This window comes from Triticum urartu, chromosome 5A (assembly GCF_056163025.1).
Source record: "Triticum urartu cultivar PI428250 chromosome 5A, HENAU_Tu73, whole genome shotgun sequence".
Taxonomy (NCBI): domain Eukaryota; kingdom Viridiplantae; phylum Streptophyta; class Magnoliopsida; order Poales; family Poaceae; genus Triticum; species Triticum urartu.
Window position 1 is genome coordinate 640,076,948 of NC_141877.1, and position 71,345 is coordinate 640,148,292.

Genomic DNA, 71,345 nt, shown 5'->3' on the forward strand with positions numbered 1-71,345 from the left:
CCTTGATGCGGTCCCAGTACGTGTCGATGCTCTGGTTCGTGCCGGTCGTCGGGTCGAGGCAGACGACTTTCCATGTTTCGGCGAGGCATTCCTCCTCCTTGGACGCCCACTTGATGCGCGGCTCGCCTGTCCTGGCCGCCCGCTTCTTCTTCTTGCGCCCCTTGGCCGACGCGGGCATCGGCTCCTCCTCTTCTTCCTCCTCCTCCTCGTCCTCCTCCTCCTGCTCCTCCTGCTCATCCTCGCCGTAGACGTAGCCAAACTCGCCGTCCATGCCGCCGCTGAGATCCACCACCTCGTCCTGGGTGACGAACCCGGGAGACGCGGCGGCCGCGGCCGAACTTGCCGCGATGATGTCGTCCATGTCGGCCTCGGTCTCGTCGGTGTTGCCGAGGTGCGAGAAGGGCAGCGGGCCACGGCGTAGCGGGGGTGTCGGGGAGGAAGCGTAGGCGGGCGGCGAGTAGTTGTATGGAGGGTACTACACGCCGGCGAAGGTGGGAGAGGGCGTGCACTGGGCCGGGTATCCATGGGGGAAGGTGACATTTGGGTTGAACCCACCGTGCGCGTCCCCGTCGGCGTAGCCCGGCGAGGGCGATCCCCATGGCTGCAGAGAGCCGACGCCTTGTTGGCCCCAGGGCGCGCACTGGGCGTGGCTTCCGGGTGGATTCATTATCCCCGCGCGAGTCACCTCGGCCTCGGCTTGGTCCGCCGATGAGGCAGCCGCAGCCGCGCGCGCCGTGTTGTCGCGCGCCTTCTTGGCGATGGCCCTGTTCCACCGGTCGGCGGTGACAGCCTCCCGTCGCTGAACTTCCGTCCTCCACTCGGCGTTTGACATGCCCGGTGGCTTGATCAGCGGTGCCCTCGGCTTCCTCTGCTTCGGCTGGGCGACGGAGGCGGTCGCGGTTCCCGCCGCACGGGGGGCGACGTACTTCTTCGGTGGCATGGCGGCCGGCTGGGAGGGAGGCGAGTGGGAGGGAGATTGACGGGAGGAAGGAAGAGTACGGGAGGGAAATGGGGAAAAAGCGGAAAGAAACGGCGGGAAGAGGCGCTCGCCTCGCCAACAGGGCGGATCCACGCGCCCTTTTCGCTTGTGCCGGCGCCCCAGGCGCCTCCCAGGGTGCCAGGTTCGGCCTGGGTCCGCCGGCACCAGTTTCGGCCCGAGCCGGCGAAAAACGGGCTTCTAGGGGCGCGACTGGGCCGTTTTTTCGGCGCCGGCGCGGCAAAAACGCCTGGGGAGGGCCTGTTGGGGGCGCGGCTGGAGATGCTCTAAGAATGCACACAGAGATTGGAGACATCGTCGATTCGGGGCGGCTCGTGTATGAACAAGGCGGACCATCTCTCTGATCGGCCACTTTGGCCCCCCTCATCGACGGGCCTGGGGGAAGGAGACCGACGGCGGCTGGTTCATGTGATGTGAGGCCTACATGTGCCGGTGTGGCGCGGTGAAAAGGATGTTGCTGTTATCCGATTCGCCTCACTGTCGATCTGCAGTAACAATATAGATAGAGCAGAAAATGGAACAGTGAAACTTGATGGTCCCTCTGGCTGGTATGACCGCGGCTACAATTGGGAGAATGCCGAGAGAGCATCTCGCCATGTCTGATGACTTGGTTCGTGCTGACGATCGTTGCTCCCAGGCTTTGACTACATGATGGTTGTAAGCAATGTGGGTTCCCGCTGCCACCCGCGAGGCGTCGGGGAGGGCTTCAGATCCCCGCCACCACACCCCCTCTCCTCCTCCCTCTCCACCACCAGAGGGCGCGGCCGGGCGAAACTTGGTCGTCGCCGGCGGCGACAGGGCCTCTTCGTCCCCCGCGCGTGGAGTTGGTCGCGGGTCAGATCTCATGGTGGGGCACGGAGCTCGATGCCGGTCGTGGCGGCGCGGCAACGCTCCTGAGCAGGCCGGCGATGGTGGCGTGGCGGCGGGCGGCCTCTACCGGCGCCGACATCGAAGCGATGCTACTTATGACAGGCGTTGGGATTTCCCAGAAGAGTAAGGGTGATGTAGTATATTAGTAGATAGTATTTTCCTTAGTTAAAAAGCAAGGTTTATCGAACCAGTAGAAGACTCGCATGTGCTTCCCGCTGAAACGGTCAGCACCGCTCCAGAGCGTCAGTGTCGCATTCATGCCCGGCCAGAGCAGACGCGTCCTCTACCGGCGCCGACATTGAAGCGATGCTACTTATGACAGGCGTTGGGATTTCCCGGAAGAGTAAGGGTGATGTAGTATATTAGTAGATAGTATTTCCCTTAGTTAAAAAGCAAGGATTATCGAACCAGTAGAAGACTCGCAATCAAAGGTCAGTATCTGCACACACACACACACACACACACACACAACAGCAACAACAACAACAACACCAAGAAATTTAGGGTTTTAGTTAATATGAAGTGAATGGACCCGGGGGCCGTAGCGTTCACTAGTGGCATCTCTCTCATGAGTATAATAACGATAGATGAACAAATTACTGTTGAGCAATTGATAAAATTACGCATAGTTATGATGTTGTTCATGGCATGATTAATATATAGGCGTTACGTCCGAGAAAAGTAGACCGTTAATCTTACAAAATCTACTAGTATTATTTCACCCCTCGACCACTATCCATCATGCATCTTAAGGTATTAAATACGTAATAAACAGAATAATGCTTGGAGCATGACATAATGTAGATAAAGCAGAATCAATCAGTATGATTAAACCCCCATCGTTTTACCCGTAGTGGCAATAATACAACACGTGCCTTGCTACTCCTCCTGTCATAGAGTAAGGTCACCGCAAGGTTGAACCTATTACCAAGCACCTCTCTCACTGGAAAAAAAATTCAATCTAATTGGCCAAAAAAAGATAGATAGATCGAAGAGAAATACAAGTCTATAAAATCACAGATAATGCATCTCAGAAAAGACTTAGTTACTTTCAATGAATAATCTGATCATAAACCCACAATTTATCAGATCTCAACAAACACACTGCAAGATTACATCGAATGGATATCTGAAAAGATCATTGTATTGAAGAGAGAGAGAGAGAGAGAGAGCGCCATCTAGCTACTGATATGGACCCGTAGGTCTCGTGGGAACTACTCACACATCATGGGATCGCGGGAGAGCAGAGGTTTGTGGCTGCGATAAAATTGTTTCGGGTCTCGCTCTGGACGTTTCTCAGTTTTAGGGAATTTAATCATTTATAGCGCTGGAATTAGGTCAGGAGGACCTCTGAGGGGCCCACAAGCTCAGGTAGCGCCTCCCGGACCGCTCTGTGTGACCTTGTGGCCCACTCATAGACCTTCTTGCCTCCCCCCGAAGTTTCTAGGGTCTCTTCTGATCCAGAAAAATCACCATAAAGTTTTATCGTATTTGGACTTTATTTAGTATGTTTTTTCTATGAAACAAAGAAATAGGCAAAAGGCATGAACTGACACTCGTCACTTAGTGAAGAGGTTAATTCCCCAAAACAATATAAAATGGCACAGAAAGCATACGAGATTGATAATGTAATAGCATGAAACAATAAAAAAAATACGTTGGAGACGTTACCCGCCGGTGATAGAGCGCCACCCGCATCGCTTCTCGGGGCACGTGACTGCTCCGCGTTCAAACGATATCGCAGTCGTCCATCCGTTCATCCGTCCGCCGCTAACATTAATGTCAAACGGTTGCCGGGAAGCCTCCTCCCACTACAAGAAATATGTCAACTTATGACCTTCTGTCAGTGACCCTCGAAGAATTGGTCATAAATTTATGACCATTTTAGACCAATTGGTCAAAAGCTGTTCAGGGGGCTCCAAACCCTAAACCATTGCGACCATTTTGGTCAGAAAGGTCGTAATTTCCTTACACGAAATGGTCACAAAGCAAACAGTGCTAGTCCGCTGCCTTATTTCTAGTTGTTAATGACCAATATAGATGGTCATAGCCTTGTAGATTGTGGTGGTTATGATGACTAGGTGCCATCTCATCAGTTTTGCCTATGTGTCATGTCCATGTGGCAGTTTTTGCCCTAGGTTGTGAAGCAACCTACATTTCTATCATTCCCAAAATTCCCAAAAAATCTCATAAATTCTTTGGGGCATATATTCATCAAATATGTAAAAATCCTTCCTTGCCTAGTTCAAAACTAATTCAACAATATTCATTTTCCTATTATGTTCACAACAACACTTTATGAAGGAAGTGCTATTTATATATTCTTGATTGTCCTTGGAATTTTTGGGAACTCTTTCCTATCCAAATCATTACCGCATGACAAAATTCAGCTCCATTTGCCTAGCAAATCTTCCTCGGCAAATTTCCAAAGTTTTTGTCCACCTAGAAGCATTGTGAAGGAAGTACCTTTTTTATATCTCTAAATGACATGAAATTTATACAGTTCCTTCATATGCCCAAATTATCACCCTCCTCCAAATTGCAGCCCAGTAAAATCATCTATGTGAGCCCAGGTTCAATTTACATTTTATGGCCAAATTGGCACGTTGCAAAGCAAGTGTTATATAGACCCCTCCTATTACCCTCAAACTTTTCGGGCACTCTTCCATACCCAAATCATTGCCACATGATAATATTCAGCTCAATTTTCCTAGTAAATCTTTCTCGGGAAATTTCCAAAGTTTCTACCTCGAGAGAAGCTTTGTGAAGTAAGTACTAGCTAGGCTTACCCAAATGATCTGAAAATTTACCAGCGCATGACCATACCTATGTAACTTACCTACACCAATTTTTAGCTCATTTCATTCATCCAATCTCTCTCACTAGTTTTCCCAAGTTTTTGTCCATAGAAGAGCATTGTGAAGGAAGTACTACTTTGGCATGTCAAAATGATATAAATTTTCTACAATGCTTTCCTATGCCCAAATAACCATCCTCCACCAAATTTCAGCTCAATCCATTCATTATTTTGAGCCCAGCTTCAACATTCATATTTTTGTCCAGTGTGGTACTTTGCAAAGCAAGTACCACCTAGGATCCTCCTTTTGAGCTGAAAATTTGGTAATACATTCTCCTTAGTAGATGATCATCCTCGGCCAAAACTCACGCCCATTGGCCATGTGCATTTCCCATACCGCTAATCAAACACTTGGCTGCTTATTCATGTTTGAGCATCAATCGGTCTCCTCGTGAGAATCTTATGTTGTGATTTTCTTCCTAGCACCTACCTGGGGAGTGCCCAACCCACTATACATGCCTAGGCCGCCTAGAACACATGGCAACGCCACGGCCACGCGGCGGGCATGCGAGTTTACGCGCTCTAGAGTTGGGGGCCTCGGCCACCGCCCAAACCTCGACGTATCGCCACCAAACCATGTATTTATGATTAAATAGGTACTTATGTAACAATAAATGATTTTTGGAAAAAATAAATAGCAAGCTATGAGGCGGCTGCAGTTCAAATTTGACCCGCTTCCTCCTGAATCGGCGGGAATTTGTCTTTTTCACCAGAGGTGGATCAAAAAATTTGACACCCAACCATTTTGTCAATTGTGCATTAAATATGGCCTAGTATTTTATAAAATTGATTAGGTCCAATTTTGCAACAAATATATGGTAGGTCCTTCACAAAAAAACTCACTTCAGGCACTCGGAAAATGGAAAATGGTTTTTTCGTCCAAAAAAAGAAAACTTCCTTAGGCAACATTGGTTTCCATTTCAATATGCACCCTTGTGCACAATATGAGATCATTTGAACAAACTATACCATGAATGTGGCCATAAGATTGATCATTTGGCTTGAAAGCCATGAATCTTCACACTTGATAGCTCATTTCTGAGAACACTTCTTTAAAATAATTACTGTATTACAATTTTATTATTTTTCCTGGAAACTTGTTCACATATAATGACACAAATGCGAAGGTTTTCCAATTGTTTGATTTTTTTGATTTTTTTATGCCCGTTTCAAAATGCGGTCAAAACGGCGGGCTTGACCGTTCCTATCTAGTGGTTGAATATTGGAATTTTTTTGGTGTTTCTCTGATTAAATAGATATTTATGTACCTAGAAATGATTTTTGGAAAAAATAAATAGCAAACTATGAGGCAGCTGCAGTTCAAATTTGACCCGCTTCCAACTGAATCGGCGGGAATTTGTCCTTTTCACCAGAGGTGGATCAAAACTTTTGACACCCAACCATTTTGTCAATTGTGCACTAAATATGTCCTGGTATTTTATAAAAATGATTTGGTACAATTTTGCAACAAATATATGGTAGGTCCTTCACAAAAAAACCTCATTTCGGGCACTCGAAAAATGGAAAATGAATTTTCCGTGCAAAGAAAATGAAAACTCCCTTTGGCAACATTGTTTGGAATTCCAAGATGCACCCTTGTGCACAATGTGAGATCATTTGAACAAACTATGCCATGAATGTGGCCATACACTGGTAGAAAAAGGGCCTATAGTCCCGGTTCGTAAGGGCCTTTAGTCCCGGTTCAGGAACCGGGACTAAAGTGTCGGTACTAATACCTCCACCCTTTAGTCCCGGTTCAATCCAGAACCGGGACTAAAGGCCCTCCACGTGGGCAGTGCGCAGAGCCCAGTCAGGAGACCCTTTGGTCCCGGTTGGTGCCACCAACCGGGACCAAAGGGTCTCCTGACTGGGCTCTGCGCACTGCCCACGTGGAGACCCTTTGGTCCCGGTTGGTGGCACCAACCGGGACCAATAGGCATCCACGCGTCAGCATTTCTGTGGCTGGGGTTTTTGTTTTTTTTTAAAGGGGGGGGGGGGGGTTGGGGGTTTTAGGGGGTTAATTTAGGTGTTTCATATATTGTGTTAGCTAGTTATAATTAATAGAGAGAAGTGTCCTCTGTTATGTCTGTGCTTGGTCGACGCTACGTACTATACATACGTATATAGAGAGGACTAGACACGCTAGCTAGCTAGTAAGCAAAACGAAGGAAACAGAAGATCGTCATGAACATATATGCATATATACAGAGAGAAGTGATATCGACCATCTATCTGACACTACCGGCTACATATATACAGTAATTATCTCTTACAAATATAATCATACGGACTCAGGGTTAACATAGAATTCTCCGTCTTCAGGGATCACGTGGTCAAGAAAGAATGCCGCCAATTCCTCTTGAATTCCTCGCATGCGAGCTGGTGCTAGGAGTTCATCCCGCTTCCGAAACATCTAATTTAAAGAAGGGGGTCAATACATATATATATGAATGAATGAAACTCAACACAAATGATGGTAATAAAATAAAATTGTGAATGTTGTTATTTACGTACTTCATATTGTTCGTCAGTGTAGCCCCGCTCACAGGTCGTGTGGCGGATGGACTCGCAAACATAGTAACCACAGAAATCATTCCCTTGTTGCTGCCACAACCACTTTACAAGAAATAGAGGTTAATCAAACTGATAAGCAAGAATGCCAAATGGTATTGATGAAACTAGCGCTTGAATGACTAGTAGATGCGCTTAAAATGCTACTATAGCTAGTACTTACTTTCGGGTGTCTAAATTGCAGCTCCTTCGGCAGTCCCGGAGCTTTTCTGGTGAATTTTCTCCAAACCCTGCCGGACAAAGAAAACAATTACTTGATATATCAGGAAATGAACAAAGTTGCTGATATGGTGGATAATGATCGATTTAACTTACTTCTCGAGTACTTGAGTCATGTCTGCATAGTCCTTGGGATCTTTTCGTCTTGAGTCTAAGACGGTTACTAGTCCCTGCTCAAGCTTAATATGTAGGAGAATATAATGGAAACTGCACACGCATGCATAACTCATCAATTACATTACTATAACCTTGACTAATATATAAGGGAAACCGAATACGCACAAGACAGTAACACTCACTTGAAGTTGTAAGGAAAGAGTATTATATCTTTGTTTTGATTTATTATCAACGATTCTAGCATGCTGGCCTCGGTTTCTGCGGCATGAAATTTAACCTGAGTTGCATCTATGAGATTTGTGTTAATGAACCCAATATCACCGACTTGTCTTTTCTTCAATTCATGATCTTCAATCTGCATAATATAGTGAGGATGATTATACATACATGCAATGAAAGAGCTAAGCTATATAGAGAAACTTAATGACAGAAGTAGTACTACTTACAGACAGTAGCAGGTGACAGTTGCTTTATCGAGGGCCAATTGATTGAAGAACTGATAGAACTCCTCAAATGGAACAGGCAACAGATCAATTCCAACGAGGTCATGCTCCGGTTTAACTCTCGCAAACAAAGTACTCCTCCCCCCAGAGTCTCTGCAGATTTTCAAGTACCAATCATGCAATCTTTGCATCATCGTTGATAGAGATCTTTCATCTTTGACGAGAGGCTTCCCGTACTCGTATCTTTGTATCTGCACGTCCATGGGGTCATAATGTACTTCGTCGGGCAGGTAATCTGCAGGATTGCTATAACCGGGCACCATCCTCGGATCATTATCGACGTTGTGGCTAGGCACCTTGAGCGGGGGGCACGATTGCTTCGCTTGTTCGCCGAGTTGGGCAATTTGTTTCCCAGCTCGTCGTTGTTTCAGCCTTTGATCACTGACAGTACTTCCCGACCGCTCCGCTTTGGCAAATTCCTTTCCAATAATGCGGTCATAGTTTCCTTTTGGCGAATCAGACTTTGGTGTTTTTGTCAGGGCAGCCAGAGTGCGCTTCACTTTCACCCGATCTACCTTCTCCTCCGGAGGTGGATGTTTCTTTGCTTTCACCCCTTCAAAGAATTTCTTCACTTCTTCTCGCGCGATCTCAGTGTTCTCCTCCTGGGTCCTCTCGTATGGTAACTTCTCTGGAGTCTCCAGAGAAGGACCGAATCTGTATGTCCTCCCGCCTCTGGTTGTACTGCTAGACGCCGCCCGAGCAGACGTAGCGGTTGTCTTCTTTACTTGCTTAAGCGGCGGAGGAGAAGGACTACGACGCGCCGGAGCAGCTGGAGCGGCGGCAGGTCTCTTCCGCCCTTGCTGACGAGGCGGAGAAGGAGGAGGCGGGCTGCTCGGGCGCGTCGGCGCAGGCGGAGAAGGAGGCGGAGTGCCGCCGCGCGCCGGAGAAGGAGCCGGCCGAGGGCCCTGATCGTCACTCGCCGGAGGAGGAGGAGGCGGTGGAGGCGGAGTGCCCTGACTCGCCGGAGGAGGAGGAGGAGCCGGTGGCGTCCAGTTCGGAAGGTTGATGAGGTCCTTCCGCCATAGGCATGGAGTCTTCAGAGCAGACCCCAGCCGAGTCTCCCCTTCACCGGTAGGGTGGTCAAGCTGGAGGTCCTCAAATCCCTCCGTTATCTCATCCACCATCACCCTAGCATATCCTTCTGGAATCGGCCGGCAGTGAAAAGTTGCGCCGGGTTCAGTAGGATAAACAGAGCCAACAGCCGCCTTGACCTTCAAATTCATCCATTGCGTCATAAGGTGGCAATTTTGAGACTCCGTGATAGCATCCATGGGATAGCTGGCAGGAGCCGTCAAGGCATGCTCTAGCTGAAGCAGCTCGGTGGAAGCCACACTGCTTCTGCGCTGAGATGGCGGGGTAGCTTCGGGGGAGGCTTCGGCAGTACGTTTGCTGCGATTTGCTTCTCGTTCCTCTATCGCGTCCACCCTTGCTTGCAGCGCCTGCATTTGGGTCTGCTGCACTTTTTTCCTCCTCTCATGGGATTTGTAACCGCCTGCGTCCGGAAACCCAACCTTCCACGGAACGGAGCCTGGCGTGCCTCGTGTCCGTCCAGGGTGCTCAAGATTCCCGAGGGCCATTGTGAGCTCGTCGTTCTCTCTGTATGGAAAGAACGTCCCTTCCTGCGCTGCTTCGATATACTGCTTAAGCTTACTGACTGGTATGTCCATTTGATCGTTCGTCCAAATGCACTTCCCTGTTTCAGGGTCCAGGGTTCCGCCAGCCCCGAAGAACCAAGTCCGGCAACGGTCTGGCCAGTTATTTGTCTCTGGTTCGATCCCTTTATGAACCAGATCATTCTCACTCTTGGACCACTTAGGCCGGGCTACGAGGTAGCCACCTGACCCTGTGCGATGGTGAAGCTTCTTCTTCGCAGCATTTTGCTTGTTTGTCGCCGACATCTTCTTACTCTTTTCTGATGTCTTGTGGGCCACAAATGCGGGCCAGTGATCTCTGATCTTCTCATATCTGCCCTTGAATTCTGGTGTCTCATTTTTTTCGACAAACTTATTCAGCTCTTTCTTCCACCTCCTGAATAGTTCTGCCATCCTCTTCAGAGCAAAAGACTTGATTAATTTCTCTTTAACTGGGTTCTCTGGATTATCCTCAGGCGGTAGGGTGAAATTTGACTTCAGCTCAGTCCAAAGATCATTTTTCTGCATATCATTGACATAAGACACCTCAGGGTCTTCTGTAGCTGGCTTAAACCATTGCTGGATGCTTATCGGGATCTTGTCCCTAACCAGAACCCCGCACTGAGCAACAAATGCGCTCTTTGTCCAGAGGGGTTCAATAGGTTGGCCGTCGGGCGCGATTGCTATGATCTCAAACTTTTCATCCGAGCTCAACTTTTTCTTCGGGCCTCGTCTCTTTACCGAAGTTGTGCTCGATTCGGAGGGCTAGAAAAAAGAACAAAGACTTAATTAATATGTGTACATACCAAAACAATGAATGCATCAATCAGCTAGTCAGCATAGGCTTAACTAATATATATACCTGGCCGGACTCGGTTCGGTCACCGGAGCCGTCATCACGGTCTCCTTCTTGCACCGGCATTGGTTCATCGGAGCCGTCCTCATGTTCTTCTTCTTGCACCGGCATTAGGTCACCGTAGCCAGCTTGTTCACCCTGTCCTTCCAGACCATCGGTTTCGTTCAGAAACAACGAGATGGCATCACTTCCTTCTGCGATTATGTCCCTCAACAACGCTTCTTTTGTTGCTTCGTCTAGGGCGGTGTCCATAGTTTCTACAAATATTTACAACATGGCAATTATTATTCAAACATGATAGATGGATATATTAGTGCCAAATGTAGAACTAGCTACCTAATCATAGTAAGCTATCGGGAGGGGGTATATATCGACAACGATGACACTACATCTATGTCCCTCGATGACCCTCGTTCCCGATAAAAAAAGAGGAAGAAGAAGAAAAATAAGAGGAGAAGAAAGAATAGAGGAGAAGATCTCCTCTATTCTTTCTTCTCTTTTTTTCTTCTTCCTCTTCTTTTTTTATCCTCTTCTTCCTCTCATGTTCGATAGGATCGCCGAGGGGTCGGGAGGTTGCGTAGTGTCTCAGGATTCAACAAAACCATGTCTTCATCATTAGGCGAAAGTAACATGTGCATGATGGTACGAAGCTCTTCAAAGTTGTTCTGGAACGGACTCCCAGATAGGATAATCCGCCTTTTGGTACAAAGTTCAGCAAGAGCCTTCCGAATATCGCTATTTGGAAGGCCTTTGCTGAATTGGTACCAAAAGACGGATTATTCTATCCGGGACTCCATTCCAAAACAACTTTGCAGAACTTCGTACCAACATGCCCTGGTTACTTCCGGCTAATGATGAAGGCATGGATTTCTTCAATACTTTGACACTAGGAAACCTCTCTCGACCCCTCGGCGATCCTCGACCCCTCGAACCCTCGACGACCCTGGAACCCTCGACCCCTAGACGACCCTCTTCTTCCTCTCATGTTCGAGAGGATCGCCGAGGGGTCGGGAGGTTGCCTAGTGTCAAAGGATTCAACAAAACCATGTCTTCATCATTAGGCGAAAGTAACATGTGCATGATGGTACGAAGCTCTTCATTGGAAGGCTCTTGCTGAACTTTGTACCAAAAGGCGGATTATCCTATCTGGGAGTCCGTTCCAGAACAACTTTGAAGAGCTTCGTACCAACATGCCCTGGTTACTTCCGGCTAATGATGAAGGCATGGATTTCTTCAATACTTTGACACTAGGAAACCTCTCTCGACCCCTCGGCGATCCTCGACCCCTCGAACCCTCGACGACCCTGGAACCCTCGACCCCTAGACGACCCTCTTCTTCCTCTCATGTTCGAGAGGATCGCCGAGGGGTCGGGAGGTTGCCTAGTGTCAAAGGATTCAACAAAACCATGTCTTCATCATTAGGCGAAAGTAACATGTGCATGATGGTACGAAGCTCTTCAAAGTTGTTCTGGAACGGAGTCCCAGATAGGATAATTCGCTTTTTGGTACAAAGTTCAGCAAGAGCCTTCCGAATATCGCTATTTGGAAGGCCTTTGCTGAATTTGTGCCAAAAAGCGGATTATTCTATCCGGGACTCCATTCCAGAATAACTTTGCAGAACTTCGTACCAACATGCCCTGGTTACTTTCGGCTAATGATGAAGGCATGGATTTCTTCAATACTTTGACACTAGGAAACCTCTCTCTACTTCCGGCTAATAAGAAGAAGAAGAAGAAGAAGAAACCCTAAATAGCTAGCAAGTATCGTGGGTGTGAGATACATGTGGCCTTCGGTGTCGGACACTACATCCACGTCCCACAAGTGACGTGGGGGTCGAAGCCCGCGCCACTTGTGGGATGTGGATGTAGTGTTCGACACCGACGGTACATGTATCTCACACCGATGATACTTTCTATTTAGGGTTTCTCCTCTACCGCTCGGTGACCCTCTCGACGACCCTCGTTCCCGATAAAATAAAGAGGAAGAAGAAGAAGAAGAAAAAAGAAGAGAAGAAAGAATAGAGGAGAAGACTTCCTCTTCTTCCTCTCTTCTTCTTCCCCTTCTTCCTCGCCTCTCTCATGAATGTCCGGCGTTCTCGACCCCCCCCCCCCCACGTGTCAAAGAAAAAAAAGAAGAAGAAAAATAGGAGAAGAAGAAAGGAATAGAGGAGAAAAGAGAAAATAGAATAGAAGAAAGGAATAGAGGAGAAAAGATAAAATAGAATATATATTCTATTTTTCTCTTCTTCTCCTCTATTCCTTTCTTCTTCTCCTCTTCTTTTTCTTCTTTTTTCTTCTTCTTATTTATTTCTCCCCGTCTTCCTCTCCCCCCTCGGCGACCCTAGACCCCCTCTCGACCCCCTCTTCTTCTCCCTCTTCTAATTCATTTGTTCATATGAATACACAAACATTTTCATATTTACAATAATTAATATCACCAAAAAAATCTATGAACAGAAAAAAATCCTATATTCTTTCTTCTCCTTCATATTTACTATTTTTTGCATATGAACAGAAAAAATCTATGAAAAAAATCATATGAAAAAAATCCTATATTCTTTCATATTTACTATTTTTGCATATATACATGAAAAAAAGCATATAACAGAAAAAAAAGCATATAACAGAAAAAAAAGCATATAACAGAAAAAAAAGCATATAACAAAAAAATATGCTAGCTAGGGCGCCGCGGCTGGACCAGAGGACGACGGCGACGGCGACGCGGGCGACGGCCACGGCAACGATGGGGGCGGGCGGGCGACGGCGACGATGGGGGCGAGCGGGCGACGGCGACGGCGACGGCGGGGCGGCGCGCGGCGCGGGCGACGGCGACGATGGGCGCGGGCGACGGCGACGATGGGGGCGGGCGGCGTCAGGGCGGCACGCGGCGCGGGCGACGTGGGCGACGGCGACGGGGGTGGGCCGGGGCGGGCCGGGGCGGCACGCGGCGCGGGCGACGGCGACGATGGGGGCGGGCGGCGTCGGGGCAGGGACGAGGGCGGTGCGGGGCGGCGCAGGGACGAGGGCGACGACGACGAGGGCGGGCCGGGGCGGCGCGCGGCGCGGGCGACGGCGACGATGGGCGCGGGCGACGGCGACGATGGGGGCGGGCGGCGTCGGGGCAACTGCAGGATGAGAATGAAAAAATGCTTAAGTGCTTCCTTATATAGAACAGGCTTTAGTCCCGGTTCGTGGCAGCAACCGGGACCAAAGGTGGGCATTAGTCCCGGTTGGTGCCACGAACCGAGACCAAAGGTCAATTTTCGGCAGGCCAAAGGGCGGGAAGCGGCGAGACCAATGCCCTTGTGCGCCCCGCGCCCAGAAGTTTAGTCCCACATCGCTAGCTGAAGGGCGCCGATACTGGTTTATAAGCGCTGCTCTGCCTCCCCTTTCGAGCTCCTCTGAAATGCAGGCTTTCGGGCCTAAACTGCTACTGCCTGTGGGCCTGTTGGGCCTCTGCGGGCCTGAATCCTGGCCCATGTAGGGTTTCTAGTCGTATTCAGGCCGTGGAGGCCCAGTAGGTGGCATTTTTTTTTGGTTTTTTCTTTTCTATTTCTACATTTTTTTGGTTTTTTATTTTTTTGTTTCTACTTAAAACTAAATAATTACAGTTTTTTTAGTGATTTCTTTTTGCTTTTAGGTCACAAAAATTATAAACTTTCTATTAGTGCCATTAGTTTTAAATTTTAAATAGTTTAAATTTGAATTTTTAAAAATTTGTGTGAATCACTAGTTTATGAATAAATTTACTATAAAATTAGAATTTTTTTCTTCTTTGCTATTTATTTTTTATTTATACTTACAATTAAATACTTATAGTTTGATTTTAGGTCACACAAATTATATTCTTTTTGCTATTGAAGAATATTATAGTTTTATTTAGTTGATCATAACATAATATTTTAATTGATTGTTTTTATTTTCATAAAAGTTTTGTAGTTCATTCTGTTTGCTATTAATTTATTCTTTGAGCTAAATGACTCTGAAATTGGAAAGCATTTCAAAATGAACTCTGAAAAGGTTGAAAGTTGGCATGGTATCATCATTTCACCCACATAGCATGTTCCAAAAAGTAGAGAGGGTTACGACAAAAACTTGATGCACTTCGTGTACAAAATGGACAATCACTTTCGAAGTATCAAAGTTTCGAACCATAAGACATGAAAGCATTTCAAATGAACTCTGAAAAAGTTGAAAGTTGGGATGGTATCATAATTTCACCCACATAGCATTTGCTTATTGCGGGAGAAAGTCTTCACTTTTTCTTTGCTTGTGTCATTTGCTTATTGCGCCGTAACCATGGATAATCTTCATTGTTTATCAGGATGCTTGGGTCAGCCTTGACATTGAAGGGAGGAATTTCATGAAACTTTTCATAATCTTCAGACATGTCTGTCTTGCCGTCCACTCCCAGGATGTCCCTTTTTCCTGAAAGAACTATGTGGCGCTTTGGCTCATCGTATGATGTATTCGCTTCCTTATCTTTTCTTTTTCTCGGTTGGGTAGACATGTCCTTCACATAGATAACCTGTGCCACATCATTGGCTAGGACGAACGGTTCGTCAGTGTACCCAAGATTTTTCAGATCCACTGTTGTCATTCCGTACTGTGGGTCTACCTGTACCCCGCCGCCTAACAGATTGACCCATTTGCACTTAAACAAAGGGACCTTAAAATCAGGTCCGTAGTCAAGTTCCCATATGTCCACTATGTAACCATAATATGTGTCATTTCCACTCTCGGTTGCTGCATCAAAGAGGACACCGCTGTTTTGGTTGGTGCTCTTTTGATCTTGGGCGATCGTGTAAAATGTATTCCCATTTATCTCGTATCCTTTGTAAGTCAATACAGTCAAAGATGGTCCCCTGGACAACAAGTACAACTCATCACAAACAGTGTTGTCACCTCTGAGACGTGTTTCCAACCAACTGCTGAAAGTCGTGATGTGTTCACATGTAATCCAGTCGTCGCACTGCTCCGGGTGTTTGGAGCGCAGACTGTTCTTGTGTTCATCGACATACGGGGTCACCAAGGTAGAGTTCTGTAGAACTGTGTAGTGTGCTTGAGACCAAGAATATCCGTCCCTGCATATTATTGAGTCTCTTCCAAGAGTGCCTTTTCCAGTCAGTGTCCCCTCATACCGCGATTTAGGGAGACCTATCTTGTTAAGGCCAGGAATGAAGTCAACACAAAACCCGATAACATCCTCTGTTTGATGGCCCATGGAGATGCTTCCTTCTGGCCTAGCGCGGTTACGGACATATTTCTTTAGGACTCCCATGAACCTCTCAAAGGGGAACATATTGTGTAGAAATACGGGCCCCAGGATGACAATCTCGTCGACTAGATGAACTAGGACGTGCGTCATGATATTGAAGAAGGATGGTGGGAACACCAGCTCGAAACTGACAAGACATTGCGCCACATCACTCCTTAGCCTTGGTACGATTTCTGGATCGATCACCTTCTGAGAGATTGCATTGAGGAATGCACATAGCTTCACAATGGCTAATCGGACGTTTTCCGGTAGAAGCCCCCTCAATGCAACCGGAAGCAGTTGCGTCATAATCACGTGGCAGTCATGAGACTTTAGGTTCTGAAACTTTTTCTCTGGCATATTTATTATTCCCTTTATATTCGACGAGAAGCCAGTCGTGACCTTCATACTGAGCAGGCATTCAAAGAAGATTTATTTCTCTTCTTTCGTAAGAGCGTAGCTGGCAGGACCTTTATACTGCTTCGGAGGCATGCCGTCTCTTTCGTGCAAACGTTGCAGGTCCTCTCGTGCCTCAGGTGTATCTTTTGTCTTCCCATACACGCCCAAGAAGCCTAGCAGGTTCACGCAAAGGTTCTTCGTCACGTGCATCACGTCGATTGAGGAGCGGACCTCTAGGTCTTTCCAGTAGGGTAGGTCCCAAAATATAGATTTCTTCTTCCACATGGGTGCGTGTCCCTCAGCGTCATTCGGAACAGCTAGTCCACCGGGACCCTTTCCAAAGATTACGTAGTATAAATCATTGACCATAGCAAGCACGTGATCACCGGTGCGCATGGCGGGCTTCTTCCGGTGATCTGCCTCGCCTTTGAAATGCTTGCCTTTCTTTCGACATTGATGGTTGGTCGGAAGAAAACGACGATGGCCCAGGTACACATTTTTCCTGCATTTGTCCAGGTATATACTTTCAGTGTCATCTAAACAGTGCGTGCATGCATGGTATCCTTTGTTTTTGTCTGTCCTGAAAGGTTACTGAGAGCGGGCCAATCGTTGATGGTCACGAACAGCAACGCCTTAAGGTTAAATTCCTCCTGTCTGTGCTCATCCCACGTACGTACACCGTTTCCATTCCACAGCTGTAAAAGTTCTTCAACTAATGGCCTTAGGTACACATCAATTTCGTTGCCGGGTTGCTTAGGGCCTTGGATGAGAACTGGCATCATAATGAACTTCCGCTTCATGCACATCCAAGGAGGAAGGTTATACATACATAGAGTCACGGGCCAGGTGCTGTGATTGCTGCTCTGCTCCCCGAAAGGATTAATGCCATCCGCGCTTAAAGCAAACCATACATTCCTTGGGTCCTTTGCAAACTCATCCCAGTACTTTCTCTCGATTTTTCTCCACTGCGACCCGTCAGCGGGTGCTCTCAACTTCCCATCTTTCTTTCGGTTCTCACTATGCCATCGCATCAACTTGGCATGCTCTTCGTTTCTGAACAGACGTTTCAACCGTGGTATTATAGGAGCATACCACATCACCTTCGCAGGAACCCTCTTCCTGAGGGGCTCGCCGTCAACATCACCAGGGTCATCTCGTCTGATCTTATACCGCAACGCACCGCATACCGGGCATTCGTTCAGATCCTTGTAGGCACCGCGGTAGAGGATGCAGTCATTAGGGCATGCATGTATCTTCTCCACCTCCAATCCTAGAGGGCATACGACCTTCTTTGCTGCGTATGTACTGTCGGGCAATTCGTTATCGTTTGGAAGCTTCTTCTTCAATATTTTCAGTAGCTTCTCAAATCCTTTGTCACCCAGAGCATTCTCTGCCTTCCACTGCAGCAATTCCAGTACAGTACCGAGCTTTGTGTTGCCATCTTCGCAATTGGGGTATAACCCTTTTTTGTGATCCTCTAACATGCGATCGAACTTCAGCTTCTCCTTTTGACTAATGCATTGCGTCCTTGCATCGACAATGACCCGGCGGAGATCATCATCATCGGGCACATCGTCTGGTTCCTCTTTATCTTCAGCAGCTTCACCCGTGGCAGCATCATTGGGCACATCGTCTGGTTCCTCTTGATCTTCACCAGCTCCCCCCGTTGCAGCATCACCGTATTCAGGGGGCACATAGTTGTCATCGTACTCTTCTTCTTCGCCGTCTTCCATCATAACCCCTATTTCTCCGTGCCTCGTCCAAACATTATAGTGTGGCATGAAACCCTTGTAAAGCAGGTGGGAGTGAAGGATTTTCCGGTTAGAGTAAGACCTCGTATTCCCACATTCAGTGCATGGACAACACATAAAACCATTCTGCTTGTTTGCCTCAGCCGCATCGAGAAACTCATGCACGCCCTTAATGTACTCGCGGGTGTGTCTGTCACCGTACATCCATTGCCGGTTCATCTGCGTGCATTATATATAATTAAGTGTCCAAATTAATAGAAGTTCATCATCACATTAAAACCAAAGTGCATACATAGTTCTCATCTAACAACATATAGCTCTCCAGAGCATCTAATTAATTAAACCATACATTGAAACTATGTAAAACATTTCAATGCGAAAACAAATGCGATCATAATCGCAACCAAGGTAACAATTGATCCAACGGCATAATGATACCAAGCCTCGGTATGAATGGCATATTTTCTAATCTTTCTAATCTTCAAGCGCATTGCATCCATCTTGATCTTGTGATCATCGACGACATCCGCAACATGCAACTCCAATATCATCTTCTCCTCCTCAATTTTTTTTATTTTTTCCTTCAACAAATTGTTTTCTTCTTCAACTAAATTTAACCTCTCAACAATAGGGTCGGTTGGCATTTCCGATTCACATACATCCTAGATAAATAAAATCTATGTCACGTTGGTCGGCATAATTTTCATAAACAATAAATGAACCAATAGTTATGAAGATAATATACATACCAAATCCGAATCATAGACAGGACGAGGGCCGACGGGGGCGGATACCAAAACCATCGCACTATATAAGATGCAATAATAAATGTAAGAAAATGATACAAGTATCTATCTAAACAGACAAGTAAGAATATTTTTCCTTTCAGAAAGAAGATAAGAACAAGAGGCTCACCACGGTGGTGTCGGTGATGAGATCAGCGCGGGTGATCGACGGCGGTGAAGACGGGGACGGGGCGTGACGGACCGCTAAATCTAGACAAATCTCGAGGAAAATGGAGCTTGGAGGTCGAGCTTCGAGAGGAGAAAGTTTAAGTAGTGTGGCTCGGGCATTCCATCGAACACCTCATGTGCATAGGAGGTGAGCTAGAGCACCACAAACCCCTCCCTCGCCGGCCAGAGAAAAACAGAGCATTGGAGTGCTCTGCTCGCGGGCGAGGGTATATATAGGCACCACCATTGGTCCCAGTTTGTGGCAAGAACCGGGACTAAAGGGGAGCCTTTGGTCCCGGTTCAGGCCACCAACCGGGACCAACGGTGGTGGGCCAGGAGCGAGGCCCATTGGTCCCGGTTCGTCCCACCAACCGGGACCAAAAGGTCCAGACGAACCGGGACCAATGGCCCACGTGGTACGGCCGGCCCCCTGGGCTCACGAACCGGGACCAATGCCCACATTAGTCCCGGTTCTACACTGAACCGAGACTAATGGGCTGAGCCGGCCTGGACCATAGCCCTGTTTTCTACTAGTGATAAGATTGATCGTTTGGGTTGAAATACATGAATCTTCAGACATGATAGCTCATTTCTGAGAACACTTTTTTAAAATAATTACCGTATTACAAGTTTATTATTTTTCCTGGAAACTTGGTCACATATAATGAAACAATGCGAAGGTTTTCCAATTTTGTGATTTTTTTTGAATTTTTTATGCCCGTTTCAAAATGCGGTCAAAACAACGGGCTTGACCGTTCCTAGCTAGTGGTTGAATCTTGGAATTTTTTTTGGTGTTTCTCTGATTAAATAGATACTTATGTACCTAGAAATATTTTTTGGAAAAAATAAAGAGCAAACTATGAGGCAGCTACAGTTCAAATTTGACCCGTTTCCAGCTGAATCGACGGCAATTTGTCTTTTTCACCAGAGGTGGATCAAAACTTTTTTCACCCAACCATTTGGTCAATTGTGCATTATATATGTCCTAGTATTTTATAAAATTGATTTGGTCCATTTTTGCAACAATTATTTGGTAGGTCCTTCACAAAAAACCTCCTTTTGGGCACTCGAAAAATGGAAAATGAATTTTCCGTGCAAAGAAAATGAAAACTTCCTTAGGAAACATTGTTTGGAATTCCAATATGCACCCTTCTGCACAATATGAGATCATTTGAACAAACTATGCCATGAATGTGGCCATAAGATTGATCATTTTGCTTGAAAGCCATGAATCTTCACGCATGATAGCTCATTTCTGAGAACACTTTTTTAAAATAATTACCATATTACAAGTTTATTATTTTTCCTGGAAACTTGGTCACATATAATGACACAATGCGAAGGTTTTCCAATTTTTTGATTTTTTTGAATTTTTTATGCCTGTTTCAAAATGCGGTCAAAACGACGGGCTTGACCGTTCCTAGCTAGTGGTTGAATCTTGGAATTTTTTTGGTGTTTCTATGATTAAATAGATACTTATGTACCTAGAAATGATTTTTGGAAAAAATAAATAGCAAACTATGAGGCAGCTGCAATTCAAATTTGACCCGCTTCCAGCTGAATCGGCGGGAATTTGTTTTTTTCACCAGAGGTGGATCAAAAGTTTTGACACCCAACCATTTGGTCAATTGTACATTAAATATGGCCTAGTATTTTAGAAAATTGATTTGGTATAATTTTGCAACAAATATATAGTATGTCCTTCACAAAAAAACTCATTTTGGACACATTAAAAATGGAAAATGATTTAAAAAAAACTAATTTCTCCTAACTCTTTTAAAAGATATTTGTCTTATTTCAATTTGTCATTATTCCTGAAAACTAAGGTCAAATTTGATGAAACATGAGAAGATATTTTATTTTTATTTTTATTTTTCAGATCATAAAATAGCCAATATGATTTAGCACCTTACTTTTAGTCGATTACGACCAATTTAGATGGTCAAAAAATGTAGTACTGGTATACTACATTCTGATTGGTCCAGGAGCATCTCACGCGGATCGTGCCTAATCACCGTCGGATGCTCCTGGATCCAATGGCCCGCCTGTCTCACCCACGTCGCCCAACCCACAACCCGCACTCCCTCCCACGCACCCAACCCCTCGTGCCCACTCGCCTCTCTCTCTCGAACCCTAGCGCTCCACTCCTCCCTGGCTGCCGCCACCTCCGGCGCCCTCTGTCCGGCGAGATCCATATGGATCGATCCCCTCCAATCCGCACCACCTCCGGCGCCCTCTGTCCAGCGAGATTCATATGGATCGATCCCCTCCAACCCTCCAACCCACGACTCCTCCTCCTCTCCTCCTCTCTGGATCTCTGGATTGACCCAACCGCTTCTCCCCCAATCCCGGCCTCCTCCATGCCGAGCCGAGAGACACTCCCCACTTCCAGCCGAAACCCTAGCCTGAGACCCCTTCCTCCTCGATGGCCAACACCTCCATGGCGGCCGGCGGCAGGGTGCCCTTGGCGGAGGGGGTCCGTGCCGTCGGAGCCCAGATCCGCAACCGCATCCGCGTGGCGCCCGTCGACCGTGTGGCTGCGGTCCTGGCGACGCGATGGTAGCGTCGGCCCTGGCGGCGTTGGAGGCGGTGAGCCAGTCCCTGAGAAACCACGAGATCCTCGGCGCCGTGGGCACCACCGCGGCGGCGCTAAGCACCACCGATGCCGATGGGGTCCAACGAGGCGGACAAGCCGCTGCGGCGGATCGGTGCATCGTTCGAGCAGCTCACGGCCGTCGCCAAGCCACAGCAGCAGCCCGCGATGGCGGCGGGGGACTTCTCGCGTGCCTGCTCCAACGTCTCCGTCCTCTTTGGCTGCCTAGGCATCGCCTTCAAATTTGCCTTGATGGACTACGTCGCTAAGGCAAGCGGCCGCTCCTCAGCCCCCCTCTCCTCCCCCGCTACCTGCTCTGCTGTTCGGTATGCTACTTCATTGTGCTTGTACTATATGTGGTAAAATTTCGGGTGATTCCTTCCCGGGACATTGATTTAGTTGTGTGAAGCTGAGAGGTTTGGGATGAAATGACCATTGCTTTTTCAATCAGTAAATTCTTCAGTGTTCTTGGCTTCTTAGTACATGCACATTGAGTACATGCACATTCACATTTATTGTATCTGAATTGTATCAACTTGCCAGTTAGCTAATTACTAAAATCATGTGCACATAACTATGTGAAGTTGATGTTCAACCATTACATGTGATAACCAGGAAGCATATTTTTATCAGTGGACTGCTATTTCTTTTCTTGCTTCTGTTTGCAAAATTAGGTGATCATGGTAGCCTTGTTTTCTTTAGTGTTAAAAAAAGTACTAGGCTGTAGTTTTTTAGTGTGTCATCTTTATATGTGTCTTTCGAGTGAACAAACTATGCTAAAGGTAGATCAGGACTTTCATCTGAAGTGGAATTCTATCTTGGGTCTGATCTTTTGAATGAAGAGTTTTAGTTAGAAATACACTGCTTTCTATCTGAAGGGGTGTATAGCTGTGTTGTATGATGTTGTTAGTTTTTGATGTACAAAAATTTGGTAGGTATTCTAGGCTGATGATTGTTGGGACTCTATAGTTATTGAATGGATTTGCTAGCAACAAGGTGCCAGGCACAATTTACTCGTTATGAGAAGACTATAGTTGTGTTATTGTGATATTCAATTTATAGAATTGACTATGTTCTGTTTTTGCTTCAGGTAAACCAAGGTTTTGCTCATGGCTCGTACTAAGCAGACTGCTCGTAAGTCCACTAGAGGAAAGGCTCCTAGGAAGCAGCTAGCCACCAAGGTTTGTGACTGCAATATTGATAGTTTACCTATGCCATGCCTTTATTTATGGTTTAGGTAAATTGAACTGGGTATAATTTGAACCTCAACCTTCATTGCCAGCTTATGACCAAATATCCTACTGATGTATATGGACTATCATGGTATTATTGTTAATTTGACCATGTGCTCTACTTTGCTTTTTGACAGGCTGCCCGTAAGTCTGCTCCCACAACTGGAGGAGTGAAGAAGCCTCACCATTACCGCCCTGGAACTGTTGCTCTTTGGTGTGTAAAATCTTCCAACCTATTCTAGCATGTGTTATAGTTTTGTTTTGAAGTATTCTCAAATGAGTAAATTTTGTGCTTGACTTTGCAGTGAGATCCGCAAGTACCAGAAGAGCACGGAGCTGCTCATCAGGAAGCTTCCATTCCAGAGGCTTGTTAGGGAGATTGCCCAGGACTTCAAGGTGATCAATCAACTTGTGCACTACATTGTGATGCTCCTGTTGTGTCAACTCTTATAGTATGATGAATCAAGTAAACTAAAAGCACCATCCTGTTCTGTCTGTGCAGACTGACCTCCGCTTCCAGAGCCATGCGGTGCTGGCCCTTCAGGAGGCTGCAGAGGCCTACCTGGTGGGTCTCTTCGAGGATCCGTGGCGAGAGGGCTTAAGGTGCTTGCTTTGCCTGTGGGAATGTCTCTGGCGGGCATCTGTGTCTGCTTTTGCTGCTGTTTTTAGTGATTGTTTGGAACTGCTAGCTCTAATTTAACTTACTTCTCGTTCCCCTGTTTCTGCTGTCAGTATTCCCATGGCAATTTAGGTAACTATAGTAATACTGTACAAGAAACATCATTGCATTACAAGTTGGGTTTGAATCTACTTGTGAGCAACTGGGTGCGCCCATTCTAGAAATATGATATGTAGATTTGCTTCACAGAACTGATGATGATGCACGTATTTGGAACAGTCCAGTCCATTCTCACAACCAATTAAGTCCAGAGCTCACACCTCTCTGTTGATGATGCACGTACATTCCAGTTAAAGAATAACACAGGGTTAATTAATTCTTGGGCTCTTCTAGCTGTGCTTCTTACTCTAGGTTCCAAGTAGAGATTCCTATATACGTATACTTGCTTTGCTGCCGATTCCTGACTCTGTCTGTTTGTTTTGGAACTGTAAAATGCAGTGATGCCAAACATCGCCTCTGCTTCAACTGATTAATTTTCTGCGTGCCAAACAGAGCCTGTGATGTTATCAAAATATTTGCTACTCTTAATGGGTTTATCCCACTTGATGATCTTAACCACCAAGATCTCTGAGGCTCTTATTTCTAGTCTAATGTTATCAGTACAGTACATCCGCTGTTTGCATGATAGATACATATATGTGACATCAATTTGTCGTTGGATATTGCTGGAAACTAGCTATGTCACATCAATTTCTTGGTTGTCTAGTTTGTTATGTCACATCAATTATATGCTTTTCTGATATTGTGTTTTAGCTACTGCCACTTTGAGCTGTTGTAGATTTTAGTTATCAATTACAACAAAGCATTCTTACATTCCAGACTTGATCTTACTACTAAATAGCACCCCCTGTTGTTGTTGTTGTTGTTGTTGTTGTTGTTGTTGTTGTTGTTGTTGTTGTTGTTGTTGTTGTTATTCACCCTATCCTTGCTGTTCTGTTTTCTTGTTGGCAGATATTTTGAGTAAATTCAAGACGAAAGATGTTCAAAGAAGCTCCAAGACATTCTTATATAGCAAGTTATGTAATAATAGATGGGTTATCTGGGAATTTAATGTATCTTCTCTCTGTTTGTGAATGAAATAGTAATTATGTATGTGATTTAATGTATCTTCTCTTTGTGAATTTCATGTATGTTTTAGAATTACAATTCCTGTTTCATATGAAATAGTAATTATGTATGTGATTTGAAAATGTGTGCAATGAAAACATGACTCATGCGACCCACTTATCAAAATAATTTGAGCACATTTGAAATTTCTGACGTGTGGGGCCAGTGTATGATATTATGATATTTGGGACAAATGTAAAACAGTGGAAAATAAAATAGCAAAAAGTAAAAGATCATATGCTGTAAAAGGCCGCATCTAGAAATAAAAAGGCCAAATTGTTGGGCCAGGCCCATGTAGCTAGAGAAAATTAATAGAGAAAATATACAGTAAAAAGGCCGAATTGTTGGGCTAGGCCCATGTAGAAAACCGAATTGGACCGGGCTGAATCTTGTGCCACATCAGCTTGCCACGCTGGATGCCTACGTGGCCTGGGGAGGTTGCTAGTGACCAAAACGCCACAGTAGACGTATTTTGGTCATAAACGTCTTCGACCATTCCATAAGAAAGGTCGCTAATGTCAGTTTATGACGGCCAGCTTTTGACCTTATGTTTTTGGTCACAAAAAGGTCACAAATGAAAATTTGTGACCATTCAGTGACCAATAGTGGTGGTCACAAGTTGACATATTTCTTGTAGTGTCTGTGCCACCCGTCTGTCCCTCTGCCGCCCACCATTGCTATTCACCCGCTATAAAAATTGCAGCCCCGACCATAGCCGCATTCATCCTCCTCCGACCCCTTTCTCTTCCGCACCTTTCCCATCTCACGCGCCAAAGCTCTCTGGGACAGACTGACATGGAGCAGAAGGAGATGGCCGTCATTGCTGCCGGCTGGCAGGAAGCTGGCGTCCGACGTTGTTCCAATGAAGGACGCAGCGGAGGACGAGCCGACGCCACCCTTATCGGTGCATTGCACCCTGACCATCGGCGAGGCCCGTGCCAATAACATGGACATGGTGCGGGACGAGCAGTTCCAGGAGGCACAGGCTGACGCCGCCTACAATCACCAGCTCCTACAGGAGCACCATCAGGCGGAGGAGTGGCTCAACGCGGGCAAAGAGAGCGTGCCGAAAGCGGACTTGGCAGGGTAGGCGGCGTTGCTCGAGTCGTACCGCTTCGCCCGTGAGATCCGCCTCGTCCACTGGCGGTAGCGCCAGCGTCAGGCGGAACTAGAGGCTGCCTACGAGGAGTTCGACGAGGCGGCGGACAAGGTATGTTGCAGGACCTATGATGAGGCGGTGGACATCGCCAGCTCAACCCAGGCCGCACCCCGCTGCCGCGACCACGAAACCGGCATGTCCGCGGGCACTGCCGGCAACGAGAAAGAGTAGAGCATGGTAGGTCGCTCCTTCTCGGGTCCCAAGAAGGCCACTGCTCCGCCCCTCCCATTCAAGGCAACCTTGGTGGGCTGAACATTGTCGGTCGATTAGCCGCTTGGCGGCGATGCAGAGGTGGACAACTTGACTTCCCGAGGCTCCGAAGGCGAAGGTTACGAAAACGAAGCTGGAGAGCGTCGAGGCGGGACTGGAGAAGACAAAGTTTCAGTTCTCGGGGCTCATGGCCACACATGGGGAACGAGCGCCGGTGACCAAGATTAGGTAAATTGATTATACCTGTAGAGCCGAACGAGAATCGCTTTAAACTAAAGTATGTCCGAAATATAATGAAATCCGTCATGTTTATATGGAATCCAGCATGTTCATATGAAATCGGACCGTGTTTAAACGAATTTCGTCTGATTAGTTTGAATTGTTGTCCAAATATATGCAGACAACATTGGATGGCCGCCTCTCGCATCCGTGTTCACGGATGGATGCAGGAGAAAATTTACGGTCGCCGTTGGAGATGCCTTTATTATTAACTCGTACTCCCTTCGTTCGAAAATACTTGTTATGAAAATGAATAAAAAAAGATGTATCTAGAACTGACATACATCTAGGTACATCTTCTTTTATCCATTTTGATGACAAATATTTTTGGACGGAAGAAGTAAAAAACAATCTTGTAAAGAGTCGAGCCCATTTGAGAGTTCGCTAGAGCATGCCTACGTTTATGCGTGCGTGCGGTGCACAAGAAATCATTGGACGCGAAGAAAAAAGGCTCGTTGGCGACCGCACTACTACGGAAAAGCCTAGCAGCAGCGCGGGTTTTGGGCCTATTAGTAGCGCCTGTTGTCTCACGCTACTGCTATACATGAATAGCTGTAGCGCTCTTTAGAAAAGGGCGCTGCTGATATTATCTGCAGCGCTGTTTACTGGGAAGTGCTACTGGTAAGGCGACGCTACTGCTAAATTCCCCCCTCGCTACTACTAGTTTTATTAGTTTTTTTCCTGCATATTTGTTTTGTATTTGAATAGGCTTTATACAATAATCTTTAGCATATTATACACATACAATTGTAATCATAGCATATACATACAATTAGTCTCATCAAATCATGTCATCATCATAATCATCATCCAACACAAAGTGGTCTCTCGTCATCATCTCAAAAATAGCGATACAAGTCTCGATTACTTGCAAATACATCGTCATCCATCTAAACAATGATATACGCGAGAAGAACTATCACTTTAAGTACATGAGTTCGTATCCCTCTCTCACATTAGCGTGAACCTAAACTAACTACTGCCCGTCGCTCGGAAACCGGAAACCGGTACACCTGGGTCTGAGTCTCAGCGCCGGTCTCAGTCTCAGTCTCGATGCCAGTCTAAGTCTCAGCACCGGTCTCGATGTCGGCAAGGCTAAAAAATCGTCTGACGCCCGGTAGACGTTGTCGCATTCACCAGAACCCTGTCCTTCATCGTTGCTAGCCATGTTTCCTACGATTAAATCTAGTCAATTAATTCTAGACCTAATAAAAAGAATAATGACATAAAAAGGCCTATTGTTTTGCAGGAACGTTGACTCCTTCCCCGTGCGGCAAATCCTGGGCAGTCGATATGTCCTAGTTTGTAGCACAAGTCATGCCGAAATTCACGGAAAATTTCGGCATGACCTTTGCTAAAAAGTGAACAAATCAAGAACCTGAATTTTGCCAGAACGGAAATGAATCAACATTCTGGCAAAACATAGGCCACTCGGTTTCAATCCCTGAAAACAACAAAAGGCCACTTGGGCACAATCGAACCACTTCAATGTCGATTATGATCAATGAGCAAACACAATTGAGGATTTTTCATATATCATGACCACTTCAAATTTGCATCTCCTAGTGTATGAACCCTAGAATTCAAATTATGAACCTAGAACTCAAATTATGTCCTACATTTTTGTCCTAATAAAAATTCACTAAAAATTAAGAACCTACTAGACTTGCAACACTAATAGAAATTTATATTTTTATATTGATTTTTTCTCTAAACTAAATCCTACCACCCTAGTTAACATCTAGTTAAACCTTACTTTCCTAACATTTGTAATTAAACACTACAACCCTAACCCTACTGCCCTAGTTAAGCATATACAATTTTTTCCTATGGCGAGGGAGGCAGGGGCATCTCTGTCAAATTAACCTAACTAAATTCTTTTCCTAACTAAATTAACCTAACTAATTTAGAGATAGAGAGAGAGGAGGGGTGGGGGCTTACAGAGGATGGCTCCGGTGGTGGCGTGGGAGGCAGTGGTGGCGAGGGAGGCGGGGGCGTCTCCGCTGACGGCGAGGGAGGCAGTTGCGTCGAGGGAGGCTCCGGTGGCGTCGACTGCGACTCCGGTGGCGTTGATGAGGCCGCGCGGCTCCGATGGCGTTGGGGGCGGCTCCGGTGGTGTCGATGGCGCGCGGCTCTGGTGGCTCCGGGGGAGTCGGCGTCGGCAGGAGACGGCGACGAAGTGGGGCGACGGTGAATCGGGCAGACGGCGGCGGGGTGGGTAGAGGGATTTCGGGGAGAAGTGGTGGCCGGGGGGAAACGGTTTTTTGGTTAAGTCAAACTTAGCGGTAGCGCTTTTCGCGAAACGCGCTATAGCTAAGTTAGCTATAGCGATTTTCGCAAAACGCGCTACTGCTATAGCTATGTAATTTCCTTCATCTTTCTTATTTCCTTTTCTGTTTCTACAGCGGAGGTCTAGGAAACGCGCTGCAGCTACGTTAGCTATAACGCCTCTTACGAACAAACGCTACTGCTACGTCTTTCTCTTTTTTTCCGCTTTCTCATTTAATTTGCTCCACATTTTATTTTTTCCTTTCTCCTTTTTCTATTTCTTTCTTTTTCATTTACTTTTCCATTTGTTTTTTATTTTATTTTATTTCCATTAGCAGTAGCGCTCTCCGCGCGAAACGTGCTGCTACTTATGTGCTAGCGGTAGCGCGCTTTTCTCAAGACCGCTACTGCTATGCATAGCCTATCGGGGGTAGCAAAGGGGATACTAGTGGCAGCGCGTTTTCATGCGCACGCGCTACTGTTACTATTGTATCTGTAGCGTGGTTTACGGACACGCGCTACTGCTATTTAGCACTAGTGCCCTTTTTTGACATGCGCTATTGCTAAATTTCTGTGTATAAGGTTTTAGCTAGTAGTGCCCGGACGCTCTGGGCTTTTGTCTCTGTTTCCTCGATGGCCATTTGCATAACTCAGTCGGCGAGTCGATCGATGAGGTAGAATGCGCCGGTTCTCCGTCGTGTCGCGGCCGAGCTAGAAAAGCCTGCCCGCGCTTGTGCGTGCGGTGCAGAAGAAATCATGACAGGCCGAGAAGAAAAGAGGACACAAAACAGCTCGGTGGCGAACGGGATGCTCTGCTCTTTTCCCCCTGTCATTGTGTCATTGTGTCTTTCTTTCTTGCTTGCTTTTCCTAACTAGGAGTAGATCGGCACGGGGATGGCCATGATGATGTCCTCTGGCTTTGAGCGAGCCATCGCAGGAGATAGATACTCGTAGATGATTCGACTTTGGACGGATCCATGGCAGCCTGATCATCACCTGCACCTGCACGCACGCACCACGACATGGAGGGTAGCAGAAGCTTCTGCCTACAAGTAGCCGCACCGCACGCACACCTGCCCCCAATCAGTGGACCAGTGGTGGTTGTTGTATAGCGTGCGTTGGGAAAAGGAACCGTGGTTCCATCCAACGCAGCCATGAAGAAGCAGAGTTCGTTCCAGAGCAAGCAGCAGAGCAAGATGGGGTTGGCTTCCTTGCTCACCACCTTTTTCTATATATATCTGGCTAAACAAAATACCTACTCCCTCCGTCCCAAAATTCATCCGTATCTAACATAACTAGATACATCCGTATCTAGACAAATCTAAGACAAGAATTTCATCCATATCTAACATAACTAGATACAGTTGTAGTATTAACTCAGCATCAACTAACTAGGTTGTGGAAATACATACTATTGTTGTGGAAATCAGCATTAGTGGCCCAACTCTAAATGGGCACTCAGTCACTGCTAGCAAAGGGCTTAACCCCAACCATTTGAAGCAAATCTCCGTAAAAGTACTTCCTGCAAAAGGACAACACATTCTACTAGCAAAGGACAACACGTAATGGTGCAAGAGTGACGTTCCTGCAAAAGTCACGTAAAAGAGAATCTACAAACCACTCACCACTTGCTCTCTGTAATGGTGCAAGAGTGACGTTCCTGCAAAAAAGCACGCCTCGATTCAAAGGGTACTGAGTTCCATAACTTCAATTCATGTCGTCTGGCCGCGGCAATGATGGGAATCACAGAAATGCATCAGTACTACCATGATAACTGCACCCATGCAAATGCACCACTAATCTGGAACAATTATGCTACCACTTAAGAAAAAGGAGTCCAGAGGGGGGGTGGTTCCGCATGATTTCTTTTTATCATGATGCAAAACAAAAAAAACTAATCAGTTCCAAAATGATTACGGTGCTTATATCATGTTATACACGGTCTATTCAAAACCTAGCCTCAGGAACTAGGATAATGGGTTACCAACACAACATCTACACAAAAGTGCAGACGATGACCTTCAGTCTAATCACTAATGATATAGGAACGAGACCGGGTCCGCTCATATCTCGCTAAGGTACTCTAGAAGAGATTCGACCTCTTGCCTCAGCGCAGCGATCTTCTGCTGCTGGGAAGCAATCCGGTTTTCTATGTCTTGCCCGCGCTGCTTCTTCTCGACGCTGTCAACCACGGTGGCATGCCTTGCCATGAGCTTCTCCTGCAACTCCTTCTCCTTCGCAACCAAGTCCTCTAGCTGCAGCAACAATACACAAAGAGTAATGATTTTTTTTTTGGCAATCAGAATAAATGCGGAAAGGTAGTCAAGATTGAGATTGCACGACATGGCAAGGTCAAATATGTTTCTCAATTTCATTTTTTTTATATACAACATAAACGCGGTCGCAGAAGTTTGGTGAGCAAACCTTTGGCCATATCTGATAAGACTGAGGGGATGACTGTACAGATAACCACAGTGGCTTCAGCTCTTTCGCTAATTCCTTCAACTGTGCATCAGCTGCTTTACGAGCTGCTTTGCAAGATTTAGCATCTCCAGTCCTAGACAAATCGTGCAATGATGTCTCTAGCTTATCATGAACAGCTAAGCACTGGCCGAAGATACCCTGGATTTGCTGAACAGTGGCTTGCACCTGCACCAGGAGAACAAAAGAGCCATCAGAAATCAGCACTGCACAATACTAAAGTTATATAATCAAAACAGTACAGAAAAAACTGCACAAAGATGACCACAAACTCTTTACTTACAAGGAAAAAAACATTATTCATTATTCCAACCCATAAACTTAAGGACAATCCGGTTTAAAAAGTAGTCATGGCTCCTAAATATTAATCTTTAGGTTCAAATTTGATCTGCAATAATAATATTTTCCATGGCTTTCCAAGTACATGCTTGTTTTCTTTATATTGAACAAAACTTGATGTTCAGTTTCAGTTAACTTATCAAACTGGCCTTGCCCTTCTAGCACCCCGAACTGTTCAGTTTCAGTTTTGTATATTTTTCCTGAGTCCTTGATCTAAATAACTTGGAGAAGTTTGAGGCTTAAAGTAATTGTACCTCATCCCATTGCAGCTTTGCCAGATAAGAAGGAGAGTTCTTAGAGATTGACATGTCAGTGTGCATGTAGGCAATACATGCAACAAACAGGAGGAAGAAGCCAGTAATCAACATCATCGGCTCTATGAGCAACGAGATGTTATTGAATTTGTAGTACACCTGCATATTGCAAAGGAAAAAATAGTTAGCTACAGTTCACAACTTCACATAAAACACTGCTTAGGTATCAGTACACAAACGACTCACAGAAAGCATTGTTGATAACAAAAACCTTTCCAGTAGCAGCTTTAAGTATCGTTGCATGTGAAAGTATTGTTTCATGTGAAACTAGTCGCATAATCCTTTTACAGATTATTTATTCAGTTTGACCAACAATTCACACAGTTTAGAATTTTCATCATGCAAGTGTGCAAACTACTGGCACGACAATAGTTCTGAAGACAAACCTGGAAATGCAAATTATGCTCTGGAATAACATCAGGCTTCTCCAAGACTAGAACTGGCCTTCCAGCAATGTCAAGATGTGAATACTTCACCTGCACCACACATCACTTTTGTTACAACGATGAATAGGATGAGCTAGTTATTCAGTTATCTATCATCCAATGATAGACCACCTCTTGCCATTGATTTGTTGGAAATGGAGCTGAAACATCAATATCCTTTGAACCTTCAGGTAGAACGACCTGTCCGAAAAGAAAGATATATACAAGTGTAAGAGGGGAGTGATGCGAAATTATTCACATAACTGGAAGCACCCGCACAGATAAAATCAATAGTGATTGATGTCAAGTTCAGGGAAACATGGCCAAAATGATGTTTTCGTGTGTGACAAGAGGATCTAGAGCTTGGGGCTTTCCTAAATAAGTACAGATTTTATGTCAATACGAAGGAAAGTCAAATGATATGGAAATTAGGTCTGGAACAGTGGAACTCAGTAGATCAGAGAAAAGGGGGGAAATGAAACCCCATATTCCTGATGATACTGGTTTGATGCAACTGACCACATACCTTTACGATGAGCTTTTCTATGAGAATCTCCTCCATTGGAGAACCAAATGTGATATTGAGAAATCTCTTTCCATCAGCACTGAAAACAAAGTCTTGAAGAGGTAAACCATAACCAATGGTAAAGGTTGTTTGCCAACCACCAAACAAGGGAAACCTCGGTTCAATTTCCAGTTGGGTCTGCAATAAGATTGTTGGACATGCAAAAGCATTCAACATACATGCGTTGCGCTTTTGTTGGGAAATTTAACCATAATAAATGAAATAAATAGCAGCAGCACCTTCTTAGAATCACTCCATAAGTGTGATGTTGAAATATTACCGATTTCATCTCTGTAATAAATAGAGTGGGCCCTTGCAGGCAATCTAGCAATGAGATGCCTAAATGATGAAACCCCTCTTGCATAAGGTCTAGACTGGTAGTCAAGCCTACAAATAGAAACACGGAATTAGTTATTTCTGGACATGACTTCTTAAGTTGAGCTACTTAAAACACCAATTTAGAACAGAGACAAACCTGGAGAATTCACCCTTCAGTCTGGCACCACCATGAACAATGTTGTAATGTTCTGTAATCTGTACATTGCCCCAGTGAGATATCTCAATCTCCCTTATAAGTTCCTTTGCAACTGCAAATGGGTTGTTGTTCTCAAAGTGCACAATAATAGGGTTGTAGGAAAACGGGGGAACATCTTCATACGGTCCATATTTAAGCTCGGAATCCACAAGTTTTGTGTTTCCATATTTTGTGTATGATTCAACCCTTCCACCAGGCAATCTGATACTAAGCGTCTGGACCTTAACAGGGTAAGGAGACAGGTAGTGAGAGCTATCCTGAAAGACAACCAGCTGCGAATCGGCTTGGGTGATCTCTTCTGGGAATGGCTGGAGAAAGTGTGTAAATACGGTCAAGACATCTAAGTGAAGAATCTTCCCCTTTGTCAAAGGTTTGTGCAACGATGCTGAAAAGAAGGTCAGTTCTGGGGGAACACCAGAAGGCTCAACAACTTCAATCGGAAGAATACTACTGAGACCCTTCACTTTTCCCTCAGTGCCGAATGCTCTGATCGCTGCCAGGTTTTTTGCTTGGATGTTGGGAAAAGCCAGCAAGACTTTAGAGACAGGCTCGGAGCCGGCATTTTCAACCTGAAATCAATGGGTTTATAAGTAACAGCAGCATTCTGACATGACAAATAAGCACAAACAGAGTATTAGAATAAAGCTACTTAAGGATTTTAGTTATATAGCCCCTATTACCGATAGTCTAATACAGTGACCTATTTTACATTCTGGTAAAAAAAAATCACGGCTGAGACTGTACGTTTCTCAGTTCTGAGAATAAGTTTGTGGATACTGGTGACCATTGAGGCAGTGCCCATTAGCATGAAGTAACGAAGGTCTCAGATTCATGAAATGCTAACTACATGAATCACATCGCAGCATATCAATCAGGAAAACGTGACACGCACAAAAATATTACTACTCCCTCCCTCCCACAATATAAGAGCGTTTTTGACATTGACACTACACTAGTGTCGAAAACGTTCTTGTATTGTGGGACAGAGGGAGTACTTGTGTAGGTTAACAGGATGGAACACTGAGCTGGACGACTAAATTCAACTCCCACAGCAGGAGTAGAGCGCAACAGCGTACCTTGAGCGAAGTGAGGACGCGGACGATGTGCGAAGTCAAATCAACCTGCAAAACGCGAGAGAAGGTCGCACAAGACCATCAGATCCGAGACGTCAACCGCGGCGGGTCCTGAGATCTGAGGAGCGAGCGGGGGAGGGCCCACTGACCTTCCGATCCGCCCTGGAGATGACGAGATCAGCGCGCGCGGCGGAGGCGAAGGCCGCGACGAGGACGAGGAGGAGGAGCGCGGCGAGGCGGAGCGGTGTCGCCATGCTCGGCGGCCAGATCGCGTCGCGGGGCGTTGGTTTCGCGGCGAGATGGGGTTGGACCTGACTAAGAAAGGCTTTAAACCCTCGTCGGGCTCGGTCGGACCCGTCACCCGTGTGCCCGTGGGAGAAGACAGGTGACTCACTGGGCGGTGCGACCGGACCACTTTGCTGCGACTTCCGACTGGGTGCCCGGTCTGGCTCCACCGGTTCACCGTCTCTCTCCCCCCTCTCTCGCATCGCTACCTCCGCCGGCGTCGCTCCCATCTCCGACCCCCCGGTGCGGCGGCGCTGCCCAGCCTTTGTCACGCGCCGCTGTGGGCCTCGCCGTAGGCGCTAGAGTCAGAGAGGGCTGCCTGTCTCTGCGCCTCGACGGCCTCCTCGCTCCTCCGCGTCTGCCACGACCTAGCTCGCCGTCGGTCAGCACCAACAGTCCCACCTCGAAGGCAGACTAGACTCTCCACGCGCGGCCCCGCCATGGGCGCCGAGGTCGCCCAGATCAGCGCCTTCGCCGCCTTGGCCGCCCACGCGCTCTGCCTCGCCGGCCTCGCAGCCGCCCACTCCCTCGCCGGCCGCGGCGCGCTCGTCTCCGACCCCGCCCACGCGCTCCGCCTCCTCGTGGTAACCTCCCTTCCCCATCTCTCACCCCAACAACGCTTCCCACGTGTCTTCTGACCAGGACGGATGCTTTTTCTCTAGGTCTGTGAGGCGCCGCTTGTCATCGTGGTGTTCAGTCTGCTCCGGCGAGATCCCAAACGCTGCTCGGTTTGTTGCATCAACTGCTTCTTCCGGTGTCCGTTCCAAACATCATATTTTTGTTCAGTGATATAATAAGGTGATTGTGTTTCTTCGATTGCAGTTCCTTAAGGCTGCTGCACGGGGATTGCTTGGCTTGCCCATAGGTTAGTTCTCCTTGCTGCCTTTGCACATTCATCCGTTGCGTTTGCTCGAGAGCCTTCTGTCCATCCAATGTGAAGAACACGAGTGCCCGTAGGATATCACGCGTTGAAAAAACTCAATGTTGGATCCTAGTCATTAGCTAGTACTCACGACTTACTAATACATGTTGATTTGCTCTTTAGGAATGCAAGAGGCCAGGCTGAGTTATTTTAGGACCTGCCCGTCTTTCTGCTTTTCATTTATTTATCCTTATGCTACATGCTTCTTCTCTCTGCCAGGGGCATTCGTAAATGCATTTGGTGCTATTGTTCTTGGCGCGCCTGTTGGAATCAAGTAAGTTCCCGCTGACAAGGTCATGTATGGTTGTTAGTCCCCGTGATGCACGCTAATTAGGAGTCATCACTAGAATAACCATGTACAATGTTAGTTGAACATTAGTGTTTTATAATACCTCATCTGACGGGCTTGCACAAGGATATGTCAATTTAAACATAAAAGACTCATACCAACAGTGTCTTGTCCTTCGTCAAAAACTAATGCCTTGTCTGATGCGATTTTCACATTTTTAGGTACTGGATAGCGACAATCTATTGGTCAAGTCTTATGTCGCTGTTCACGGTAAGTGGCATTTGCTGTGCTTTTACTTATTCTTGAATGAGTACTTCAGCACAACAAGATTGACAACTGAAAAATATTAGACTTGCTGGTCTTGTGCTCATACTTCTTGACAATTACTACCTCCATAAGTAAATAGAAGACATTTTTGCAGTTCAATTCGTAACTAAATTAAGATGTTTTTGCAGTTCAAATTGAACGGCAAAAATGTCTTACATTTAGTTAGAGGTAGTATTATTTACTATAATGTACTTGCATAACTGAGGCATGACAAGCTAAATGCGTGGCATTGCAGTTTGTTCCAGCAGCATGTGTCTTTGGAGCATCCAAAGTGGATTGGCAGAACGCGCTTTCTCATACTATGTATATTCCTGAATCCTAGATAAGTGCTATTGTGATGAGTTCATTCCATAGAGAGTTTCTATTGTCATTGCCCTGTGCTTACTGATACTTTAGTTGATTTGTGTTTTTGTATGTCAGTTATTGCACATCATCCAATGTTGTGGACTACATGATCTCTGCGCCTTCTCATGGAGCTGTAATAGGAGCGTGGCTTGGTGCTTGGCCTATGCCCCTTGACTGGGAGAGATCTTGGCAGGTAAAGATACTGACTGTGACTTTTTTTGAATACCTATGGGACGACCGGACGAGCATCATAAAAGACGGGATCTTGTAGAGATGTTTATGCATATCCAGTAGGTAACATGATAACTTAAAGACTAGCTCGTGGACTAACTATTCAGAGCGGTGATGCAAAATGCATTAGTTTGTCTGATGCTCTCTCGTGTGTTGAATGCTGCTGTTGGAACTAGTCTATATTACCACCCCCATTTTTTTCCATGCATTCTATTTTCAATGAAGTATTTACCGGCACATGGATGAGACTACCTTTTCTGTGCCTTACAATTGACTGCCTGCTGTTATTGTCCCCACCTTGCTTTTGCAACTCATGCCTGTTTCCTTTTATCTTTTGTAGGAATGGCCAATATGTGTCACTTATGGTGCAATTGCTGGGCATGTGATTGGCATGTTAGTATCGCTGATCCTCATAGTTGCTCACCAGAGAAGAGCTCGTGTCAAAGCTGACTAGCCTATGGATGATGAATACCTTTTTTCCTTTAACGATTTACGCAGGTTATGCTATAGATTGTTTCTTCCCAAAAAGCAATGTACTTTTGGTTAGATTTCCAGTTGAGTCAGAGTACTGGTGCCTTCCAGTAGCTTGATATATTAGTGGCACTCATTTACCTTTTGGGGGCTGAAGATTATTTTCTTCAGAGCTCTTTCTTATGTTATGAGACTGATTGCCATTTGGTATTTTTATTGAGATGAGAGGGTTTTTGTTTGTGCTTAGCAGGTTAAATTTTTTGACTCAGTAAAAAATTGTATTTCTTATTGTACGAATCATCACATCCTATGTTGGCTATACATTGGACTAACATCAATACAGAAACTTGTCTCATCCCTGGCTGAAGGAAAAATCTGCGCTGGGGATGTCGGCATCGAGGGCTGACGAAGAGACCGACCTCCGCCTGTCAGCAGGATTTAGTCTGTGTACGGGATGCGCCACCACAACCGGGTACATGTCCCTAGCCTCCTCCATGGTCCTTGGCGAGGTCGGTGCGCTCTGGGGATCGTCAGACCGTCCCATGCCCTTCTGAAGCAGGTGCACCGGCGATGAGCCCTGGCTAGGCATCGGGGACGTGCCTCGGCTGGGTGTTGCGTCGCCGATCATCTGCGCCATCAGCATGTCCGTGTCTCGGACCTTCTTCTTCTCCTTGGCCGTGTTCCGCCAGTTGGTCAGCGCCTTGGCTGTCTGCTCGTCGAAGATGGACCTCTTCATGTTTGATCCCATCTGCGTACAAAGCCAGCGCACACAGATGATTAAGGCTGCTGTTTCTCCTCTCCCAGAGCAATTGTTCAGAGATCTTCATCAACGGTTTTATTACCTGTGTGACTAGCGCGTAGAGGGGGAAGGTGATGTAGCTGCACAGGAACTGGAGAGCCAGCCCCAGCACGACCTTCATGATGCTCAGCCCGATGTTCATATGGAAGCAGTCCTTCAAGCCGGGCGTGGCCTGCGACACAGGTAAATCTCTGTCAGTGCAGTTCATCAGCAGCAGCACTTGGTGCCTTGACACCCATATTATTAACTGACAAGTTCATCCGCGGCGTACCACTGTCCACACGAAATGTGCCATCTGAAACGCGTTCTGGAACAGCGTCAGGTGTATGAAGAAGAGGACCCAGTCGGGGCGGTGGAACCAGAAGAACTTGTTGCTGGGCTCGACCACGGGTGCCCCCTTGATGACGCTCGACCGGTCCTGGATCTCCAGGGCCATCTCCATGATGATCATCTCTAGCTTGGTTCCAACACACAAGAGGATCTGGGAAAGACAGATGGACAATGACAATTTGAATTATTATTAGGTGTGATTTCGCATTGCAATCAAATGGGGTTTGGCTGTTGCTTTCGGCGGAGAAATTCGCACTTACGATGAGAGGGATGAAAGAAACCCAGGTGAGTGTGCCGATCCCTATGAGCAGAAAGAAAGGGGGGGAAAGGTTAGAAAATGAACGGTGGTTACGAGACAAATAAATTACAAGTGTTTTAGCAGCAAGGCAACAGAGAAGGGGGCAAAGACAAGGTCCATACCGTCGATATCAAGGAAGAGGGTGAGGATCGCCACAGCCCACAGCGGGAGGCTGCGAAAAGAGGCCAAATGTGTCAAGATCATGCAACAAGGACCAGCAGGGGCAAAGACCATGACGCAGCAAACTGATAGTATTGTATCATATGGAAGCTAAGCAATATCATATGGAGCCTGACGACAATTGTATAATCATATCCATGGAATGCAACCTACCTGATGCCAACGACGACTTTGAAGTCGTCCTCCATGGACCTCTTGATGTACTTGTGGAAGTCGAACTTGCTGTTCTGCGACAAGTGCGCCTGCGCAGAATCATGGAAAGAGAGAGCATGTGATCATTGGTGTTGGAACAATACTTATTTCAGAAGCGTCGCGGCAATGGCCGACGGAGCTAGAAGGAGAGGGGGCTTTTGGGGTATTACGTACGTTGATGAAGCCTGCCCTCAAGGTGAGGTAGTCCACCTTGGTGACGGACCTGAAGAACTGCCTGAAGAAGGCCACCACCCATCTGACGCCGGGGGTGCTGGACAGGCCCAGGTGCCGCTTCACGAACGACGTCTGGTGCGTGAAGCGGAACCGCGCAGGATCTGGAAGCACGGGAAAGAAGAAAACATATCATCAGTTCACTCGCTCTGATCATGCCTGCCTCTGTAAATGCATCAAAACAGAAGAGGTTTCATTTGGAAAATTGTCTGACCATTTGCGAACTGGTATTCCAAGGAGGCGGTCTCTGTCTCCCATTTCTTCCATGTTCTCATCTGCCGGGGGGAGGAATAAGAATATTATGCCGGAGCAGGTTAAGGATTGGTAGCAGTTTAACTGAGACAGACGTACGATGAGCGCCACCTTGCCCGGGAACCGCGCAGGATCTGGAAGCACGGGAAAGAAAGAAAGAAAGGCTCACCTTGAGACGGCTTAGAGCCATGATGATGACGCTGTAGGTGACATGGAAGACGGCTAGCACGAAGATGAATATGTGGAGCTGGTGCAGGCTGCCCGTGGACATGAGCGCCACCTTGCCCTGCAGGAGAAACAGACACCACACCAATCAGGCCAAGCCAATCAGGAAGGAAAACAAGAAGAAGAAGAAGAAACTGTTTGTGTTAGTTACCTCTTTGGCGCAGTAGTAGTCCTTGTACTTGCTCTTGACGGAACCGGGTTCCACCTTGCAGGGGCGCATGATGCTGGCGGCCTTCTGGGAGATGCATATCCCGGAGATTGGGTCCTGCGTGACGGCGAGCAGCAGCGAGATGAATCCCACCAGCATCAGCTCCGCCTTCATCTTCTCCAGCGCCTCCGCCAGCGCGTTCTTGTGCCGCTTGTGGAACCACTGCTTACACGCACCAAGGGAGGAAAGGAAGCCATGAGCTGAGCTGAGCTGATTCTGGTTCTGGTTGTTCTTGTTCTTGTTGCGGGAGTGAGGGGACTTACATGGCCGAGCTTGTGGAGCGCGTGCTCCAGGAGGACGGAGACGATGATCATGACGGCGAAGACCAGCGCCACCGCCCAGGACGGCGTCTCCGGCAGCGTCCGCGCCGGGGGGTACCCGTCGTCCTTTGCCATCCGCCCGTCTTTAGCGCAACCTCTTTCCTTGGCCGGAGCAGGGCAGGGCGCGCACCCAAGTCCAACCGCCGATCGTCTGAGCCAACGAGGTACGTACCTGGGCAGGTATCTATTCTACGTGGCCGGCCGGCCGGCCGGAGCAAGAAAGGAAAACGAAAACGTACGTACGCACGCAGGTATGTCTAGCTTGTTGCTGCTGTGGCAGACTGTGGGTGTGGCAACCGGGTAGGAGGGAGCTGCCGCGCGGGGCCTTTTATCGGCGGCCGGGTCAAAGCGCGTGCGTGCGTGCGCGCCGGCCGGGTGGCTCGGCAGCGGCGCTGCGGAGCCCGAGACCTACAGGCTACAGCTGATGCGCGCGAGCGCCGGTTTCCGGCTGAGATCGCACCGTGAGAAACGACCGATGTTTCGTAGCGCGCGGTTGGACGGGGTGGTTGATCCAGTGATGGCGCTCTGGGCGGGGTGCTCGGCCGGCACCGGGCCGGGGCGACGGGGGACACCCGGTCGGTCGGCAAGTATTTTTTGACGGGGACGGTCACTTTACCAGTATTTTTGTTTTGGTTTTCTATTTTTTTTCTTTAGGTAATCTGTAGTATTTTTCTTGACTAGTTTTTTTCTTGTTGCGATCGTTTGACTAGTGTCTATCTGGCCATAGTTTTGTCCCGCGTAGGTTACTTGGAGATACTCCTAGCTTAGGCAGGACAAAAACCGACGCGTCCGGCTAGCTTGCTGGTTATTTTTTTTTTGAGGATCAACTACTGCCGCCTTATTGACTAATTAAAAGAAATTAGGAATCTCGTCCGACACAATGCCCAGAATACAATCTGGGGGAACGGCAAACCAAACCTTACACAGTCTATCACTTAACCCTACTTTAGCTAACTTATCCGCGGCAGCATTAGCACTACGCCTTACGCAAGACACTTTCACTTCTTGGAACATTTGCATCCTCTCCTTGATCTCCTCCAGCAGAGGTCCAACTGCAGAGAGAGTTTTCTCTTGCGCACACAACATCTTTGCTAGATTAGCACAGTCCGTCTCCAACAGCAGCTTGGATGTGTTGAGTTCGGCCGCCACCTATAAAGCTCGTTTGCAGGCATAAATTTCAGCAACCTCCGGATCGGCGATTCCATCAAAGAGATGACAAGTAGCAGCTCAAAAAGCTCCTGAATGATCCCGTAGGACAGCTTGCTGGTTATTGGGATCATCAACGCAGGCGGAGATTTTTTATATTTTTTTGACGTTAAATTAGGAGGGACGGAGAGTTCGTTGGGACCGGCAAGAAAACGGCAAAAGTGCTGCCAGTTTCTCGGGGGATCGAATTTTATGACGTCGGATCACTTTCGTTGGGTTGATTGATTTGGTGCTGCTCGATCGGAGACCCGTTCGCGCCAAAGTTATTTGGAGAAAATGACGCGACGCATGCCTTGGCGGCGACGTGTGTGCGGGCGAGAGAAAGGTAAAGGTAAAACCAACACGGTTTTACGGAGCACGGTTACACGTAGCCACACGTTGGTAGAGGCGAGAGGTCCACGCGCGCGACTGGCTGTTCCCGCCGGCGAGCCGCGCGTCGGGTGGTGGTGGATCAGGTCGCCGGCGCCCGGCAGGCAGTGCTTCATTTCGAAGCATGCATGGTTAATTACTGTAAGCTACATTATATACTTAAACCTGCAGGACGTGGACGTGCACCCTGCTGCATGCGCACGTTTAGCCAGAACGTGCACGGTTCCGTTACTGCAGATACACGGGCATACGTGGTGCGCTTCTACTCGCTTGTAGTCTCGTACTGTGCCACGCAAGTTTTTTTGTTTTGTTTTGAATTTCTGTAGCACGCAACTTGCGACGACTTGCACACGTACGTCCGCATGCGAGCGACGGCGTGGCATCCGAACTTTGACTGCTCAATGGTCGGTCGTGCGTGGAAAAGTCTGACCAGGCGGCTCCGGCGAAGTGGGCGTTTCAACCAGTGGAGTACGGGCCTGATCGAGCGAGTCAGGTCAAATAAAAACGTTGACTGCATTCGTGGCTGCTACTTTTTCGCGGACTTGTATATGCACAGGGTGTACTATTCTTACCAGCGGTCGATCCATGCGATCAGTGAGCTGCTAGTGCTTAAACAGACGCGATCAAGTCACTGGTCGCCGAATTAACGATCGGATCCGGACCGGTTCCTCTGATCGGGCAAAGTTAATGGTAGGTTTGAATTTACAGATGCACCCGTGATGCATCATGCCTGGAGTCTGGAGATCTATGTGGCTACTAGGTGCACCCGTGATGCATCATGCATGGAGATCTGCTTGGCAGCACACCCTGATGGCCGATGGGATGGCCGGCCCGATCCATTAACATATTGTGTGGTGACGCTCGTAGCCCGCGGCTTTGTCGCTCGTTCGTGTTGACGCTGCTGGTTCATGGATGGCCCATTTTTTATGGGCGCCACCCTCATCCGGATCTTATCTCATGCGCACCACCGCACAAATATTGTTATGAACAGTGGGTTTGACATAAAAGCAGATGTGTCATGGCATTCTGGAATTTGCTCTAAATCATTTTTCAATTGGCAAGCAGTAGTAGCCAGGTACGTACTGTACAGAACCCTAAACAGGCATGCTGAATCTAGTGGCTACTCGGAATTTATGGTGATGTGGAGGTTTGCTCTAACCTGCTCTGTGCCCAGTCATGCACGTACTGTTTCACAACTTGTGTGTGCTGTGGGCACCCAAAACATGCCTGTCATGTTGTCTATGCATGGCTAGCTATACATGATCAGAGCCCTCGCGAAATAAAAGAGCTACGGGGGAATCACTTTCGTCTCGTTGTCCTACTCCCTGATTTGCGTTGAATTTCGTATTACTAACTCTGAGAATTTAAGATGAGATGTGAGAGTTTTCCATATTTTTTTTATTTCTTGTGCTTACACTACTAGAAAAATGGCTATAGCCAATATCCCTATTAGTGGCGCACCATGGTGGTGGTGCGCCACTGCTATATAGCAGTGGCGCACCAGAAGCAGGTGCGTCATTGTTATTTTTTTAATAGTGGCGCACCTTTAGTCCAATGCGCCATTGCTAATTTTTCCCTGGGTCCACCCCCTTTCCGAGGTTTACCAATGGCGCACCTTTGCCAGGTGCGCCATTGCTATTTTAGATAGCAATGGCGCACCTAGCAAAGATGCGTCATTGGTAAGCCAGGGGAGGTGGGCATTTTTGTGTAGCAATGGCGCACCATCCCTGGTGCGCCATTGCTATGTGCTGCACCGACCGGCCCTGATTCGAGGATTTTTGTCTGGTGAAAAGAGAATCCAATCCAATCAAAGCAACACAACACAACGCTTCCTCCTCCTCTCCCCTCGAATCGATCCCCTCCAAACCCGCCGCCTTCGCCGTGGACCTCCTATCCCCATCCCCACCGGCGTTCTTGTCTCCTCTAGCCTCACCGTCGACCTCCCGCCCCGCCCTGCATCCTGTCGCCGGTGCCCCCGCCCTCTCCCCTCTCCGTCTCTTCCTAGGAGGGAGCGAGGCCTCAGATCCACAGGCCGTGGCAACCACCGCCACCGCGTCCTACTCCTTCCACCCCACCTAGCCGCCCTTCGCCTCCACAGCTCTCCGTCCCTCCCTCCCTCCTCGCGCCTGCAGCCATGTCGGAGATGCTGCTGCTGCACGGGCTGACGGGGAAGAACAAGCAGGCGTGGAAGGAGGGCAAGATTCGCGGCACGGCGGTGCTGGTCAAGAGCGGCATGCTCGACCTCGGCGACTTCAACTCATCCGTCCTCGACGGCGTCCACAAGATCCTCGACGGCCAAGGACGATGGCGTCTCCTTCCATCTCGTCAGCGCCACCACACCCAACCCCCGTAAGCAGTCGCCTCCTCTCCCTTCCTCTCACCCCCGCCCTGCATCTCTGAACTCACCACGCCATCTCCTTCCCTACACCGCGTGCGTTTCAGTTTTCCTCTTGGCCTTGTCCCTGCAATCTGTACTGTTGATTTCAATCCAAAATAAAAGAACAAGCAGTGCAGATTTGGTTCCTTCTCTTTTCTTGCCGGAGCCAATATTTGTAATTTATACAGTTTTAATATTTCCAAAAGGGAGATGAAATCAACGATGGCAGGGGAGTCAGTTTTTCCGGGTCACGTTTGAGTGGTCGAACGACTCACAGGGCATCACCAGCGCCATTCCGAGTTCTTCCTCAAGACGCCCACCCTCGACGGCGTTCTCGCAACAAGAGTTCTCGCGTGTGTTTCAGTTTGCCTCTGGCATTCTCGCGACAATCTGTACTAGCTGCCATCTGTATTGATTTCAGTTTTTTTAAAAGACGGTCTGTATTGATTTTGATACGTTTCCTTTTCTTGGCGGATGCATGACCTGTTTCCTATGTATGTATAGGTACACTTCTATGTTTTCAAAGTTGGCTGGCACAGAGCAAATTCATCAACTAATGCCATCTTCCAGTCATTCTTTTTTTATCTGAATCACTCACTGTAATTTGTAGTACTTGGAAATTTACTTGTGGCAGTCTGAAGCTTTATTTTAGTAATATACTTGGAGAATTCCAAATTGATTTTGAGAGCAGACCATGTTGATAAACTATAGCACTTCGTCTTGTGGTTCCTACTCAGACCCCCTCTGTTGACCTACTTCCTTTACTAATCTAATCAGGGATTGAAAGTTGTCAACAAACTATGGAAGGAGGAAGGGACATCTTGATCGCAAGTGACTAACTGGAAGCAACCGAGGGAGGTAAGATGCATGCATATTCAACTTGCTGGTTTTCCAAGTTTAGGACTGTGTTTACTGAATAATTAAGTTCTTGTGACAGGGAAGTATGCATCCTGAATGGCATAGACTCTTGGCTTCATGAAATGACCCATGTCTATGATTCAAGGTATCTTAGATCTTCGATGTCGGATGCAAATAATTGCTCAATTTCACTTCTCTGCAATGTTCATTCTCACATATTTCTATCATTCTTTGCAGGGATAAAGTAAAGAAAAAGAAGAAAAGATTACTAGAAGATTAGTTTTAGAATTTTTTTTATTTCCTTGTAATTTTTCTTTTATTGGATACTTGTAAAGACATTGTAATGTTCTTACTATAATAAAAATTATGATTCTATTTCATTTTTTGTTTTTAAATTAATTTTCATTATAGGTTGTTTTCTGTAAATTTGGATTTTTTTTGTTTTCCAAATACATTACTAGTGGCGCATTTCAGCCCTTATTAGTGGCGCACATTTCTTTATTACTAGTGGCGCACCTATAAGGCTATTAGTGGAGCATCTAGGAGTTAGTAGTGGCGCACCAGAGATGCGTCATTACTATCTGTTACTAGTGGCGTGTTAATAATGGCACACCTATAGTGCGCCATTACTAACGAAAATAGGTGCGCCACTAATAGGGTTTTTTCTAGTAGTGTTATCTTCACTAGAACTGTAGAAGCGAGCCCAGCAGGTCGCACGTGTACAAGGTTTTCTTGGGCACCACGAATGCGTGCCGTTGTTCATGAGTACTACCTGCGGCCGCCACGGGCTTTCATGTCTAGTTATTGAATCTGATCGATGATGTGCTGGGTGTGTGTGACTGTGAGAGATTACTGGGATGCGTTTTGTTGCTCGCACCGATTTTAGTCACATTGCATACTTGTCCCATTAGGACCTAGTTAAGTATATGTAGACAAAAAATCATCATCTGCATGTTAATTGGTTGCCTACATATCATGTCCCTGCATCATAGCAACGCATCTACGCATTGTGTTTGGTTGCTCGCATTATTTTTCTTTTCCGATAAAAGGGGCCACATGGCCCCATTTTCATAATGAAAATAGGAGTCTGGATACAACAAATTCAACACCCCACACATTCAACACCCCACACATTATACGAGTGCACGTTGTTTGGTTGCATACGAGCATAGAGTTGTGCTCACCTTGTACCTTGGTTGATGAGCTTACCCACTACTACTACACCTTAAACACGATCACACTGAGGACACCAACACCACAACACTAAAATGGCGATGACTTGGACGAAGATGATGAAATTCTTCAACCCAAACTGACGATCCACCTTGCCAACTTCAACAGTGTTGCATGTGATGCCCTGCAAGTGCACAAGGTTTAGTTGTAGCTTTCTCGAAGTAAGAGTATCGATCCCACAAGGAGCACGTGAATCAATCTTTTGTCTTTTGGATGGTGCAAATAGTATGCCTACAAGTTGTGAGGGATCCAAAGCAGAAGTACAATAATGGAAATGATGTGGCAAGCATATAGGTGAATTTTCAATCAAAATAACTAAACAAGTTTATGGTGTCTCTGGACATCTGATCCATGATCCATCTTCACGGGGTGAATATAGTTGACCTAGTGGATGCAATGACTCCATACGACCGCCCGTACAAGCGGGTGTGGTCATATGAAACGTCGTCTTTTGCACTGGAGGCCCAACGGCGACTGTTTCTTTGCCATTTTTGCTTGATGCTTTTATGGTAGGTGATCATCACTTCAAATACGTGATTCCACTACCATTTCCTGGGATTTCTTCCATAAAATATTAGTGCGTCTAGAAAAGCGTTACCCGAGAAAAACGACAAAAAAAAGTGTGCAAACGTGATAAAATTCCACAAAGCCTATTGAGTAGGCTTAAAAGTACTAGCAAAATAATCACGCAATTTGGACTCATCAACTCCCCCATGCTTAGAGGTTTTCTCGTCCACGAGCAAATACCGCAACTTGTAAGAAAGAGGTCATCTTTATTATGAGATGCAAATGGTTGAAAATGCATGAGTCCATCATGAAATTTTAGAATTTGCATTATATGATCAACTATCTTATGTATACCATATCTTTGCCTTAATCAGATGAGCATAAAAAGGGCTTCCACACCTTAGATACGTTAAGAAGACGCTCTTCAACTTTAAGGGATAATTTCTCCGTTCTTTTAGTTGAACAAATTCCCCTAGTCATTGTCTTTTTAATGAAAACATTCTTTATTTCCCTTTACTTGAAGGGTCAAACCTAACCCACGTCACTAAATCTTTTTCTTTTCCCTTTTACAGCCATGACATGAAAATATATGCTTGATTGTTCAAGTTTAACTTTGGGGATTTACACAATTCTTGCAGCTTTTTGGTTCCATTTTCATTTTTACCATGAAGAGAAGTTGCTCTACTTCATACCTATATCACTAGTTTCATAGACTTCACCGAGTAATTAAACTGAAAAAGAGCTGATGCATCCCACTAAGTTGTTAACTTCTCATTCCCGATTGATACTAACACAAAAAAAAACTTCTGTGATGTACGTGTTTATCATAGTAGGTCATATTTTTTGTCATGGATGTACATTCATGTCGATTTTATGACATAATCAAGATAGACATACCTGTGATGTTGTAAAAGTGTTTCATGACAATTCTCAAATTATCATCATGGAAGTGTCCACTTCCATGACGATAAATGGAGCGCCATGCAAGTGTTTTCGTTTAGGGTAACCGACACGAAACATCCACTGTAATTAGCCGTTATTAAGCTATCGGGTGCGGGTTTGGATCTAATAAGCCGTAAACAGCCCGGACCAATGGTGACGTGTCTTCGAGATTTGGTAGGGTTTATGTCCTCCTCGGGAAGGCGAGATGGAGAGCCTATTCTGTTGGCATGGAAACGATTGAAAACGACAAAAAATTGTCTATCTCTTCCCCGGGAAATATGAGGGTTAGGTCGGGCCAATCAATAGAATCCTCCATTCTTCATTCGAAGCATGATAATTTTGTAAACTATTTCCTATGTAAAGAAATATAAGATCGTTTAGATCACTAGAGACATTAACATACAAACTTAGATAAAAACAATTACATTAATACACCAAGATATTTCTTTATGGAGGGAGAACATTAACGTACAAACTCAGACAAAACAATTACATTAATACACCAAGAGAAGAGAGCATTTTCAAAGGGACCAAAGATAGGCATGTACGATGTTGACGTGGGCTCTACCTGCTGCACGCGCACCTTTAGTTAAAGCATGTGTCTAGGTCTTTGTCAACTAAGACTTAGTTAAGTCACTAGAGTCAAAAAAATGTCTTGCATTATGGGACGGAGGGAATACTTTCTTTGATTCATAATAAATGGAGTAAGAAAGAAAAAAAAAGAATTTTTATCTTTGCATGTATCCGGATTTTAGATCTTACGAATACAGCATCGACTGAGATATAATCAAGGCTCAAACAACTAAGAAGATTTAGCAAGACTGTTAGCTAAAACATGTACCGCCCCTGCCGGGCACGTATACGTGGCGTACTCCTAGCTTACACACGCAAGTTGCCGCCACTTTTACACGTACATCATCGCATCCAAATTGACTGCCCCTATGGTGCGTTGAACAGTCGACCGCTGGCTCCGGCGAAGTGGCCGGCGGTCTGCATCCAGTGGAGTACGGGCCTGAGCGAGTCAAGTCAAATGAAGCGTTGAACTGCATTTGTGGCTGCTACTTTACGAGGACTTGTCTATGCACAGGGTATACTAGTACTATTATTGCCAGCTTTGATGTCCATGTGATCAGTGAGCTAGTGCCTGTTTAAACAGACAAGATCAAGTCACTAGTCGCCGAATTAACGATCGAACCCGGACCAGTTCAAATCGAGAAATATTAATGATAAATTTTGAATTTCAACAATTCTTATAGAAAAAGGATTTCAACGAGACAAATCGTTCGGAAAAGCCTCTCGCCTCGCATAGATAAAGTATGGACCAAAGTACATGCCCTCACGATACATAATAGTGAGGATGTCCTCTTGCAAAGCTGATCCAATACAACCAAACAATAGAAACGCATGCGACTACATTATCGAAACATAGCAGAGAAGGCCTAAATACAATGCTACAACATGACCTAGGACACCTAACCTCCACGATAACACCCTTGAGAGGGGATATGAAGCTAAGTGTCGTTGTTGTTGAGTCCGAGAGAGACAAGAATTTTCGTCAGAAGCCCTGGTACGAGAAGAAGAACCACCACAACATCCTTGAGAGGAGAGCGGTACTTCCTCATGGTTGAGCGTTGAGCTTTTGCTCGGCAACTCGTCCGTGTCACCACAAGGAACCTAGGACACCCATGACGAGAATAGACCTCTAGATCTCGATTTGGGCGTCGCCAACCACGGAGGAGAACAAGACTGAGTTGCCTGCTGCTGCTGCACCCCTTGCCTTCTACACGACCAAAAGATATAAGGGATAATTGGTTTAATACCCTTAGTTGTGCCCCCCTCATCATGATTGTCCTTAGTTTCTGAAAACACGCGGTCTTGCCCACCCACTTTGGTCGTCTTGTGCTTTTGCCCTTTGACATTGGCCGTCACTTTGAAAACTTCATAACTAATTCACACTAAATCAGAAAAATGCAAATATAGATACCAAAATGTTTGGAAAAACATTACCTGTATGTCAATGTCACGTGCATTCATCATAAAAGTGTTGCTAAGTGTCCATCTGAGTTTTAGCTCTTATGATATACCACCATGAACAGTCAACTCCAAAAAAGTTCAAAAAATCAAAACAAAAGTTGGTGGCAAAGAATAACAAATGTTTTAAGTGTTTGCCAAGTTTCATCAGAGAATGACATTCGTGAAAAAGAAAACAATCTATTTTTGAGTGTTGATTGTTTTTTTAGGTAGGCGCATTCGAGCGAGCGAGATGCATGCATGGAGATGTGCTTCACTGCTTGGCACAAGTAAACGCACCCCTGGCCCACCACGTATGGTGCCGCTCTTGGCGCGCGGCTTCGTTGTTGGTTCGCATAGGTCGAGTTGACGCTACCGGAAAACGATCACCGAAGTGTGCTGCTCCACGCACGCAAGTGGCGACGACCGGCACACGTACGTACGCGCCTCCGTCGGTTCACCGACGACCCACTGCCACCTTCGACTATTTCGGGACGCGATCGACAATGAAAGTCTAAAAACGAAAAGTGTGTACTAGTAGTAGCTTGCGTTTGCGTGTTGTTGCTTGTCAACCCGTACATCTTGGATCTACCATATCCCTGGAGGACTATAGCAGACCAATTCCGGCGGCAAGCCAACTCATGCACGTGATCTGATTAGCAAAGCAGCCGGTCAGCTCAACGAGACGCTGCAAGATGTGAATGATTGATCAACGATTTTCCGGTTCAAGTAGACCCATTTTTTTATGCACGCCACTGTCTGTCCGGATCTTATCTAATGTGCACATTCGCACAACGATCGATGGTACCAAAAACGGGTGCCTAACTGATGATGGTCCGGGCGGCGGCTGTTTTCGAAGAAATCATGCGTGGTGATCAGTCTTGTCTCGGCGACTTTTCAGCGCGTCCCCGTGAGGCAGATATGGTACTTCACCAATATAGTTAGGGGGTGTTTGGTTCAGGGATTTTTTAGTCCCAAAAACTAGAAAAAGTCCCTAAAAAGTCCTTAAGAACCAAACGGGAGGGATTTTTTCTACACGGACTAGAAAAAGACTCCACTAAGAGTCTTTTTTGATTAGTCCCTAGGATTAGAGAAAGTCCTAGGACTTCTGAACCAAACACCCCTTTATAGCAAAGTTGCTTCATGTTCGAAGAAAATGGGTTGGACAGGTTCTTTGGATAACAAAAACAATTACTAGTAGTATAGCTGAAGTAAATCAAGGCAAGAACAAATCATCAGGAAATGCGAAATTAATGAGTCCGGGCACATGCTTCTGTAGTGAACAGTAAATTGAAATAAAAACACAAATGACATAACAGTCTTAAATTTATACTACTCCCTCCGTCCCATCATATAAAACGTTTTTGCAAGTTGAACAGCTTGAAAAAACAAATGTCTTAAATTGCGGGACAGAGTAGTATATCCTTTGAAATTTCCTACTCCGGGTAGTATTGAACATAACCAAAAAAGACATGCTGAATCCAGTGGCTCGGCGGATTTATGATGATGTGGAGGTTTCGTCTAACCTGCTCTGTACTCGGTTTAAATGCAAAGTCATATGCTATTCTACAAGTTGTGTGTATTGTGGGCTCCGTTGCACCCCAAACATACCCATCGTATTTTATGGTTAGCTATACATCATCAGAGCCCGGGGAATCACTTCCGTGCCCTTCTCCTACTCCGGTTTGCGTTGAATGTTTATAGCTCTGAGAATTTAAGATGAGATGTGAAGGTTTCCTAGATATTTTTTCTCGTGCTTATCTTCACAACAACTGTAGAAGCGAGTGCAGTGTGCAAGTTTTTCTTTTTTCACCAAGAATGTGTGTCGTTATTCGCGAAAAGAGCTCGATGGTACTATCAGCGGATGCTAGCGGCATCACTTTCATATCGCCCTATGGCATTTTATTCAGCATGGCACTTTCGTGTCACTCTCTTTTGCCCTTAATCACGGTGTTGAATTTCATCGATGCCGTGCTAGCTAGGTTTGTATGTTTGTGATTGTGAGAGTTACTTGCTCTCGTAACTAGATTTGCGGACTAGAAACATCCCTAATGTGACGGCTAGCTCCACGTTATTTATAGTTTGGTTATATGTAAGTGGTTGCATAGCCCTTTAGTTGGCCAACTTCGCTGTAAAGGCACGAACCAGTGCCCAGCATAGTTGCTTACTCTACCTCGTGTAACTTGATTTCTAGACTTGTACGTCCGTTCCCAAAGAAAAGTCCATTTTCACTTTGAAATTAATCCATCTGAAAATCAGACCCTCGTACTTAAAACATCTCCAGCTAATGGCAGAGGCCAAATGCAATATTCTTTCCTTCTCCTCAAGTCAAATTGAAGCTAAAATTAAAACATTGTGGCCGTCCAGGCATAAACGTATAAAAGCATCTCCAATAGCTTGTCTATATGAATGTTTATACTCGTTTTCCATGACGTGAGCTCAAAACAGGCGTCAAACAGCTTGTCTATATGGTCGTTCAAATATACACATCCTCTAAATCAACCTCGACAATGTCCACGCTTGGATATTGTGAAGGCATCGTCTAAACTCAGCTGCAGTCATGATTTCTTTCTCTCCCAGCGACGGCCCACCTGTCATGGTCCCTGTATATAGACGTTCTGATGCAAAACTAGACGTGTATATAAGGGAATCTTTTTAGACCATTGTCTATATAAATATATAGACATCTAAATATACACATGCTATTGAAGATGCTCTAACTATTAGCAGCGGTTGAGCCATGCGATGGATTGTCATGTCAAATAGACGGGATCAAGTCTCCGGCGACCGCATTCGGTCCGGACCTATTCCGGTACGGATATACTTTTTGCAGTTCAACGAAACAGTTCTAAGCAGCGATAATGTAGTATATACCGTGGTTACTGATTCCTTCTGTTCATATAGTAATGGATGGGAATCTTGTGATCGTGAGAACACACACTCCTTGACTTCCACTCTGATATTATGACTCACTTCACGAGCACATATAGACGGCATGAAAATGAATGTAAGGGTATTTTATTGTATTTTTATTGAGAATTGATCCTTGAATGCTACTTACGTCTATGTGTACTCAATTTCTGCGTGAAGTCATCGATCTGTTGCGTCAAATTAGGATGTTTGTTGCCGCCATGAATGGCAGCATGAGTGCAACATACAAACGGTGACTTCTCGTTTAATTTGTATGCTCCGGGCCAATGTTTTGTAAACTCTTACTATTAAGAGTGTTTTTTTAGGATATTAAGAGTGTTTCTTGGACAAAAGCTAACCTCTGCTATGACCGTGGCTTGCACTTATCCCCTGCGTGTTGAGTTTAAAGTAGAAAGTGACATGACAGACACGGTTAATTAGTAACGGCATACTAGTCGGCAAGGACGTGGAAGTCCAGGTGAAACCGACGGATGGACTGCTTCGACTGTTTCGGGAAGGATCGGTTGCGTGCAATGGAAAAGGTCGCCAGGGCAGAGGAGAAAGGTTGGCCGTTCTGATACTAGTAAAAGCACGAGACTAGCTTGTATACTTGCTCCTGCCTCAGAAAAATATACTCCTACTGTTTACCACTTGGTAATGGGCCCGGGACCGTCTCAAGTCAAGCGAAACTTTCTTCTTCCTCCATGGAAGAGAAACATCGGTATCTTATAGTACGCACCATACATACTGTGGCAATAACTTAGAATATTAGTCGTTGTGTCTGCTCTATTCGATGGTTTGGAGAAGGTAAATCAAGAATCATTTGCCGTTTGATAAAATTTTCATCTCATAGGATTCTGCCACGCCGCCCTTTTTTTTGCGAGAAAACTTTCGATATGTTCATTAACTGTCAAGATAGTACAAAGAACACTAGGAGTAAAATTTACATTCAGGTTCGTAGACCACCTAACGACGACTACAAGCACTAGAGCGAGCAGAAGACGCGCCGCCGCCATCGCCCCTCCCTTATCGGAGTCGGTCAAACATTGTTATAGTAGACAGTCGGAAAGTCATTGTGCTAAGACCCCACTCTGTCCATAATATTCAAGAAGCATCTCTTCTCAATGCTAAGAATTATCAATTATTTCCTAATAAAAATGAGATAAAGAACAATATGGATTCTAGGAGTTCACGCCGAGTTGCGATAGAGTTCAGTCCGGTCTAATAAAAAAATGTAAGCATAAAGCGGTAGGGAAGGCCAGCCCGCTCCAATACCATTCATATCCAATACCATTCATATAGAAGGGAAGATAAGGTTAAAAGATGCAATGGTAGAATATCAAAGTTCTAATAAAAGTAGACCCATTACTCATTACCCATTGCACATCATATGTAGCTACTAGGATTGTTGAAAAGTGGTGATGACAACACATAAATGATGTCAATGGTGGTGCTAATTGAGAACCCGTTCTCAAGGTTCAGAGTGAAAGTCTAGGTCTGATCTGAGTTGGTTATACCTGGCAATGATGATGTTTTTACCGCGTTAACTTGTTGAAGTCATTGCTCGGATATACTCGAACTAATTTCTTCATGGTAAAAACCTATAATCTAGCTTTCGGTGATTGGATCCGGTGACGGTGGCGATTGAGTGTCGCACCCTTCCTGAAAGCATTGTTCTTAAAGATCTTCATCCCCCATGTGATGTCATGATATGGTTGGCGTGGATGTGGTCGTCATTGTAGTTTGTCGATTGCAATCTAGTCACTTTGGGGTTTTTCCTTCTTCTTCTTTTTTCTCGCCTTTGCATAGGGTTCGTCTTTTATGACTTTGCTATTTGCCGGGTTTTTTTGTGTGTATGTGTATTGGTGTTGGCTCTGTGCATCCTAATTATGCAGAGAATCGGCGTGTGCTCATTGTGTGTGTATTCTCCTGATGCTTCATTTCGAGCAAATAAAATCCACCTTTTCTCGAAAAATTACTCATGTTACCTAGGAACAATATGCACAACCGAATTAATAAAAATTCAAACACAAAATTCTGAGCTTCCACAATCCAGTATTGTTTGAAACTATCATGATTGTAAAAGTATATTGATTTATTGGCTTTTTTGGTTTCATGTTGAATCTCATTCATAAATTTGTACCAAGAACACCTCACCTTTTGGATCTGGCCAACAAAGGTGAGTAATACAAACTTTCACCTGCAAAAAGGAAAAAAAGCCTCTTCTCTTCTCCAGTAAAAAGAAAAATCTTGAAAGCAAGTTGTGGAGGGCTGATCGTCATGCTACGCGTGTCTGGACACTTATCCCCATCTGCCCACTCTTACCATTAGCAAAACAAAAACACGTCGGAGCATCTACAGTCGGATATGTCAAATATGGCCCCATAAACGTCCGAACGTGTCCTATGGCCCCATAAACGTCCGGACGTGTCCGCGAGCAGTGACCGGGCACGCCTCAAATTTTACGAGTTGCATGTGGACATCTCATATTAGATTCTTAAATCCACACAAAGGCATGCAAACGAAATAAACCTATGTACTACGTCGATCACCTAGCTACTCGTTGTCGGAGATGTCGACGATCTCTGTGCCCGGCTCCGGCAGCATGGGCAGCAACTGTAGTTCCGGCTCCTTCGGTGCCTCCGCCTGCTCCAGTCTGGCCTCCACCTCCTCTATCTCCACGTTGAGTTCAAGGAAGAGTGCGTCGGATACCACCTGCTCCTGCCGGAGGAACGCCCGGTTGGCCTCCTCATAGGCCTCATCCTGGATGGACTCCGGGATGGCCTGCTGCTCCGCCATCTTCTCTGATTGGGCAATGGCGAACTCCGCCTACGCCATGTTGAAGCTCGGCAGCTCCAGCTCCGGCTCCGGTTGCTCCGCCTCCTCCACCTTCATCGGAGCCAGCTCCTCTCCCTCCTCTTCCCCAGACTGCTCCTTCTCCTCCTCCTCCGTCTCCCGTGAGTCCGGAGGCAGCCCAGCAACGTTGCGGGCGGCACACGCAGCTTGTCTCGCCCGGATCTCCTGCTGGATCTCGTACCGCCACTCCGGCGTGAGGATTGTGAAGTAGGTGATCTTCCTCTGGACCATGGCGGAGCACCGGAGCGGGAGAGGGAGGTGGTGGATGGGCTCGGAGTGGCGGCACGAAGAAGGGAGAGGTGGATGGGCTCGGAGTGGCGGCACGAAGAAGGGAGAGGTGGATGGGCTAGGGTTGCAGGACGCCGACCGGCTTAAATAGGCGGATTTGGTCTCGGGTGGTGAGCCGGAGCGACACCATGCGGCGTTCACATCACGGTGACGGACGCGGCGTCCGTCGGACTGTCGGGTTTTCGGACGTTTTTGCGTGGGAGCCTGCCATCAGACCGAGGTGGCAGGTGCGCCCGAGCCGCTCATATCCGCCATATATTTGGACTGGATATGAAGGGTGCTGGTCAGCCCGGATGTTTGAGATCCATTTGAGGGGGCGTCTGGATCGAAAAATCATGATCAGATGGACTGTCCGAACGTTTGAAAGGCCAGTTTGAAGGATTCGGCTGTAGATGCTCTTAAATTGTCACTTCTGGAAAAGGGCATGTATTGATGTCTCCTCGTAGTTGCGCCCGCGTTGATCCAAACGGGCGCGGCAACCAACAAGCAGCTCCTCCTCCTAGCTGGCGGCCGCACTGGCACTGGCCAGGTGAAGGCAACCAGGACGCATGATCCAAGACCGACAGGGTACATTGATCACAGACCGGGACATGAATGCCGTTGCGGGGAAGTCGGCCAGCACGTTTTCTGCGTCACATTTTTTCCTGCTCTTGCCCTTGTTGAGCCGTCAGGTCAGGGTCTCACATTCCCGCAGAAGCGGAGAAGTCTGAACAATTCAAGATAGAACAAGAACAAGAAATAAGATAATTGCGATGAGGTAATGAAGTTCTAGATGATTGGAATAGGTTTTCCGGTTCAGCGAAACAAGCAGGCGGTCAACTCTCTGATTGGCCGGCAGTTATAACCTGGAACAAGCACTAATTCACGAAACTAATATTCAGAATTATTCAGAATGACAGCACACCATGCACCTTCCGGGTGTTTCTCTTTGATAAGTTCTTGAGGGCCGGATATGTTGGTTCTCATAATTGTGACGCATATAGAAACCGAGGTACAGTAGGCGAGTATTGTAGTCTGTAGACAACCCAAATACCAGCTGCAGTGAAAGTCTTTGCTTATTGACAAGTAGCCTGTACTGTAGAGAACCCCCACAAAATGCACACTGATTATAGGATTCCTAGCTATGGAATTTAAGGCGATGTGGATGTTTGCACCAGCAGCTTATTTCGTGCTCATGTTTGGCGCTGCAAAGTCATAGATATCGCAAGTTGCAATGTATGTGGTCTCTCCTGCACCAAAACATATCTGTCAGAGTTTATGACCCGGGAATCACTTTCTTCGGTGTCGTCCTCTTAATCTTATCTCCGCCATGGATTTCGTGGAGCTCCTTGAATCCAGCATGATGTCTGAAGCTTCCCTGGATCTTTCTTGTATTTTGGATGTGTTTATCATCGGTACAAGGTGGTCACATGTCCGTGAGCAAGTTGTGTGCATGATTTGCTGGGCGCAAGGATGTGTCATGTATTACATGTACAGTACGTGGGGTGGGGTCAGTCCCATCACTCTCGTGGTATCACTCTCCTGCACTTTATCCCCACCGTTGAATGCTGGGGATGGCGTGCGAGGCGCCTGATGGTGAGGCTTACTTGTCGCTCATAATTGGAGGCCTGCGTTGACTTGTCTCATCCTTTTTTTTTCTAGCGTATATTGGACCTCCTGGGAATGAATGGTCATCGCAGCCACTGTAATTGATTAAGCTTCAATGTATAAATAAGCAGCACAGTGTATAAGAACTATAATCCACGACCGATTTAAACATTTTTTGAAAATTCGAACCAAATTTTCTAAAACGTGCATTTTTCAAATGGGAACTTTTTTCAAATTTTGAACAAATTTTCAAAACCTGAGCTTTTTTTAAAATTAGAAGCATTTTTAAGCCCTAAAAAAATTTGAGAAAAAACAAAAAAATTTTATATATGTGAACAAATTTCGAAAATAGGAATATTTATTGAAACTTCTAACAAAATTTGATGATGCAAACATTTTTTCAAATTTGCAATTAGTGTTTCTGAATAACACGAACTTTTTCTAATATGTGAAAAAATTAATTTTATTTTCAAATGAAAAAAAATTAAACATGAACAAAAATTTGAAATTCTGAACTTTTTTTGAATTTTTAAACATTTACCTAAAAATGTGCACAGAATTAGAAATTCCAAACATTTATGAAAATCTGAACAAATTTGAAATTCGGGAATTTATGAAAAACCGAGAAGAAAAAGAATTAAAAAAGAAACAGAAAAAACAACAAAAAATATTAAAGAACCTTCTAGAAGGTTCCCAAAAAATATAAGGGTTGAAACCTAAAACATACGATAAAGCTGCTAAATGGGCCGGCCCACTATAGTGCTCCCTCACTTGTTTGGTTGACAACTTGAGGCAGTGAGCGTTAATTAGGAAATTCCCTCCACCACCAGTAGCAACTATCGGGAGCAACTAGTTAACGAGCGCTCCTTCGGGAGCCTCGCAACGATCAGCGCCACTTGGCGCGCTCTCAGCCATTTGCCACGTGTCGCGCTCTGGGCGTTTGCTCCGGATTTTTTTTGCACGCGTTTTCGGCTTTTTAAACATTTTATTTTATTTTTTTCGACGTTTTGGTTTTCCCCGGTCTTCCTTATCTTTTCGATAAAAATAAATTCGAAAAAGAAAATTGCGCGAAAGAAACGCGTTTTCTTTTTTTTCCTTTCGCGAAAGTCACGGTTTTTTCTGCGAGAGGCACGGTTGTGCTTTAGTGAGAGTCACGGCCGTGCCTTTCGGAAACGAAAAAAACGTATTTTCTGTTTTTTTCTTTCGCGAGAGTCACGGTTTTGCTTTCGCGAGAGGCACGGTTGTGCTTTCGCGAGAGTCACGACCGTGCCTCTTGGAAAGGGAAAAACCAAACGCGTTTTCTGTTTTTTTTCTTTCGTGAGAGTCACGGTTTTGCTTCCGCGAGAGGCACGGTTGTGCTTTCACGAGAGTCACGGCCATGCCTCTCAGAAAGGGAAAAACAAAATGCCTTTTTTGTTTTTTTTTTCTTTCGCGAGAGTCACGGTTTTCCTTCCGCAAGAGGCACAGTTGTGCTTTCGCGAGAGTCACGGCCGTGCCTCTCAGAAAGGAAAAAAATACGCGTTTTTCTGTTTTTTTTTCTTTCGCGAGAGTCACGGTTTTGCTTCCGCGAGAGGCACGGATGTGCTTTCGTGAGAGTCACGGCCGTGCCTCTCGGAAACGAAAAAAACGCGTTTTCTGTTTTTTTTTCCTTTCTCGAGAGTCGCGGTTTTGCTTCCCCAAGAGGCACGGGTGTGATTTCCCGAGAGGCACGAGCGTGCCTCTTTCAGAAAGGGAAAAAACCGTGCTCCCGGTTCGGTTTTTTCGCCTGATTTTTTTCGTCTGATTTTTTTCATGAAAAAAAAGTTTGTCAAAACCTATCAACATGGGATCTAGTTTTGAAGATCTTGACACGAGGAATCCAATGGTGAAAATGGTTCGAGATTTGGACGCACGGTTTGGAAGATAAAACATTTTGAATAAACGGATCTACGAAAAAAAGAAAACTCTCAGATTGCGACAAGTGGCGCGGTGCATGTGTGCCACTTGTCATGACCTGGGAAAGTGGAGTGTTCTTTGCAACGAGTACTCCTTAATTAGTGATTTTGGCAACTATCAGGCTGCATAGGTTGTTTGTATGTGCTCATGGCCCATACAAGTGTAGACTACTACCGTGTAGGCATAAAAACCGATGAACCGACCACCAAATTAATACCGATGGATTTGGTTTTCACTTTCTTTATCCAAATTTAATTTGTTTTCGTGTTTCATTAGTTGCTCGGAATAAAACCGAATTGTGCATGTATAGCTAAATTTCAACCGAATAAATGGCGTTTAGGCACACCCACCTCACAAAAAATATAAAATAACTGTTATATAGCATGTGTGCAATGCAACCAACCTTTCAAAATCGCCCCTCGTGTGGGCCTGCATGCAAGGTCCAAGCACAACTTGCCAAATAGAAGAGACACAAGATAACTCGCCTATAAGAGGGCGTGTGAATGGTGAAAAATATGTTAGTTGCGAGCCATTATATTTGTATAAACCGGAAACCAAACCAAGTTGATCGGTTAACTAATATTTTGAATTTGTTTTATGATATCATTTCTGATGTTCACTAACCAAATTTAGAAATAAATTGAATTATGCTAATTGGATGTTTGATTTATACAAAATGGCCTAATATGTTACCAATTGTTAGCAATTCTTCCATGATCTGAACAATATTTTCAGGTTTCGCACCACCCGCATCACTATGGTAGAGGCAAGTTTTTGTTTAACAGTTGAAGAAACAAATAACTCAGCAAAAAAGTGCGGAAGATTTTTATTATTAATTAATAATTCATGCATATAGTCAACACATTATGTTAGCGTTCTATGTCAATGTTGACGTGGCAGCCCTGATTTGTATTGGAGGTTTCTTTATACAGAACATTTTTACTTATGAATCTTGGTTTTCAAAATTTATGATCTTGACTATTGTATTTTAATTTGCAACTTGTCATAATTAACTAAACATATTTGTAGTAGAGATTAAATTAAAATCCTTTTTGTTTCACTATAATTTTGTAACAAATTTAGACAACAGTTTCCAATTAAATTTATATCAGACAACTCTTTTTTTTCTTCTGTTTCACAAAAAAACAGTTCAAGCAAACCACTTTGTGTCCAAGAAAACTGAAATGATTGCATGCCTTCACCGGTTAATTTGGTGTAGACTGATAAACTGTACTACATTTGTATGTATTGCATGGTCCCACAAATATCTCGACCGATGTTTCTAGGTTATACACGGTTGTCTCTCTTATGCATAGGTTCATGGAGAATTCTAGGGTGATTGCTCTACCTCACATGTAATCAAATACAATTCTGTAGTGCACGGATAGATTGGCGAGAGCCTCACCTCGCCGTTGTCTGTTTTCTAGAATAGATTATAGTGTACTAGCACGTATGCCCATGCGTTACAACGGGAAAAATTAATGTTTGCACAAGCATAATGTCTCACAGCATCGGATTCATTATGAAGAACATGTTGCAACGCAGCATCGTCCTTCTACAAAATGAACATAAAAAATACGTCGCAATTTAGTCGTGTTCATATTTTCTTTGCGGGGCGTAATGTCCCACTGATTTCATTTAAATACAATCCTTTTTAATGGCATTTAAGTATGATCCTTTCATTAATTACCATGAAGTCCTCACTCGTTTTAGTCGGGAACCAAATCCTTCCTTTTCTAATTTAATAGCCCCAACACATTAAGGTCTATAAATCCTTTCTTTTAATTATCCTACCTTTTTACCTCAAATCCTTCATGTAGAATTTATTAAGACCACAATCTTTCTAATAGTTATTCCACCGATTTATCCATAATCCTTTCTTTAATTAGCCACATTCGTTTAAATATTATATTTAAGCCCGCAATCCTTCCTTTATTAGCTCATTCGCTTAATTAGCTCTCCCTAAACATGAGCCTTGGACCTCATCCAAGGCGTCAGCGAGCAGCGGCGAACGGCGTGTCATCAGCTCGTCCATGGCGCCAGCGTAGTCGGGTTGAAGAGGGGCTTGGTTGCAGTTTCCTTTTCTGTGTGGACCTTTCAGTAATTTGGCCGTTTTAGTATCAACTCCTTTTCTCGCAAAAAAAAATAAACATGATGACTGCCACTCGTATATTTAGAGTGAGTTGGGATTAGTAAATATGAAAGGTGCATAAGTCTTTGGTTGTTACATCTAAGAGATAGACAGGAGGTCTTGAGTTCAATTCCCACAATGTTGATTTATTTTGACCCAATTATTTTTCGCGGTCTCTCTATGAAAGTCCATGAAAGGCCCATCAACATACAAGTAACTGGCCTAGATCACTTAACGTGTGTAAACCAAATGTAAAGGACTAAACCAAACCAAGAATACTTATTCCCTTTAATACCCGCTTCTTTCTTCGTGCTCGCTGCTCGGTGGAGAGGTCGTGCACGGTTCCCCCATGCCGGAGATCGAGGGATGGCGATTCCGGCGGTTGAAGATCTAGAGAAGGGAGGCGATATTGAGTGGTGCGACGACGATGACAGCCATGGGTGTAGGTCCTCAGGGACCGTTGATCGGAGACTTCCCGTTTTGCCCGGGGGCTGCTTCGATCCAAGGCGTCAGCGAGCAGCGGTGAACGGCGCGTCACCGGCTCGTCCACGGCGCCGGCGTAGTCGGGTTGCAGAGGGGCTTGGTTGTAATTTCCTTTTTTGTGTGGACCTTTCTGTAATTTGGCCGTTTTAATATCAACTCCTTTTCTCACAAAAAAATAAATAAACATGATGACTACCACTCGTATATTTAGAATGAGTTGGGATTAGTAAATATGAAAGGTGCATAAGTCTTTGGTTGTTACATCTAAGAGATAGATAGGAGGTCTTGTGTTCAATTCCCACAATGTTGATTTATTTTGACCCAATTATTTTTCGCGAGGTCTTGTGTTCAATTCACACAATGTTGATTTATTGTGACCCAATTATTTCTCACGGTCTCTCTATGAAAATCCATAAAAGGTCCATCAACATACAAGTAACTGGCCCAGATCGCTTAACGTGTGTAAACCAAACGTAAAGGACTAAACCAAACCAAGAATACCTATTCCCTTTAATAGTATGTATAGATATGCTACACCAAAATAAAGCTACCACGTTGGACCTATTCTCTACTAGACAAACACCAAAAATGAAGAAAAATAAGAGATAGTACAACCAAACCGAATTCTAGTTCACCTCAATATCAAATGTATAGATCATGTTTGGCTGATAGACAAACTTCACCAAAAAAAATTTTCTCCTACTTAATATATCCACAGCTAAACTGCCAATTCCTCAAAAAATTAATTATCAGCGTGTGGAAAACAACAAATAGTGTGCCAAAGAAATTGATTGCCAAAAGTTTTGGCAAAGACTAACAAATAAATAGCTTATTTTACTAGAATACATGGAGAGGTGTATCACCATTGATAGAAGAAAGGCCAAGTGGCCAGTACAACCCCTTATGGCTGATATAGTGCCAAGATGGCAAACAACACAACATTGATCCCTAAGATTGGGAACCACAATCAATACGATCAAAGACAAGAGAACTCGTGTTGCCTTACCTCCAGCCAATAAACAAATGGAGCTTATTGGGAGGAAAATAATCCAAAATGTGATTGAGAAAATCTTTGGTCATCCCATAATGTTCACAAGCTTTAGTCAAGTAAGGTTTGTTCCATTTTGCTTAGACCTCTAGTCCGAGTATAGAGAAACATTGTCAAAAATGTATGTTCGCTCTGTGCAACTCAAAACTTTGGTTTTTTATTTGAGTAAGAGAAAAGTGCACATTGTTCTTGAACTTATCCAAAAGACCGAGTTATAACTTTGAACTCTAATACCAGGCAAATTGCTGGCATGAAATCCTGAAACAGATTCATTCCAACCCTAGGCAGCTCGAACCCGGATAGCAATGTCACCTTGGTGATGAAGGAAATATGCCCTAAAGTCAATAATAAAGTTATTATTTATTTCCTTATTTCATGATAAATGTTTATTATTCATGCTAGAATTGTATTAACCGGAAACATAATACATGTGTGAATACATAGACAAACATAGTGTCACTAGTGTGCCTCTACTTGACTAGCTCATTGATCAAAGATGGTTAAGTTTCCTAACCATAGACATGAGTTGTCGTTTGATCAATGGGATCACATCATTAGGAGAATTATGTGATTGACTTGACCCATTCCGTTAGCTTAGCACTTGATCGTTTTTTGTTTACCGCTATTGCTTTCTTCATGACTTATACATGTTCTTATGACTATGATATTATGCAACTCCCGAATACCAGAGGAACACTTTGTGTGCTACGAAACGTCACAACGTAACTGGGTGATTATAAAGGTGCTCTATAGGTGTCTTCGATGATACTTGTTGAGTTGGCTGATAACCCACAAGTATAGGGGATCGCAATAGTTTTCGAGGGTAGAGTATTCAACCCAAATTTATTGATTCGACACAAAGGGAGCCAACGAATATTCTCAAGTATTAGCAGCGGAGTTGTCAATTCAACCACACCTGGAAACTTACTATCTGCAGCAAAGTGTTTAGTAGCAAAGTAATATGATAGTAGTGGTAACGGTAGCTGCTACCTCTTGAGCACTGCGTTGGATTTCCCCGAAGAGGAGAGGATGATGCAGCAAAGTAGCATAAGTATTTCCCTCAATTTTTGAGAACCAAGGTATCAATCCGGTAGGAGGCTACGCTCAAGTCCCTTGTACCTACACAAAAACAATAGCTCAACGCAACCAACGCGCTTAGGGGTTGTCAATCCCTTCATGGTCAATTATGAAAGTGAGATCTGATAGAGATGATAAATAATATTTTTGGTATTTTTGGTATAGAGATGCAAAGTGAAAAGTAAAAGGCAAAGTAAAAGCAAAGCAATAATAAAGTGATGGAGATTAATATGATGAGAAAGAGACCCGGGGGCCATAGGTTTCACTAGTGGCTTCTCTCAAGAGCATAAGTATTCTACGGTGGGTGAACAAATTACTGTTGAGCAATTGACAGAATTGAGCATAGTTATGAGAATATCTAGGTATGATCATGTATATAGGCATCACGTCCGAGACAAGTAGACCGACTCCTGCCTGCATCTACTACTATTACTCCACTCATCGACCGCTATCCAGCATGCATCTAGCGTATTAAGTAAAAAATAGAGTAACGCCTTAAGCAAGATGACATGATGTAGAGGGATAGTTTCATGCAATATGATAAAAAACCCATCTTGTTATCCTCGATGGCAACAATACAATACGTGCCTTGCTGCCCCTTCCGTCACTGGGAAAGGACACCGCAAGATCGAACCCAAAGCTAAGCACTTCTCCCATGGCAAGAACAACCAATCTAGTAGGCCAAACCAAACTGATAATTTGAAGAGACTTGCAAAGATAACAAATCATACATAAAAGAATCCAGAGAAGATTCAAATATTATTCATAGATAGACTTGATCATAAACCCACAATTCATCGGTCTCAACAAACACATCGCAAAAAGAAGATTACATCGAATAGATCTCCACAAGAGAGGGGGAGAACATTGTATTGAGATCCAAAAAGAGAGAAGAAACCATCTAGCTACTAACTATGGACCCGTAGGTCTGAGGTAAACTACTCACACTTCATCGGAGAGGCTTGGATGATGATGTAGAAGCCCTCCGTGATCGATTCCCATTCCGGCGGAGCTCTGGAACAGGCCCCAAGATGGGATCTCGTGGATACAGAAAGTTGCGGTGGTGGAATTAGGTTTTTGGCTCCGTCTCTGATCGTTTGGGGGTACGTAGGTATATATAGGAGGAAGGAGTACGTTGGTGGAGCTTTGAGGGGCCCACGAGGCAGGGGGCGCGCCCTCCACCCTCGTGACCGCCTCGTGGCTTTCTTGACGGAGGGTCCAAGTCTCCTGGGTCTTATCTGATGAGAAAATCGCGTTCCCGAAGGTTTCATTCCGTTTGGACTCCGTTTGATATTCTGTTTCTCCTAAACACTGAAATAGGCAAAAAACTGCCATTCTGGGCTGGGCCTCCGGTTAATAGGTTAGTCCCAAAAATAATATAAAAGTGGAAAATAAAGCCCAATATAGTCCAAAACAGTAGATAATATAGCATGGAGCAATCAAAAATTATAGATACATTGGAGACGTATCAAGCATCCCCAAGCTTAATTCCTGCTCGTCCTCGAGTAGGTAAATGATAAAAACAGAATTTTTGATGCGGAGTGCTACTTGGCATAATTTCAATGTAAATCTTCTTAATTGTGGTATGAATATTCAGATCCAAAAGATTCAAGAAAAAAGTTCATGTTGACATAAAAATAATAATACTTCAAGCATACTAACAAAGCAATTATGTCTTCTCAAAATAACATGGCCAAAGAAAGCTATCCCTACAAAATCATATAGTCTGGCTATGCTCTATCTTCACCACACAAAGTATTTAAATCATGCACAACCCCGATGACAAGCCAAGCAATTGTTTCATACTTTTGACATTTTCAAAACCTTTTCGATCTTCACGCAATACATGAGCGTGAGCCATGGATATAGCACTATATGTGGAAAAGAATGGTGGTTGTGGAGAAGACAAAAAGAGGGGAAGATAGTCTTACATCAACTAGGCGTATCAACGGGCTATGGAGATGCCCATCAATAGATATCAATGTGAGTGAGTAGGGATTGCCATGCAACGGATGCACTAGAGCTATAAGTATATGAAAGCTCAACAAAAGAAACTAAGTGGGTGTGCATCCAACTTGCTTGCTCACAAAGACCTAGGGCATTTTGAGGAAGCCCATCATTGTAATATACAAGCCAAGTTCTATAATGAAAAATTCCCACTAGTATGAAAGTGACAAAATGAGAGACTCTCTATCATGAAGATCACGGTGCTACTTTGAAGCACAAGTGTGGTAAAAGGATAGTAACATTGTCCCTTCTCTCATTTTTTTTGTTTGGGACTTTTCTCTTCTTTTTTATGGCCTCTTTTTTTATTTTTCGTCCGGAGTCTCATCCCGACTCGTGGGGGAATCATAGTCTCCATCATCCTTTCCTCACTTGGGACAATGCTCTAAAAATGATGATCATCACACTTTTTATTTTTCTTACAACTCAAGAATTACAACTCAATTCTTAGAACAAAGTATGACTCTATATGAATGCCTCCGGCGGTGTACCAGGATATGCAATGAATCAAGAGCGACATGTATGAAAGAATTATGAACGGTGGCTTTGCCACAAATACGATGTCAACTACATGATCATGCTAGCAATATGACAATGATGGAGCGTGTCATAATAAACGGAATGGTGGAAAGTTGCATGGCAATATATCTCGGAATGGCTATGGAAATGCCATGATAGGTAGATATGGTGGCTGTTTTGAGGAAGGTATATGGTGGGTGTATGATACCGGCGAAAGGTGTGCGGTATTAGAGAGGCTAGCAATGGTGGAAGGAAGGAAAGTGCCTATAATCCATGGACTCAACATTAGTCATAAAGAACTCATATACTTATTGCAAAAATCTAGAAGTTATCAAAGCAAAGTATTACGCGCATGCTCCTAGGGGGATAGATTGGTAGGAAAAGACCATCGCTCGTCCCCGACCGCCACTCATAAGGAAGACAATCAATAAATAAATCATGCTCCGACTTCATCACATAACGGTTCACCATACGTGCATGCTACGGGAATCTGATGTCTACTACACAACCTTCTTCTTGTAGACGTTGTTGGGCCTCCAAGTGCAGAGGTTTGTAGGACAGTAGCAAATTTCCCTCAAGTGGATGACCTAAGGTTTATCAATCCGTAGGAGGCGTAGGATGAAGATGGTCTCTCTCAAGCAACCCTGCAACCAAATAACAAAGAGTCTCTTGTGTCCCCAACACACCCAATACAATGGTAAATTGTATAGGTGCACTAGTTCGGCGAAGAGATGGTGATACAAATGGTATATGGATAGTAGATAAATGTTTTTGTAATCTGAAAATATAAAAACAGCAAGGTAACTAATGATAAAATTGAGCGTAAACGGTATTGCAATGCGTTGAAACAAGGCCTAGGGTTCATACTTTCACTAGTGTAAGTCCTCTCAACAATACTAACATAATTGGATCATAAAACTATCCCTCAACATGCAACAAAGAGTCACTCCAAAGTCACTAATAGCGGAGAACAAACGAAGAGATTATGGTAGGGTACGAAACCACCTCAAAGTTATTCTTTCCAATCAATCCGTTGGGCTATTCCTATAAGTGTCACAAACAGCCCTAGAGTTCGTACTAGAATAACACCTTAAGATACAAATCAACCAAAACCCTAATGTCACCTAGATACTCCAATGTCACCTCAAGTATCCGTGGGCATGATTATACGATATGCATCACACAATCTCAGATTCATCTATTCAACCAACACAAAGGACCTCAAAGAGTGCCCCAAAGTTTCTACCAGAGAATCACGACGAAAACGTGTGCCAACCCCTATGCATAGGTTCATGGGTGGAACCCGCAAGTTGATCACCAAAACATACATCAAGTGAATCACGTGGTATCCCATTTTCACCATAGATACGCACGGCAAGACATACATCAAGTGTTCTCAAATCTTTAAAGACTCAATCCGATAAGATTACTTCAAAGGGGAAACTCAATTCATTACAAGAGAGAAGAGGGGGAGGAGAAACATAAGATCCAACTATAATAGCAAAGCTCGCAATACATCAAGATCATGCCAAATCAAGAACACGAGAGAGAGAGAGAGATCAAACACATAGCTACTGGTACATACCCTCAGCCCCGAGGGAGAACTACTCCCTCATCATGGAGAGCACCGGGATGATGAAGATGGCCACCGGAGAGGGATTGCCCCCTCCGGCAGGGTGCCGGAACGGGTCTAGATTGGTTTTCGGTGGCTACGGAGGCTTCTGGAGGCGGATCTCCTGATCTAATCTCCGTTCTGGAAGTTTTAGGGTACGTGGAGTTATATAGGCGGAAGAAGTACGTCAGGGGAGCCACGAGGGGCCCATGAGGCAGGGGGGCGCGCCCTAGGGGGGCGCCCCCCACCCTCGTGAGCAACTCCCGTATCTCCCGACGTGGAGTCCAAGTCTATCCGGTGGCTTTCGTTCCAAAAATAACTTCTCCAGTTGATTTCGTTCCGTTTCGACTCCGTTTGATATTCCTTTTCTTCAAAACACTGAAATAGGCATAAAACAGCAAATCTGGGCTGGGCCTCCGGTTAATAGGTTAGTCCCAAAAATAATATAAAAGTGGATAATAAAGCCCAATATTGCCCAAAACAGTAGATAATATAGCATGGAGCAATCAAAAATTATAGATACGTTGGAGACGTATCAAGCATCCCCAAGCCTAATTCCTGCTCGTCCTCGAGTAGGTAAATGATAAAAAGATAATTTTTGATGTGGAATGCTAGTTGGCATAATTTCAATGTAATTCTTCTTACTTGTGATATGAATATTCAGATCCATAAGATTCAAGACAAAAGTTCATATTGACATAGAAATAATAATACTTCAAGCATACTAACTAAGCAATTATGTCTTCTCAAAATAACATGGCCAAAGAGAGCTATCCCTACAAAATCATATAGTCTGGCTATGCTCCATCTTCATCACACAAAATATTTAAATCATGCACAACCCCGATGACAAGACAAGCAATTGTTTCATACTTTTGATGTTCTCAAACTTTTTCAATCTTCACGCAATACATGAGCGTGAGCCATGGACATAGCACTATAGGTGGAATAGAATGGTGGTTGTGGAGAAGACAAAAAGGAGGGGAAGATAGTCTAACATCAACTAGGCGTATCAACGGGCTATGGAGATGCCCATCAATAGATATCAATGTGAGTGAGTAGGGATTGCCATGCAGCGGATGCACTAGAGCTATAAGTATATGAAAGCTCAAAAAGAAACTAAGTGGGTGTGCATCCAACTTGCTTGCTCATGAAGACCTAGGGAAATTTGAGGAAGCCCATCATTGGAATATACAAGCCAAGTTCTATAATGTAAAATTCCCACTAGTATATGAAAGTGATAACATGAGAGACTCTCTACTATGAAGATCATGGTGCTACTTTGAAGCACAAGTGTGGTTAAAGGATAGTAGCATTGTCCCTTTTATATATTTTTTATTTGGCCTTTCCTTTTTTTGGCCTTTCTTTTTTTGTCCTTTCTTTTTTTTATTTGGCCTTTCTTTTTATATTTTTTGGGACAATGCTCTATTGAATGATGATCATCACGCTTCTATTTATTTACAACTCGATGATACAACTCGATACTAGAACAAAGATGACTCTATATGAATGCCTCCGGCGATGTACCAGGATATGCAATGAATCAAGAGTGACAACTATGAAAGAATTATGGACGGTGGCTTTGCCACAAATACAATGTCAACTACATGATCATGCTAAGCAATATGACAATGATGGAGTGTGTCATAATAACCGGAACGGTGGAAAGTTGCATGGCAATATATCTTGGAATGGCTATGGAAATGCCATAATAGGTAGGTATGGTGGCTGTTTTGAGGAAGGTATATGGTGGGTGTATGATACCGGCGAAAGTTGCGCGGTACTAGAGAGGCTAGCAATGGTGGAAGGGTGAGAGTGCGTATAATCCATGGACTCAACATTAGTCATAAAGAACTCATATACTTATTGCAAAAATCTACAAGTTATCAAAGCAAAGTACTACGCGCATGATCCTAGGGGGATAGATTGGTAGGAAAAGACCATCGCTCGTCCCCGACCGCCACTCATAAGGAAGGCAATCAATAAATAAATCATGCTCCGACTTCATCACATAACGGTTCACCATACGTGCATGCTACGGGAATCACAAACTTCAACACAAGTATTTTTCAAATTCACAACTACTCAACTAGCATGACTCTAATATCACCATCTCCATATCTCAAAACAATTATCAAGTATCAAACTTCTCATAGTATTCAACACACTCATAAGAGAATTTTATTATTAATCTTGTATACCTAGCATATTAGGATTTTAAGCAAATTACCATGCTATTTAAGACTCTCAAAATAATCTAAGTGAAGTATGAGAGTTCATTTATTTCTTCAAAATAAAACTACCACCATGCTCTGAAAGATATAAGTGAAGCACTAGAGCAACAACAAACTACTCCGAAAGATATAAGTGAAGATCAATGAGTAGTCGAATAATTATGCAACTATGTGAAGACTCTCTAAAATTTAATAATTTCAGATCTTGGTATTATATTCAAACAGCAAGCAAAGAAAAATAAAATTACATCTAAGAATAGCAAACATCATGTGAAGAAGCAAAAACTTAGGATCAACCGATACTAACCGATACGTGTTGAAGAAGAAAGGTGGGATGCCAACCGGGGCATCCCCAAGCTTAGATGCTTGAGACTTCTTGAAATATTATCTTGGGGTGCCTTGGGCATCCCCAAGCTTGAGCTTTTATGTCTCCTTAATTCCTCTCATATCAAGGTCTCCCTAAATCTCAAAAGCTTCATCCACACAAAACTCAACAAGGACTCATGAGATAAGTTAGTATAAACCATTGCCAAAACCTTATCATACTCTACTGTAGCAAATCACTAAAATTATTATTCAAAATTGCATACTAAATGCCTCTGCATATTTAATAGTCCTATCCTCAAATAGAATCATTAAAGAAGCAAACATATGCAAACAATGCAAACATAACAGCAATCTGCCTAAACAGGACAGTCTGTAAAGAATGCAGCAACATCCATACTTCCCTAGCTCCAAGAATTATGAAAGAAAATTACCACTGTAGTAAATTTATCAGAGCTTAATATGCAAAAGGTTTCAACATTTTATCACATTCTGACTTTTCTAGGGAATTATTGCAACAACGGTAAACTTTCTGTTTTCAAACAGCAACATGTGGACTTCTAAAATAGGCATAGTAAAGGCTATCAATGCCACTTTTATTGAAATAAAAGATGAAAAACATTGTTCTAAATAAAATCATGCAAATCCTAACAAAATAAATTGACGCTCCAAGCAAAACACATATCATGTG

At 44.9% G+C, this 71,345-nt stretch overlaps 3 protein-coding genes, 1 long non-coding RNA gene and 1 other non-coding gene across 5 annotated transcripts; 2 read left to right on the forward strand and 3 right to left on the reverse strand.

The window, feature by feature from the left end:
• Positions 1-18,278: 18,278 nt before the first annotated feature.
• LOC147973645 (uncharacterized) lies at positions 18,279-19,139 on the reverse strand. The gene is made up of 3 exons (XR_015603673.1): positions 18,943-19,139; positions 18,777-18,834; positions 18,279-18,689 (listed from the first exon to the last, which is right to left on the reverse strand). It is a non-coding gene; the product is annotated as an uncharacterized LOC147973645 (long non-coding RNA).
• A 4,837-nt stretch (positions 19,140-23,976) lies between these two features.
• On the forward strand, positions 23,977-24,059 carry LOC125533266 (small nucleolar RNA SNORD24). Its single transcript, XR_007294197.1, has one exon. It is a non-coding gene; the product is annotated as a small nucleolar RNA SNORD24 (small nucleolar RNA).
• Positions 24,060-30,356: 6,297 nt separating this feature from the next.
• Positions 30,357-34,609, reverse strand: LOC125531009 (Ribophorin I). Its single transcript, XM_048695411.2, has 10 exons — positions 34,389-34,609; positions 34,243-34,287; positions 33,107-33,735; positions 32,871-33,018; positions 32,593-32,769; positions 32,199-32,267; positions 32,028-32,117; positions 31,582-31,740; positions 30,932-31,156; positions 30,357-30,762 (listed from the first exon to the last, which is right to left on the reverse strand). The coding sequence occupies exons 1-10, from the start codon at positions 34,491-34,493 to the stop codon at positions 30,571-30,573; spliced, it is 1,839 nt and encodes a 612-aa protein (XP_048551368.2). The 5' UTR covers positions 34,494-34,609; the 3' UTR covers positions 30,357-30,570.
• A 58-nt stretch (positions 34,610-34,667) lies between these two features.
• Positions 34,668-37,355, forward strand: LOC147973646 (PIGF/3-ketodihydrosphingosine reductase fusion protein-like). Its single transcript, XM_087522176.1, has 8 exons — positions 34,668-35,108; positions 35,187-35,252; positions 35,347-35,389; positions 35,666-35,720; positions 35,957-36,005; positions 36,298-36,365; positions 36,483-36,600; positions 36,979-37,355. Exons 1-8 carry the CDS (start codon positions 34,965-34,967, stop codon positions 37,090-37,092), a joined length of 657 nt encoding a protein of 218 aa, XP_087378302.1. The 5' UTR covers positions 34,668-34,964; the 3' UTR covers positions 37,093-37,355.
• Positions 37,356-37,419: 64 nt separating this feature from the next.
• On the reverse strand, positions 37,420-40,596 carry LOC147973647 (protein MLO). Its single transcript, XM_087522175.1, has 11 exons — positions 40,088-40,596; positions 39,768-39,986; positions 39,561-39,677; positions 39,354-39,414; positions 39,083-39,243; positions 38,870-38,958; positions 38,659-38,708; positions 38,499-38,539; positions 38,180-38,389; positions 37,952-38,080; positions 37,420-37,857 (listed from the first exon to the last, which is right to left on the reverse strand). Exons 1-11 carry the CDS (start codon positions 40,217-40,219, stop codon positions 37,462-37,464), a joined length of 1,605 nt encoding a protein of 534 aa, XP_087378301.1. The 5' UTR covers positions 40,220-40,596; the 3' UTR covers positions 37,420-37,461.
• Positions 40,597-71,345: the final 30,749 nt, after the last annotated feature.

Excerpts from the sequence above, each read along its gene's own strand:
- LOC147973646 (XM_087522176.1), top strand. The coding sequence starts at position 34,965 with ATGGGCGCCGAGGTCGCCCAGATCAGCGCCTTCGCCGCCTTGGCCGCC. Across the intron at positions 35,721-35,956 it reads GGCGCGCCTGTTGGAATCAA|GTACTGGATAGCGACAATCT; the intron begins GTAAGTTCCCGC and ends TCACATTTTTAG. Across the intron at positions 36,006-36,297 it reads GTCTTATGTCGCTGTTCACG|TTTGTTCCAGCAGCATGTGT; the intron begins GTAAGTGGCATT and ends GTGGCATTGCAG.
- LOC125531009 (XM_048695411.2), bottom strand. The coding sequence starts at position 34,493 with ATGGCGACACCGCTCCGCCTCGCCGCGCTCCTCCTCCTCGTCCTCGTC. Across the intron at positions 32,770-32,870 it reads TATGGAGTGATTCTAAGAAG|ACCCAACTGGAAATTGAACC; the intron begins GTGCTGCTGCTA and ends ATCTTATTGCAG. Across the intron at positions 30,763-30,931 it reads CTTATCAGATATGGCCAAAG|CTAGAGGACTTGGTTGCGAA; the intron begins GTTTGCTCACCA and ends TTGTTGCTGCAG.
- LOC147973647 (XM_087522175.1), bottom strand. The coding sequence starts at position 40,219 with ATGGCAAAGGACGACGGGTACCCCCCGGCGCGGACGCTGCCGGAGACG. Across the intron at positions 38,081-38,179 it reads CACATTTCGTGTGGACAGTG|GCCACGCCCGGCTTGAAGGA; the intron begins GTACGCCGCGGA and ends CCTGTGTCGCAG. Across the intron at positions 37,858-37,951 it reads TCTACGCGCTAGTCACACAG|ATGGGATCAAACATGAAGAG; the intron begins GTAATAAAACCG and ends CTTTGTACGCAG.